The sequence below is a fragment of the Pipistrellus kuhlii genome, unplaced genomic scaffold (genome assembly GCF_014108245.1).
Source record: "Pipistrellus kuhlii isolate mPipKuh1 unplaced genomic scaffold, mPipKuh1.p scaffold_m20_p_24, whole genome shotgun sequence".
Classification (NCBI taxonomy): domain Eukaryota; kingdom Metazoa; phylum Chordata; class Mammalia; order Chiroptera; family Vespertilionidae; genus Pipistrellus; species Pipistrellus kuhlii.
Window position 1 is genome coordinate 6723743 of NW_023425523.1, and position 71768 is coordinate 6795510.

The 71768-nt window shown below is 41.8% G+C and overlaps 2 protein-coding genes across 5 annotated transcripts; both read right to left on the reverse strand.

Annotated features, from left to right (window-relative positions):
* Nucleotides 1-27089: 27089 nt before the first annotated feature.
* On the reverse strand, nucleotides 27090-36440 carry LOC118727173 (pancreatic alpha-amylase). Its single transcript, XM_036452665.2, has 11 exons — nucleotides 36421-36440; nucleotides 34667-34879; nucleotides 34179-34325; nucleotides 32829-33026; nucleotides 32186-32416; nucleotides 31328-31461; nucleotides 30447-30569; nucleotides 30252-30351; nucleotides 28947-29065; nucleotides 28717-28842; nucleotides 27090-27311 (listed from the first exon to the last, which is right to left on the reverse strand). Exons 2-11 carry the CDS (start codon nucleotides 34832-34834, stop codon nucleotides 27122-27124), a joined length of 1536 nt encoding a protein of 511 aa, XP_036308558.1. The 5' UTR covers nucleotides 34835-34879; nucleotides 36421-36440; the 3' UTR covers nucleotides 27090-27121.
* Nucleotides 36441-43254: 6814 nt separating this feature from the next.
* On the reverse strand, nucleotides 43255-57209 carry RNPC3 (RNA binding region (RNP1, RRM) containing 3). 4 transcript variants are annotated; one of them, XM_036452661.2, is made up of 15 exons: nucleotides 56910-57206; nucleotides 55464-55511; nucleotides 54759-54877; nucleotides 54024-54107; nucleotides 53496-53607; nucleotides 52203-52271; nucleotides 51611-51753; nucleotides 51102-51227; nucleotides 50442-50590; nucleotides 49082-49243; nucleotides 48892-48986; nucleotides 48721-48779; nucleotides 46991-47123; nucleotides 46256-46326; nucleotides 43255-43453 (listed from the first exon to the last, which is right to left on the reverse strand). In XM_036452661.2, the coding sequence occupies exons 1-14, from the start codon at nucleotides 57099-57101 to the stop codon at nucleotides 46270-46272; spliced, it is 1548 nt and encodes a 515-aa protein (XP_036308554.1). In that variant the 5' UTR covers nucleotides 57102-57206; the 3' UTR covers nucleotides 43255-43453; nucleotides 46256-46269. The 4 variants fall into 4 exon arrangements, with proteins under 4 accessions (XP_036308554.1, XP_036308555.1, XP_045442915.1 ...); XM_036452662.2 differs by lacking the exon at nucleotides 43255-43453 and adding an exon at nucleotides 44160-45296; XM_045586959.1 differs by lacking the exons at nucleotides 43255-43453; nucleotides 52203-52271 and adding an exon at nucleotides 44160-45296 and having other exon boundaries at nucleotides 56910-57207.
* Nucleotides 57210-71768: the final 14559 nt, after the last annotated feature.

The window sequence follows — 71768 nt, forward strand, 5'->3', positions numbered from 1 at the left end:
AACTGAGATAAACGCTGCAAAGAATAACATCCAGCTTCTTGCACATTTTTGTAATCATTACAATTAAATTTCCTCTTGTTAGCTTGATCCTGTGCTTCTACTCACTGGTGTGTCTGACTCTGTATTATTTTATCCAGCGTGTTAGCGAGCCCCCTTAGCTCTGTGTCATCTGAAATCGTAATAGGCATGAGCATTGCCCTGTGTTCTTTGGCAAATCACTTCTCCCTTTGAATCTCAGTTTCCACGTCTTGTTAAAGATAATCACACCGTCCCAGCTTTCAGCACAAGGCTGTGAGGGGGATCAAATGCGGTGTTTTACCTGAAAGCTCTTTTGCGAACTGCAAAATGCTATGCAATGTCAGGCATTATTATACATCTGAGTTAACAGACCCAAAACCCAAGGTTCGTTCATGTGATCAAAGCTATCCTTCATTCATTAACCAACAGTCATTAGGTGAATTTGCTCAACCACTTAAAATGCAACCAATTGTGTTAGCATTTGACCTGAGTTTCTCCATGCTGTTACTAAAGTTACTGAGTCAGAGTTCAAATGGCTTGCTGAAATCAAACTATAAAATGTATCTGCAGGATGTCCCCCAAAAATGTATATGCCAGTACACTTAACAGCTGATTATATTGCATTTAAAAATAAAATGCATTTTAATCAACACTGCCTTTATAATTATTCAAAGTGTGTATACATGTTGGGGCACCCTGCATTTCCCTGAATCTTTCATTCCTTTAACATGCATTCAATTAATTAATAAAACTAATGAATACCATTTGGGTCCTCTTTTTTCTCACCCTTCTTAGTACTGTAGTGACGAGTGGAAGAATCCATGGGAAAATGCCTGCCAACCTTCACCTGCTTTTTTAAACATTCTGTATTTTATAGGATGCTCTCTGCTTATTATGCAAATGGATCAGCACTAGTACATGTTTCGCCTTTTCCACTCTTTAAGTTTTGTGTCCAGTTTCAAAGATAACACTTCCTTTTTATTCCATTTCATACTGACTGCAGGTGGATTCTTCTTAACGAGCACGTGGTGGGGGAGCACACTGGAGAGATCAGAGATCTGGACGTGGCTTTTAAATAAACTTTCATCTGTCCAGAGGGTCCTGTTGGAAAGCCAAGTTATAAAGCAGATCTTAGCAATTACTTAGTTTTAATAAAAATACATGATTTCTTATATATCCTGTAATAATTAAATCTCAAAGGTTAACATTCTTTGATGACTATATTCCTTTGAACAGCAATAGATTTTTTTAAAAAAGAGCATGTATTTTGACAAATGTCAAAGTTCTACTTTTCACTGTTTCACTCAAAACTGCACCAAAACCATAGCATTTCTTAGAATGTATGTGCTCTTTCTGCTGGAGGGTATCAAAATGATCTGATGGGCAAACAAAGCAATCAAGACTGTAAACGAACAATTAATTTCAAAATCCATATTTTCTCTAAATTGACCAATATAGAGATTTTTGCTGAGGTGTGGCTTATCTATACACATTCTGATATTTAATGTTTTCACATGTTGAACCTCAGAGAGAAGGTGGGGGAGGTTGGATGGGTGGGAAGAGATCAAAGAACTTGTATGCAAATATACATAACCAAGAACACAGACAATAGTAGAGTGAAGGCCTGGATGAGGGGGGCAAAGACTGACTAGAAATGGGGGGTGGGTAGAAAGAAAGACATTTGCTTTCAACAGTAAAGTTTTGTGTGTTTTTTTAATAATAAAAGGATTCATTTGCCTGCAAAGACTTAAGTGGTCATTGGTGGATAACTGGTGGACGATATTACAGGCTATTGCAATAATTTAGGTGAGAGATGGTGTTAATTTGTATTAGGGTAAAAGCAGTAGAATGGGGCTGCTTACACGCTGTATTTTAAAATAACTTTAATTACAACAACTTTCAAACATAGTAAAAATTACAAGTAATATGACAATGACCATATATATCCATCACCCATAAAAAATCATTAAGATTTTGTCACATCTGCTTTATCCTCTTTATCATTTTCCTCTTTACAAAGTATCTAAAACAATTTCTAAATATCTTGAACTTTCCCTCTCTAATTGCTTTCCTATAAATTCCAAAGCAACAGAGTTATGACCAACAAAAAGCGATAATATTCCTTAGTATCCTCCAATTTCATAATCAAATTCCTTCCGTTGTCTAAACATGTATGTATATACAGTTGTTTTATTGGAATTGGGCTCTAAATAGATTTCTTCCATGGCTTTTTGTTTTATCCTGGCTCTTAGATCTCTTTGCTGTAGAACAGGTACAGCATCCTTTGTTTCATATAAGTCTGGTGGACAGCACAGAGTGGCACAGTCCGGGTGGCCCCCAGACAGCTGGGATGGAGACACACATTTCTTGGAGAACCAGGTCTGCTCTGCTCTCCGCAATTAGGGAACAGGGTCCCACCCAGAGCCGGGAGCTGCCCTCTCTAGGACCACGTGGAGCCAACACCGCCATCAAGCGACATGACAGTGCTGTTCCCATGCCCGGTGGCCTCCTTAGTATGACGGTCACATTCACATTGGGTGAAATATGTCAGGTACACTCAAGAGCTAGAAGAAGTGGTTACAAAACAGTGTGATGAATACTCCAAGACAGTCCTTAGAAACAGGAGAAAGCCACCGATTTTCTTGGGGCGGCTGGGGAGAGGGAGGGTCTTGATAGGTTTCAAGAGGTGAAGACTTTGACTCTGAACCTGCTCGTGTGAGTGCTGAGAGACATTGCAGCAAGCCGTGATGCCCAATGCAATCTTTATACCGAACAGTTGCCAGATGCAACCATAGGTTTTAGTGAAACAAGCAATATTTTTTTTTTCCAAAAACTGTTTTCTGCTTCCTTTGAGTGTGCCGTGTGAAAAGATAAGGACAGCAGGAGACAGGCCAAGTCGAGACGAGCAATTTGAGCGGAGCCCACTCAGTGTGAGAGCATTTAATTCGGAATCTTCACATAATTTCCTTTTATTTAAACCATTATTAAGAGATATCCTCCAGCTTATCCCGTGTGAATTTTAAGCCTCGGTGGTATTAGCTTTGAACCAGGCGGAGCACTTGTGGGATTATATTAATTTAGGCAGTAGTTCCTGTTCGTGGGCATTTGATTGCCCGCAATGCAGAAGGATTTACTTATGGTCTTGATTTGTTGGCAAATTTATAAGGTAAAAATCCCCTGAGATTGCTGGTCGTTGTGCATTCCAGATTTTTTTTGAATTTGTGAGCCACTTCTGTCTGTGTCTAAACTTGGGAGATATTTCTATAAATAGAAAAAGAGTTAACTGCAAAAGAGCATCCGGCAGCTGTGCAAGTATACCCTGAGCTCGTGTCTCAGATGCTCAGTTGCAACAAATGCTTCGATTCCTTTTCAATTCCCATTTTGCTTTGTCACCTCCCAGTCAGTTAGTAGAAGAGGAATCATAAAATAACTCCAGGTTTTTTAAGCAGAGGCAACCTCTTGATCCCCTGAAGACCAAAATGACTGGATGATACGCTTGATGTTTCTTAGGTAAATTATAAAATTTCCTTTGCAAATAAATTGCCCTACGTTTGTCATTGAGAACAAAGCAATTGGCATACAATGTACTGTAGCTTTAGTTTCAAACAAAACACACATACAGATACATACACAGGTATATTTTACATGCCAGAGTGTATTTAGGCCAATTATATTTCTAAAACCAGCCAAATCCTCATAAAACCTGTTTTGATAAATGCTGAACTAAAGACTGTCTAACCCACTGCTATCCCGCAGCATCTGATATTTTGAGGTGGTGGTAGAACTTTTATTCAAAATTCAGGGCCCCAAGTTGTCAAAGCCTAAAGCCCCTAGCATTTACAGTTTTGCGATCCTGGCATTAGGAATGGAATTTACTTAACCTTTGCAGCGTCCTAGGACACAGAGACCAGTCCACATAAATGCCAGTCTCTGGGTCTCAGGAGAGAACACTGTCTTTCAGGCCGACACAGTCGCTGGGAAAGAAAGAGAAAACCCGGAGACAAAGGGCTGCCTGGTCGCCTTCCTAAGAGGAAAATCGCACAGGTGTTTGTTCCTGAGGTTTTCCACAGCATCTCCTAATAGCTAAGGGCTGTGGAGGTCATTTGCTCTAGCCCAGATTTCCGTCTCTATTTCACTGCTTTTCCCTGAGACATTAGGAGACAGGCACCTCTACCCAGATCACTGGGAAAGTAGCAACTGGAATATGGGAGGCCACGGATTGAGAAAATCAAGCACACAGGAAGGAAAGGGAAGAAGTGAAATGTAACCGTCACTCTACACCTGTGGCTATTATTCAAGGACACTTCTGAACACACAGGGAAATTTTTTTGTTTTTTGTATTTCTAATGGTGTATTTGCAATCAATGTTTCCCAGACTGTGTTTGAGATCAAAGCACGGCGTTAGATTCTAGTCCCAGGTCTACCACCGGACAGCTGTGTAAATTTTGACAAGTGATTAAACCTCTCTGACTCTCAGGTGACTTAGGCTCAACCGAACTTGGTGACTGTGAGTAGCTCTCACCAGGTGTCGGTCCTTGTGTTTAATCTGGGAGCAAGAAAAGGAGAATCACTTCCACTTGAGTTACTGCAACTCCTGATTCCAGTCTCACCCGCTTGATAATTTCCAGGTTGTCCACACCCCTCCAAAGTGATCTATTTGTAATGGAAATATTCTCATTGGCTTTCAAATGCTTCAATAATGCCCTGTATCCCTAATAATAAAAAAAAAAAAATCCACGCATCTTTATCGAGATATGTAATGGGCACTTTATGGCCAGCTCCTCTTTGCCTCTCTTCATCTATTTTTTTAAAACATAGTTTTATTGATTTCAGAGAGGAAAGGAGAGGGAGAGAGAGGTAGAAACATCAATGATGAGAGAGAATCATGGATCGGTTGCCTTCTGCATGTCTCACACTGGGGGTTGAGCCTGCAACCTGGACATGTGCCCTGACCGAGAATTGAACCGTGACCAGGTCGACCTTCAACCACTGAGCAACACCAGCCGAGGTCTCTTCATCTATTTTTATCCCTCCTCACTAGACCTTATCCATTATAACCCCACACTGCCTCACCAAGGCTCTTTTCTCTTGTCCCTTTGTAGTGTGTGTCCTTCCCACCTAACGCAGCTTTGCTGATCACTCCTGTTGTCAACTCCTGTTAGTCCTCTGCACCTCAGTCCCTAAGCCTGTCTTCCCTGAGACAGAAGCCTTTTTGATCCTGCCCATGTATTACAGAGTCTACCAAGCTGTATCTTTTTATGGATCTGCTCACCAACTATACTAGCCATTTGGGAGCACTGATTTAGAGTCTGAGCTGTTGGGTCAGATGACCTGGGTTCACATCCAGCCTACCCCAAACTGTGTAACCCTAGGCAAGTCTTTTTAACCTCTTCTATCTTCAGCAGCTTTACATGTGAAATGGGAAGTAATCTTTGTTCCTAGCTCTTGGGTATGGTATGAGGGTTAGAAAAAGAACAAACAAACATAAAACCAAGCATGCAAAAAAAATAAAAAATCAATGAAAAAAAATGTCTGTAGGTGAGGATTTAAAAAATAGTAAAACAAAATGTCTACACCAAAATAAAGTTCATGTCGAGAAAAAAATACTCATATTGAGATTTTGAGGTGAAAGCTTCATAAATTTTTAGGCTGTGTTGGGAACATGAAGACTAGAAAGACGGGTTAGTGAATTATCTTAAAAATGATAAGCCTGTAACTTCAACATATGAAATGCCAGCCATGAGAAACAAATTCTCATTTTTACATACACATTCTCTTGTTCTTCAGTTTGGTTTACTTTGCCATGATGTCTGTGGGTGGGGAATGTCAGTATGACAGCACAGCTAAAACATATTTAACGTAAAGTGAAGTTGCCTGGTTTGTGTCCCTTGTCTTATTAAAGTTTTATATTAATGGCCTGTCACCTAAAGTGAATGCTTACAAATGACTCATTGTCACCTTGAACTCTGGATAAACTCATATTACAAGATGTTTTATTAACTCATTTATAGTGTCTCCTGGCCTTCCACAGTAGCAGCCTTCCTGCAGGTGTATTCGGGGTCTTGGGAAGAGATCTGTATCGGGTTAGATGGACCCGTGGCAATCACGGAACTCGGGGACACCATCGTGCAGATGAAGAAAGTACCAGCCTCTCCCTCCCCGCTTTCCTCAGAGCTCCCTTTCTCGATTTCTACTTCCACGTTCCTCGATGATGTCATTGTACCCCTGGTCAAAGTGCATTGTTCCAGAAGGTGATGTCTAGGAAGCTTTTCTTAAAAAAAAAAAAAGTCTTGATTTCAGAGAGAGGAAGGGAGAGGGGGAGAGAGAGATAGGAACATCAATGATGAGAGAAAATCCTTGATTGGCTGCCTCCCGCAGGGCTCACACTGGGGATCGAGCCCACAACCTGGGCCTGTGCTCCGGGTTCCTATGTCAATGCTCAACCGCTGAAGCTTTTCTAATAAAATGTTCCCTAACACGCAGGATCAACTGCGTACCCCTCCCCGATATTCCCATACCCACCTGTGCTCACCTCTATCACTGCAGTTACCACATTGTACTCATCTGTTTATTTTTTTTAAAAAATATATTTTATTGATTTTTTACAGAGAGAAAGGGAGAGGGAGAGAGAGCTAGAAACATTGATGGAGAGAAACATCAATCAGCTGCCTTCTGCACCTCCTCTATTGGGGATGGGCCTACAAGCAAGGTACGTGCCCTTGACTGGATTGGGACCTAGAGCAGGCCGATGCTCCACTGAGCCAAACCGGTCAGGGCACTCATATGTTTATCAGTGTGGCTCCTACATTTGTTTATCTTTGTTCCCCGAGCACATGACACAGCACTGGGCACACAACGGGTGTCTGAATCCATAAATGACGTGATGGCATAAGCCAACGCTCACCAAGCTCAACGTTGTTCTGGGAGCCATGTATCAGTGGCCTATAAAAAGCAGAATCCCCGAAGGACTTGTATATATGCATATAAGTACAACCAATGGACATAAAACTCTGGGGAGGGAGGGGATGTGTGGGAGGGAGGGAGGGGGGCAAAAAAAAAAAATCAATAAAAAAAAGAACAGAATCCCAGAGCCTTATCTTCAGACAGTAAGAAAGTCAGAGCATTATTTTTATTTTAAAAGAGGCACGGACAGATTACGAAGTAAACTATAAAATGTGTAAACATCTTTGAGTTACATCCTTGGAATTCAAGGCGAGCTATTTTGAGCTATCTCCCCAGCCTCTGTACATAGGGGTCTGTAGAGGCTCCCACTCTGCCTTGCTGTCCTCCCCCCAGGAGAGCGCTTTGGCCTTGGGGCTCAGCCAGCTGTCCCCAGGGGGTGAGTGCGCCCAGCGTGAGAAGTTAGAGTTGGCCACATTATTATTCTGAAAATAATAGCATCCCCAGTGAGAAGACCATATCGGAATATTGAATGTGTGTGTGTGTCTAAGGCTGAAGTCAGACCTAAATATTCTGATTTTATCCAGTGAATGCCCCTGGGGGAGTCTTTTTGGTGGCCACAGCTCAAATATTCTGATTCCTAAGACTTGGACGTAGTTTTCTATATTCCATAGTGTAGACTGGTTAGAGAAAAACCATATTGGCCATGCAAAAGTTTTAGTCAGTTAGGTAAAGCCAAATTTTAGGCATTCTCTAATAGTAGCTCCCCAAATTCATTTTCACTAAGTATCTGCTACTGGTTGCTTACTATGATGAAAATAAGTTGCATCTCTAGATCCATGATGTATGAAAATTCATTTCTTTATTGAACAAACTTGTATTGAGGCACCGATTATGGGAAGGATGGCTGAGACACTGAGGATGCCACAGTGAACAGGACAGAAAACCTGCCCAGCTGGTGTGGCTCAGTGGTTGAGTGTCAGCCTATGAACCAGGAGGACACGATTCAATTCCTGCTCAGGGCACATGCCTGTGCTGCAGACTCAATTCCTAGTGTGGGACATGAAGGAGGCAACCAATCGGTGATTCTCTCTCATTCATATTCTCTCTCTCTCTCTCTCTCTCTCTCTCTCTCTCTCTCTCTCTCTCTCTCTCTCTCTCTCTCTCTCTCTCTCTCCCCTTTTCTCCCCGCCCCTCTCTCCATTCCACTCTAAAATCAACAAACCAATGACTTCATACTCCCGTGAGGCAGACAGAGCACACACAAGACCACACCTGCCATGTCTGGCACCAGGTAGAGTGAGGAGTCACCAGGAAGGGCTCTCTGAGAAGATGACATTGGTGGAGGGTTTGTTTTTATTTAGACTAAACAGTCTCCTCTTCTTTCTCTCCCCCCTTCTTCCCTCAAAGAAGCTAATACAAAGAACATGCAGGGGACTGGCTCATCGCAGGTTAGTTGCCGAAGGTAGACCTACAAGACTGACAAGATGTCCACATGCCTGTGAGGCCAGATCATGTGTTACTCCAAAAACAAATGCATAGGCTACTCATACATGGTAGTTCAGGTCTGAGCTCCAGCACCATTCGTCCTGAACCACACGCAGTCGCCATGGTAAAGGCTGGTGCGCTGTTCTTCCTCACACTGCATCTTTAAGTGAAGGCTGTCTCCCCATGACCGCGGGCAGGAAGGTAGTGTGGGCATGGTGCCTTGCTCCTTATATTTGAGAAGGTGGCTGTTTGCCATTAGCAAACCTTTGTCCCTATTAGTCTTTCAAGGTCCTCAGCGAGCCTCACTCATCTTATGATGTTTGTGGCTCAGCTACTTTATTCTATGTTTTTATGTAAAAAAATGATTCTCTGCAATTACCATTATAGCTCTAAAACCCACAACTACATGAAAAATGAGCCTAATTGAGTATTTCTCAGAGAATATAAGAGCCTGTGATGTTATTTTACTTTTTTTTTAACTTTTTTTTAAATTCATTTATTGATTTTCAGAGCCAGAGAGAGGAAGCGGGGGTGGGGGGGGGAAGGGGAAAATATCCATTTGTTGTTTCCCTCAGTTATGCATTCATTAGTTGATTCTTGTATGTGCCCTGACCAGGAATTGAACCCGCAACCTTGGCATATCCAGGTTATGCTCTAACCAACCGAGCCACCCAGCCAGGGCTTTACCTTGGTCTTGATTTCAGCTTCAAGATGCCTGTACATTGCTAGGAGCTCTATGGCACTGCCACCTTTCCACCATGCCAATTCAGAGCCTGCACACTTCCCTCTTTCCTACAAATGAGAAATGCGGGTGACAAACCAGATAGTCAGAAGTTGATTGTCACCCCTAATCATGACATTCAGTAAGACGGAACCCGTTGTTTTCTTCACAAGTCAACAAAGAAATAAGAGTCAGAAATAGAGCTAGTACGGCCTGAAATACGTTTGTCTGCGTATTCTCCCCTCTCCCACGGCCATCAGATTTGATTTGCATATCTAAATTCAATCAAAGCTGGATGTTTGAGGTAGGAAATTCACAGTCCTTGATGGGAGGAAAAAATGTAGTCAAAGGCAACACTAATTGTGAAGTTTTCTATTTAAAAGTTTATCTGAGATCTAAAAATTCTTCAGATAGCATGAAGTATTTTCAAAACACTTTTATCATTAAAAGAGAAAAATCACCCCCAGAAGAGAAATGCTCTACTTAGCCTCATATCTGAAATAGCAGTGCCCCCTGGTGATCAGATATTTCTCTGTCATTCTCTCTCTGTTTCATTATTCTTAGCCAGCTGTGTTGACCTCTGCATATAAAAATATAATGAGAGAAGTAATGGGCTTTGATTTCTTTAGGACGTTTTAAATTAACATATTAAAGGGAACATGTTAATCTTCATTTAGTATTAATTAACCATTAGACTAACAGTCATCAAGCAGCCACCATATTTGACACATTTTCTTAGGCTACGCAAACATCTATGAAAGAAATGGCCATGGGTCCTGACTACTGCTCTCAACAAACCTACCAATGAATAGAAGGACCATCAAAAACCAGGCTCAGAAAACAAACAATTGAAAAATACACGAAATCGCAGGGAATGGCACTTTTCAACCAGGAAGGCATCCTGGCGAAGAGGGAGGACCTCTATTCTGGCACAGTTCCTTGCTCAGAACTGCACAAGTATTTTAACAAAGGTTAGTTGGGAAGGATAGTCTTTTTATATTATCTCATGCTTTTCTTTCCCTCTGTATTCCTGCTCCTTCTTTCCCGAGAGATGCCCTGGCCATGGAGGACAGTTGGTGAGTGCCTTGTCCTGATGCTCCAGGGTTGCAGGTTTGATCCCTGGTCAGGGCACATCCAGGAATCAACTAAGGAGCACATAGATCAGTGGAACAAAAATTGGTTTCTTTCCCCCCTCCCCCCCCCAAATCAATTTTTAAAAGATGCAAATTATTTTTGAAAAATTTTATTTCTGTAAAAAAATGTGAACAGGACCAATACAGCAGGATTCATTTCGTGCTGGAGGCCTACATTGATGGAGGCTCTCAATACTTTTAAATGTTTGTCAGTGTGTTTCTTTTCTCCTGACATGCAGGCAGGTGCTACATTTAGAAGGCTGTCATCTAATCTGAATAATTAAATTATTCTATGATATGATCTATATTGATCAGGAAACTCTGAACGTTAGTGCACTTGTTCAATTCAAATAACAATTAATATCGAATGCCCATTAGACAATAAGAGGAATAGGGCACCTATTTTTCTGCTGTGCACATTACTTTGACAAAACTCTAGCTGATAGCAAGAGAAATTGCCCATTCCCTGCCCTAAACCTCTATCGCTCTGTTATCTGTGGGGCTGGGCAATTAGCTGGACTGCAGGGCCCTGGTTTGGGAACACTAAGAGGAGAGGAAAAGGAAGCAGCACCAATGAAAGCTTTGCCCGTTTTGTCCCACCCCAGTTAGCAGTACTATGATTTCATCTTTTTCTACAATGACTGTTTTGACAACCAAATCACCATTATGAAGCAGTCAACAAGAGTAAAAGGCTAGAAAATAGGCAGAAAATTATTCCTTTCTTTACATTTTTATAATATGTTAATCCTTATTTGTTATATTGTATTATTTCATTGTCTGCTTTCCTTTCTTTACCCTTTTAGCTCCTTGAACACTGAGCTCCCATTTTTCTGTGACCCTGGCTAAGCTTAACAATAATTACCATTGGATTAAAATTTTTCATTCCTTCAGCCTCGCTCTTAGCCCCAGTATGTCTCAACATTCGTGGAGCCCTTTTGTTACACTAGTGAAAAAAATATAACTATAGTTAGTCCTAAAATAATTGGGTCTCATCCTCTAAGTTTTTGGGGTTTTTTTTTTTTTCCACAGCAACTAGATGTTTTTTCAGACACTGAGTTATTTTTCTCTGAATAAAAATATATGTTATTGTGCAATACGGAACAGAATTTATTGAAATTGGCAGCATTCAGTGATGAGATGGAGTCACGTGCTTCTTTTACGCCTGCTGCAATCTATCTGTTAACTCAGTGCTCTGTCTGCACCTGCTGGCCATCATACTGGTACCTAAGGAGATCCTGATGTGAAATGTCATGAAAAGGTGTCCCCTCTTCTGCTCCTTGTGCTTTCAAAAGAACTTTATCTGTTGATATCAACAGAACTTTAACCAGCTAACATAGCTGAGTATTTAAAGATTCACCTCCAGCCACTCTCTAGGTTATAGGGTTGGCATATATTTTCACTCATGGCAGCATATTGAAAACCTTTTATAATGAAAGGCCAGCCAGCATGGCTCAGTGACTGAGCACCCACCTATGAACCAGCAGGTCATAGTTTGATTCCCCATCAGGGCACATGCCCAGGTTGTGGGCTCGATCCCCAGTAGGGGGCGTGCAGGAGGCAACTGATCCATGATTCTCTCTCACCATTGATATTTCTTTCTCTCCTCCCTTGCTCTCTGAAATGAATTTTAAAAAATATTACAAAATTAAAGTAATCTTCATAAACTTTCTACATTTTTCTTCCAGAAAATGGCAGCACCTCCAGGGCATTCCATGTAAATGTATTCTAGTCTCCTTTAACTTTCTCACGTTATTGAAAAGCAGGGGTTTGGGACCAACAAAATGACAGCCAGCCTATCTTCCTGCTCTACTATGCCATGATTTCAGACTCTGCCCTTCTACTGCAATCATATTGTTACCAACATTACACATGAAATCATCTAGAATTCAATAGATAATATTGAGAGCTCTAATTAAACTTTCAGCCACTTAATAAAAATAGCACTCTGCAATAAAAAAGTCAACCCTGAAAACTCAACTTTTCTTTTTCATTAAGTTTTATCTATAATAGTTGCTGCAATTTTTTCTTTTTATGTGTGCAGTTTTTTTAATTAATTTTTAATTGATTTCAGAGAGGAAAGGATAGGGAGGGAGGAAAAGAGGGAGAGAGGGAGGGAGGGAGGGAGGGAGGGAGGGAGGGAGGGAGGGAGGGAGGGAGGGAGGGAGGAAGAAACATCAATGATGAGAGAGAATCATTGATCAGCTGCCTCCTGCACACCGCTTACTGTCCTTACTGGGGATCGAGTCTGCAACCCAGGCATAGGCCCTGACCAGGAATGGGATTGTGACCTCCTGGTTCCTGGTTCATGCCAACCCCTAAGCTACACCAGCAGAGCCAGAAATTTTTAATTTATTTTTTAAATATCAAATGTTCAAACCTATATTCACATCCTATATCTAGACAAACCACTTTCTTCTACACTAACTTGAAGGTATAGCAAAAAGTAATTTTAAAAGTCATATTTACTATAATTGAATATATTCCTAGCATAGCTGCAAAACTCTTAAAGTTGTTATAGACCATGCAAAACTACTTTCTGGTGATGGTTTGTTGAACATTTAAATGGAAATCAGAGAGCTTAAGCTATCTATTTCAATTCAGCTAGCAATTCTGCAAAGCTTCAACATCTAAATGCCACAGTACTGTGAAAACACAAACTATCAAAAATTCATACACTTGAATTAAAATCTCTAAAAAGCCCATTGTTTTGAAACCTCTATTAATCTCCTTGTAATCATACATTTCTTTTACAAAATCTTCTTAAGCTCTATAAGGCCCATATTATGTATATTGTCTTCAAACTACTCTGATATTCTAATGGAATTTAAGCTTTAGATTTCTAAACACAGTTATTTGAAGTTATTTACCCCTATAATTGTCAGATAGGAGGTCTCCATGTACACCACTTCATTGCTGCCAAGGCCACCAATGTCAAGGTAGCCAGTTGTCTATGCAGTATTTCTGCCCCTGTGTCTCACATGAGTCTTTTCCTTATTTTAGCTCCATTGTTTGTGTTACACTGCTTCCTAGGTCTGACCTCCATAGCCATTTTTACCCCTATTATTAGCTCCTTTTCCCATGCTTTCACTCCCATTATTTCATCTCATTTTCCTCTCTTCTTCCCTCCTCTCTTTTTATTCTACAAATATAAAGGAAACTCCACTATTGCTCAACTACCACTTATATATTGAAAACCCAAATAACTAATAGTATATGTATTGAAAACGAATACATGGATACGGCAAAGATTTTTCTTATTAAGCCCGAATCTTTATGTCTACCTGCCCACTGAATTTCATTACCTTCAGATTTCCTATTTCTTCATGATTCAGCCTTGGTTGGTTATGTTTCTATAATAGAAGTTTATTAATTATTCTAAGTTATCTGACTTGTGGTGATATAATTGTTCACGGTAATCTTTAATGTCTCTTTGTATTTTGTGGTATCAGTTGTATTGCCTTCTCTTTCATTTATGCTTTTATTTGTTTTAAGTTTTCTCTCTTCTTCTCTTAGTCTAGCTCAAAGTTTGTCAATTTTGTTTTGTTTCAGAAAACTAGCTCATAGTTTCAATGATTTATTTGTATTGTTTTTCTAGTCTTCATTTTAGGTATGTTTGCTCAGATCTTTATTATTTTCTTCCTCCTTACTTTGGGCTTAGTTTGATCTTTTTCTAGTTCCCCAGGTGTAATTATATTGTTTATTTGAGACTAGAGGCCCAGTGCACGAAATTCATGCATGGCCAGGGGGAAGTCCCCTCAGCCCAACCTGCATCCTCTCCAATCCAGGACCCCTCAGGGGATGTCCGACTGCCAGTTTAGGCCCGATCCTGAAACCGGCAATCGGATATCCCTGTCACAATCCTGGACTGCTGGCTCCTAATTGCTCACCTGCCTGATCATCCCCAACTGCCCCCTCCCTGCTGGCCTGGTCACTCCTAACTGCCCCCCCAACAGACCTGGTCACCCCTTACTGCACCCCTCTGCCAGTCTGGTTGCTCCTAACTTCACCCCCTGCTAGCCTGGTCACCCCCAACTTCCCCCTTCTGCCAGCCTAGTTGCCCTTAACTGCCCCCCCCCCCCCCCCCGCTGGCCTGGTCCCCCCCCCCCCCAGGACCCTCCACCAGCCTGGTCACCTCATATAGCCTGCTTTTCAGTCATTCGGTCATCCCTCATAACCCCCCTACTGGCCTGGTCATGGCAGCCATCTTCTGAGGGTGTGAGGGTCAATTTGCATATTACCTCTTTATTATATAGGATATTTCTTGTTTTAATGTACATGTTTATTGCTATACTTCTCCCTCCAAATTTTGCTGCACCATATAAGTTTTGGTATGTTTGTGTTTCCATTTTCACTTGTTTCAAGGTATCTTTTTTTTTTTATATCTTTTGATTTCTCCTCTGACGCATTGGTATGATATGGAACCACAAAGATCTCAAATATCCAAACCAATCTTGAGAAAGAAGAGCAAAGCTAGAGCCATCACATGTCCTGATTTCTCAGGACATTACAAAGCTATACTAATTACAGAAGAGTGGTACTCACATAAAAACAGGCACAGAGAGCACTGAGATAAAGGAGAAAAGCCGGAAGTAAGCACATACATGTACAGTCAGTTCATCTTGGACACGTTGCCAGGAACACAAGATGAGAAGAGAACAGTGTCGGCAATGACGCTGTCTGAAAACCTGATGTCCACACGCGAAAGAAGGAAACTGGGCCTCTGTGTTTCCAAATTCACAAGAATTAATTCGAATGGATCAAAGGCTTAAATGCAAGACCCGAAACCACAAAATGCCTAGAGCAAAACGGGCAGAGGCTGCTTGCCCTCAGCCTCGGCGATGGTTTCTTTGGGCTCTAACACCAGAAGCAGATACTGCAAATTCAAAAAGAGCTTCCGCTCAGCAACGGAAGCAGTCAATCAAAGGCAAACACAGCCTGCAGGATGGGAGACAGGATCTGCAGGCCTTCTATCTGATAAGGGGTAAATCTCACAAATATATAAGGGGCTCTTAAAACTCGGTGTCATAAGAAATAATAATAAACTCATTGGAAAATGGGCAAAAGACCTGAAGAAACATCCAGCGAAGAATCCGCAGGGCCAACAGGTTCGTGAAAAGGTGCTCAGCCTCCCTGAGCGTTAGGAAGAGGCACATCCAAACCACAGGAGAGCTCAGGCAGATTTAATGTCTCCTTAAATTTACATAGGTATTGGACTCATCATGGAGATTTGTCCTCCTAATAGCCTTTTTACTTTTATGAGATTTCTCAAATTACCTATTTCTTTCAGTAGATAACTTAAAATTCTGTTAATGCAATAATAACTTTTGAAAATATTTTTCTAAGCTGCCTGAGCTACTTTCCTCTTTAAAAACCTTTTCAGTTCCTCATGTAAGGTTTTTCTTCCAAAATTTCTGGAATGAAGAGAATACAGCCTTCCCTGACCCGTGCCTGGGCCCAATTATATTGAATGTATTTTCCTAGCCTCTTTGGCTGTACCTAACATATGGGCTCATCCGGCACAGTGCTCATCTTTGAACAATAAAAATTGAGGACAGGGGTGACAGGAAAACTCACCCTAATTGGCAGTCTGTCAGCATTTCTCTGCGTGACATGCAGTGATGAACTTGGCAGCAATACGAGCCTGGGCACACCTGACCTTGCAGTACGCAGAGCATCCATGGACCAGTGATGATTTAACTATGAACCCCAAAATAAATATCTTTTTCTTAAATATATATATTTTAAAATATATTGTTATTGATTTCAGAAAGGAAAGGAGGGGGAGAGAGATATATATCAATGATGAGAGAGAATCAAAGGTGGGCTGCCTCCTGCACGCCTCCTTCTGGGATTGAGCCGAAACTCAGGCATGTGCCCTGACCGGGAATTGAACCGTGACTTCCTGGTTCATAGGATGATGCTCAACCACTGAGCCATGCCAGCTGGGTTAAATGCTATTTTTAAAGTTCCTGTATTAAAATGCAGCTTGGACTTTAATCATCTACCAAGGATGAACTCAAGGATATCAACCTCTTCCAAAACCTAACATGACTTCAGCTAATTTGATGCAAGACACTAGGTCAGAGACAACAGTCACTTCCTAGCTCATGACCTCAGAAAACCTGCAATAGGGGAAACATTTGTATTTATATTTTTTAAAAGATCATTAAAATATCATAATGCAAAGCTCAGTACTTGAAAAAGTACTCAGCATCACTAAGCATTAGGAAGAGGCACTTTAAAACAACAAGGAGAGTTTAGAGTTTCTTGCATTTGTATGCAATTTAGGATTTTTTTTTTAAATCCTCACTCAAGGACATGTTTTTCTTTGATCTCAGAAAGAGAAGAAGAGAGAGAGAGAGAGAGAGAGAGAGAGAGAGAGAGAGAGAGAGAGAGAGAGAGAGAGAGAGAGAGAGGAACATTGATGGGTGTTGACCGGTAATCAAACCTGCAACCTTTCATTGTATGGGACAATGTTCTAACCCACTGAGCAATACCGACCAGGGTTAATATTTCTTAAAAATTATTTTATTATGGAATGTGGGTTCCAAATGGATTTTAGTAATTAATGACTCTAAAAGTTTGAATCTAGCACTGACTTTGGCATTCTCATTCAGGTGACCTTCGATATTTAAAAATAAACCTAATCTGGAAAATAAGGATTCTCCGGAGATTTTTTATAGGCGAAATCTATTCTGAAGCACCCACGCCCACTGTAGAGATTATGCATTGTCTTCCAAATATAGAAGGCAGCAATGAGCACCATAACTCATCCTTCACTCTGCGCATGTTTTATGCCCCCTGCTCCCAATAAGCTTTATTATTCAATCAAAATTTCAATATTATGTCTTCAAAAACATTTCTCATCCTGAGCCAAGTACCATAACATTGCATTGCCTTAGACGGTGGTCTTTCCTCTCCTGAAAGTTACTTTTCAATTATTTGTATTTCCTTGGCATTTAAAAACGATCTGCTCCCCAGACATGCAACTGTTTCCTAGAATCCCTTTTCATCAAATTCCCTCAGGGTCAAGCTGCTCAGACAGTACACAAGCTTTATTTTCCTAAAGTGACCTTTCCCACAAATCCCACCCATGTCTTCATCTAATGTTTCCTGGTTTCTCCCAGCTGATGGGGTCCTACTGTCCTTGGACATGGTCATTCTATTCCGAGGCCCGTTCCCATCTCTTCTGTGGGGGATTCTCTCTGTCTCAGAAACCTTCTCTTCCTCCACCTGGATTGGCTTACTCATTGGGGCTCAAAAAAAAAAAGGGGGGTCCCCGGGAGTCACATATTTTTAGATTTGTGCACAAGATACACATTGACTCTTCCCCACAAACTATGGCTGTGAGTGTGGCTGCCCGGAGGATTCTAACTTGGCAACTGTTGCCCTGGGGATGTTCCCGATCTTGCTAGACTGTGCTTGCTCTCCCCGTGATGCTGGTCGTAGGTTTTCTAATAACAGCGAACGTGAACTTAGCCCTTCCTGTGAGCCAAGGTCTGCACTGGCCTCCGGGTTCCTCCTGGCAAGCTTATCAATAGGTAACACTGTCCCTGCTGGCAGAAGAGGACACTGAGGTCCCAAGAACTCAAGTTGTTTGTCTCGGGTTCCTTAGCAGATCAGTCCAGTAATCAGAATCTAGATCAGCACCCCACCCCAGCCCCTCTGTCCACTGCCCGCCATTGGCTTTTTGGTGCTAAGCTTTTCATTTAGAAATGTTTCTCCCTCTTGGGCTGATAGTATTTTGATCCAGAAGCTGAGAACCAGTCGTTCTCTTCCTATGGAAGTGTTTATCCGCACCTCTTTTCCTTTCCATTTCTGGAACATTCATGATATTCATACATCCAGCATATCAATTTCAGGTCCCCATACTCACTTGAGCTCATGCCTGCCGCTTTTCTGTTTCCCCAGAGCCTCTTCAAAATCATCAAAATTAGATGTTGGAATTCCTGGAATAATATTCTTATGTACTTATTTTCTCTCTGGTCTTTTTTCTCTATTTTCTGGAAGATTTCCTCAATTTTACATTCAACCTTCTTACAGAATTCTTATTTCAGTTATCACAGTTTTCATTTCAAGGAATCCCATCCATGTGTATAAATATACTTCCATTTTCCTTCTTAAGTGTTCTAAAAAATTTAGGATTGTTTTTATAGTGTCAATTTATAATTCTGCTAGGTTTATTCTTAGGTATCTTATAGTTTCGTTGTTTATTGTAAATTATATTTCTTAAATTACTTTTTCCAATGATTTTGGGTGGTTATAAAGAACGCTATTGATTTTGTGTTGCTGGAATTTTATGTTCCTCTCTTGTTTACTTTCCTTCCCTTGTTGAATAATCACTTCACATGGGCCATCGGTACTCTCCTTTCTGGTTCTTACTTTAATTTTGAGTAGCTCTCCTAACACTGCGTGTGTGCTGAGTGTGAGGAGGCCCTGTGAGCTGCGGCAGCTGCGTTTGGTGTATGTTGCCTCAGTAGACTTTTTTCTTCTAAACTTTCATGTCTGCTCTCAGATCATCTACTTTCATTGCGGTACCTTTGCCTGTCTCTCACCTCTTTTCAGAATGAGCTGAAAATTGGATGACGCATTAATGAAGCTTGTTGGGTTATAAGTTCCCTCCATGGTGCCAGAGAGTACATTTTATTCCCAAGGGAGCACACAGCATGGGACAGCCAGCTCAGACTCAATAAGGGAGAGACCTTGTCACGCATCACCCTTCTGCTCACGGTTTCAAGGTGCTGTCAATCAGGAGGTTCAGAGCAAGTCAAGTCGGGAAAGGCCTGTGGTGTCAGCAGCAGCCTCAGAGGCAGACGTTCCTGAATGAACAGGAGCATCTGGCTCCCAACTCGGCTGGATCTCCAAATAAGGTCCATGGGTTGCCTCACACAGTAGGACCACGAGATATAACATGTCTCCATTTAAAAAAATCAGAGCTGAAGATGGCTGCCATGCCTCAGAGAGTCTAGGATCTACTGGTTATAGGTAACCCTTAGCCAGGAACATGCTACAAAGGGCATTTCAGCCTGGCTGGCATGGCTCAGTGATTGAGGTCACCTGTGAATCCAAGGTCACCCTTCAATTCCAGGTCAGGGCTCATGCCCAGGTTGCAGGCTTCATCCCCAGTGGGGGGAGTGCAGGAGGCTGCTGATCAGTGATTCTCTCTCATCATTGATGTTTTCATCTCTCTCCTTTCCCTCTGAAATAATATATATATATATTTTTTTTGTTTTGTTTTGTTTTGTTTGTTTTAAAGGGCATTTCAGACATAAGGTTGTTTCCTCCTCCCACACACCAGGATTCCCTTTCCCCAGAAGCCCAGCTGACAGGGAGGCTAGACCAAGCCCCCCGCCTTTGCCTGTGCAGCACAATGAAAGGAAGTGCAATAAGATGAGGTGTGAACAGTCTCTCCAGTGGAAGGGCAGAGCAAATCTCGAGCAGTATAACATTGGTCAGAAAAGAGCAGAGAGGAAAAGAAATATCCCAGGCAAATGGAATGACAGAGGGTTCTGGCACTGACAGGAGGCAGGAGCCCAAAATGGTACTTGCCTGGGATTCCCACAGTGACGCCCCAGCTTACCGAATGGCCCGCTAGGAAGCGGAGGCTCCATTTTACCTCTCTTTGTATCTTGAAAAAGATTCTTCTCTAGCGAAGTCCCAGTGTCCCTCTTTAATTTCCACCTGACATTTATTCCGAGGTTAACAGATATTAATAATACAGACAACCAAAGAATATCAGCTACAATAAGACACTAAACAGAAAGAAGGTAATTCCATAGCCTCTATTCCATGAGGACCCAAATCTGACAAGGGCCCAAAGTCAGACCAGGTGTAAGATTCGTGCCCTTAACCAGCTCAGTGCACTGTTGTACCACAGGGCATTTGAAGGAGTGACACTGTTTCGCAGCGACATCTTTCCTGATGTGGTTTCCTTTCCCCTGGGATCTCAGAAGAACAAATTTCAGAAACGATAGGCTTTGCCATAGAAAGCAGCATCATCGTGGAAGGCTTTGGGTTCAAGGAAGTTTTCCAGTGCCAAGAATGAACACAGTATTGAATTAAAGTATATTTCAAAATCTAAGCATCCATGCATTTAAATACGGTCATAATTGTATTGCTAACCTACCAGTACCTTGAGCTGACTAAGGAAGAAAAGTCCATTCCCGGTAGAATTACTATTTTATTTATTTATTTTTATTTTTTTTTAATTCCCGGTAGAATTATTGATATGCAGGTGGAGTAGGGGTCTGGGAGCAGGGCTAGGTGCTAACATGAGTCCATTGTAAACAATCCACGAAGCCAACAAGGAAGCCAAGACCCGGCCTGATGACTGAAACAGTTCTGCCGCTCTCACTGCTGATGGTGAATGAGGGGCCCATTAAGGTGGGAAGGAAAGATTGGGGACATGCAGCCCAGCTCCTCCTCTTCCTGCAGGCCGTGCCTTATTGTTGACAAAAATATCAAACTTTTTTTTTTTTCCCCCTACAGAGTCTCTGCCCCATCCAGGGAAGCCCTGCCCCAGTGCAGGCTGCTGAGTGGGAAAGTCAGATCCTTAGATTCACCATTAGGAATGCCACTTGCCCATCGGTACAGACTGTATTTTCCTAGATGAGCTTTTTAACAAAGGTGATATTTTGTTGTCTATCTTCATTATCCTTTTGTTTGCTTTTTCAATTAGTTTGACCCCAGGACTCAGAAAAAAAAAAAAAATATTATGTATTCTGGGAGGTCTCTAGCCTGCACACTAAAGATGTTTTCATATAGTACCTCCAAAATGAAACATCTCTAAAACTGTGTTTTTCCAAAAGCATTTTCTTTCTCAGAAAACATTTTACTGAGATATAATTTTTTTTTCTTTTATATTTTATTGATTTATAAACCCGCAACCACAGTACATGCCCTTGACCAGAATCAAACCCTTCAGTCTGCAAGCCCACGCTCTATCCACTGAGCCAAACCAATTAGGGCTCTTTTGGGCTCAGCTGTTTTGTGGCATGGATACAAATTTCTTCATTGGTTTGGTACCTTTTGGAATAAAAGGCAGAAAATGCTTTGTACCAAATGCTGCTTTTTCTCTCCAATGAAAAAAAGTTAAAAGTCTATGTTCATTGAAAGAGAATTTTGCAGGACATCATTCTATAGTTTAATTTTAAAGTGCACGAATACTCCTTGTGATATAGGAAAACATTTTATATCTGAACTTGCTCCGACGAAGCCAGCAGCATTACTAAAACCTTCAGCACCTGGCAGGTTGAGGCACTTTGTTTAATCGCATGCTGTGCTTGTGTTGTCACTTGACTGACAGTTAAATCAAGGGGTGGTTCCATTATTTCCATCCCCAATTATATAAAAATAGTGAGCTGGAAGCAAGTTGTCATTCCCAATCAGTTATTTCAGCATGACAATAGAAGCCTGGCGCGGGGACTGGCAGGACAGACCCATGCCCTCAAAACTGACGGGCAGATTGGCAGACCTGGGAGCTTAGTAGAATCAGTGCCATTGCAACTACACGGCGGGGGGCAGGGGCGGAGGAGAGAAAACCATAAAGGTCATGTGCACTAACACGTCGTTAACTAACTCTGTCTTAATAGCAACATAGGAACGATAGTCACTAGCACTGTCATTGGCAAACTGAGGCTCTCGAGCCACCTGCTGCTCTTTGGCCCCTTGAGTGTGGCTCTTCCACAAAATACCACGACCTGGGCAAGTCTGTCTTGAAGAAGTGGCATTAGAAGCAGTTTAAGTTTAAAAAAATTGGCTCTCCAAAGAAATTTCAATCGTTGTACTGTTGATATTTGGATCTATTGATTTAGGAGTTGGCCGACCACTGCCTAGCACTTCCCCGCGGTCACACCTGATTATCTCACACAGATAGTAACATCCTTTCTGTTCAGGAATGCCCTCACTGGTGTCCACACAGCCAACCGAACAGAAGAGTCTTGCTAGAAAATGCATTGTACTGGTTAGTTCCATTCTGCCTCTGCAGCCTCCTTTCCAATAGCATTCCGTACACCCTCTGCAGCCTCACTGATCCATCCATCGGTGCTCCACCCCAGTCTCCTTCATCCTCTGTGCCTTGGTCATCAGCGCTTGTATTCCTCTGGGCTCCTCTCCCCATCCCCTTCCTTACAAATCTGTGTGAGACCTTCCTTTCCCACACATTTTTCTCAGAGCCTCTCAGACCTGCCTTCTTTCCAATCAAACCACTTCCAGTCCATACTTACTTTGCATAACTTCACTTCCCTCTGTGTTCTATTTAATGTAGCCTATAGTTCTGTCTTGTACTTAAGCATGGGTAACATATTTCAAAGTATCTTAGGTTCATTAATCCCATTTTCATTGGAACACACCTAATCTTCCTTACTTGTGGCCACATACCACGGGTAAGATTGGAACAGACAAAGCTGAGGCTGAAATTTCTGATGTGGCATCCCTAGACCTAGAACAGAATTTGATCCTATGAGCTAGAACTGAATTGGAAACACTAACACCAAGAGGAATGTTCTTTCTTTTTTTAATCCTCACCCAAGGATATCTTTTTATTGATTTGAGAGAGAGAGAGAGAGAGAGAGAGAGAGAGAGAGAGAGAGAGAGAGAGAGAGAGAGAGAGACATCAAAGTGAGAGAGACTCAAGGAACCTGCCCAGCCTGGGGCTAGGGATCAAACCTGCAACCCAGGTACATGCCCTTGACCAGGAATTGAACCTTTGACCCTTCTGTGCCCAGGCCAGTCTCTAACCACTGAACACCACTGGCCATGGCCAAGCTGGGTTTTCTGTTAACTTTCAGCTAATGGCACACAGGTTGAACCTGACAAGATTTCAAATTAGAGTAGAATATTGCCTTCTGCTCCAGTCCCAAGACTTTGTGGTTCTGTTTTCTTCTTTTAGTTCGATTTTAGGAGAAATATCGAATTGCTAGCCATCTTGACTGAGGAAATGAATGTTTTTTACACAGTTCCTCACTTAATACACCAAACTGAAATCAGAGTTGTCATTTTCATTTTACACGTGAAGAAACCGAAGTGCAGAGAGGTGCTCCAAAGAAAGCCATGGGTTGAATTGATCATGAACATAGCATTGTTTGTTGACTGGAAAATGTCTTTAAAAGTATAGGAACATGGTGAGCTGGTCTTGGTGGATACGCCATTATAGGGAAATACTAAGCATCACCTTTTATTCTAGCGTAAGAGGCACTCTTTGTACCCAGATCCTTTCAACACGCTGAGTTCTACCTACAAACAGATTATGTAACTGGCCCTGCGGCACATTTCTCTCTTTTTTCTTTTCCCAGAATTTATGTTCAAGGACAAGAAGAGCAAATAGGCTGTATTTGCCCATCTGTTCAATTTCTTGTGAAAGACCTTTAAAGGTATTTTCCCTTTTGGTTCTCCCCCACCCCAGTATATATTTGTGTGTGTGTGTGTGTGTGTGTGTGTGTGTGTGTGTGTGTGTGTTTAATTGGAGTTCTTAAATGATTTCTTCTAAAACTTTATGCTTTTTTCTGTAACAAATTGTATGCTATATTTAATATATCTAGATTTCCCCCTTGATATCTAGTTTTCTGAAGACAGAGCTTTGTTATATAGTTTGAAACAAGGCAGTGTAGTGTGATGGCTCCAGTTTTGTCTGTCTTTCTCAAGTTTGATTTGACTATTCTGGATCTTTTTCGGTTCCATAGAATTCAGGATTTTTTTTCCTTCTATTTCTGTGAACAATGCCACTGGATTTTAATAGGGATTGCATTGAATCCTGGATCACTTCAGAGAGTGTGGATATTTTTAATAACATGAATTCTTCCAATGCAAGAACACATGATACCTTTCCATTTACTTGTGTCTTCTTCAGTTTCTGTGATGAGTGTCTTACAGTGTCAGTGTATAAATCTTTCACCTCTTTGGTTAAATGTATTCCTTAGCATTTTTATTTTATGCTAGAGAATTGGATTGCTTTCTTAATTTCTCATTCAGATAGCTCATCATTAGTGTGCAGAAACACAACTGACTTTTGCATGTTGATTTGGTATCTTGCTGCATAAACTGAATTTTATTATTAGCTCTAACACTTTTTTGGTGGAGGCTTTAGGAATTTCCATTATGAGATCATGTCATCTGGAACCAGAGACAATGTTACTTCTTCCGTTCTGATTTGGGTGCCTTTTGCTTTCGTTGTCTTGCCTGATGTATCTTGCTAGAATGTCCAGTGTTATGGTGACTAGAAGTGGTGAATGGACACTTGTCTTGCTCCTAATCTTAGAGGAGGAACTTTTAGCTTTTCACCGTTAAATATAATGTTAGCTGTGGGCTTGTCATAATGACCTTTACTATTCTGAGACACATCCCTTCTATATCAAATTTATTGAGAGTTTTTACCACGAAAGGTTGTTGAATTTTGTCAAATACCTTTTTCATTTCTATTGAGATCCCATGACATTTATGACCTGAGAAATCAGGGCTAACCAGGAATCAATAAAACTTGGGAAGAATGGGAGAGGGAATAAAAACATCTCTAACTCTAAGGTTATATCTCTACTAATAATTCTGTCCTAAAAAATGTTATCTTTTTCTTTTCTTTCTCTCATCATCCCAATTTATTTTACAAACAAGCATTGAGTGTTACATAATATGTGCCAGACACTGCCCTGAGACTAAAGTCTCCCCGAGACTGAGGGGGTAGAACAATACAAATATACATCTGTGTGAGCCTTAGGTCAAACAGAAGATGAGCCCGTAAAAAATGTGTGAAAAAAGAGCAGTCAGTGAGAGAAAAGGAAAAGTGGGAGACAGAAGAAGCACAGAAGCCAAAGGAGCCAAGGAAGCAATGTAGCTGAGCATTTTGAAAATTGGGGTAAAGTGACATAAGACAATGGTAGAGACGTACATTGGATTCGTCACATAAATGTTTTTGATGATGTTGATGAGAGAAGATGCAATGAAGTGATGATACTAGAAACTGAACAGTCAAGAGATGAAAAATGACTGGTTAAAATCACTGAAATATCACTTTGTGATGAAAACTTTAAGAGTTGGGGCTTCTATTTCCTCACATGTTTTTCTTAAGAAAAATAACTGAGAGCTATAAAAAGACCTAGATGAGAGCCTTAACAAGTCCCACATTTAAAGTCCAGGTGGAGGAGAATGAATCCTAGAGAGCCGGGAGGAAAACCTGGAGCATCTGGTGTCAAGAAGGCCCTGAGTAAAACCCTCCCACACGGGGCTAAGAGGCAGAACAGAAAGCCCGTCCGCATCAGGTTAAAGCCATTGGAAAGAGAACGAAAAGGGGGGAAGAACGTAGAGGCAGAGATTCCTGTGGGCTCTACATAATTAAGAATTGCAGATTGCACAGTTTGTTCATTTTTTAACTTAACTGCAAAGGGGCTTTTATATTGTTAAAACACCCAAATGTTATGAACTTTTATAGGATTCATCATTAAATCCGCTATCCCTAACTAACTGCTATTATAGAAACACTGTCAGGGAGAAATAAATACAAGCAAACACGAGGGAACCACTGCTGCGCAACGGGCATTACTATCCACAAAGATGCCTACCTGGGTTTCTAGAAATTACTTTTTTTTTATGTTTATTGAATTTATCGGGGTGACATCTACACTAATAAAAGAGGAAGATGCAAATTGACTGTACCTTAGCTATGCCCACCAGACAATCAAGAGTGAGTACCGTATTTTCCGGCGTATAAAACGACCCCCTAATTTTACAGTTAAAACATAGGTTTAGGCCTGTATTCGCTGTATAAGACTACCCCCCACTTCCGAGGCAACACCAGTTCTTTTTTTAATAGACCGCCTTTCTGACTCTGGCCAATCTGAGCAGGCTTTTTACTAGAACACAGTGTAGCTTCGGGTACAGAACATGTACATTGTACATGTACATCTGAGCAGGCTTTTTACTAGAACACAGTGTAGCTTCGGGTACAGAACATGTACATTGTACATGTACATCTGAGCAGGCTTTTTACTAGAACACAGTGTAGCTTCGGGTACAGAACATGTACATTGTGTTCTAGTAAAAAGCCTGCTCAGATTGGCCAGAGTCAGAGAGGCGGTCTATTAAAAAAAGAACTGGTGTTGCCTCGGAAGTGGGGGGTAGTCTTATACAGCGAATACAGGCCTAAACCTATGTTTTAACTGTAAAATTAGGGGGGTCATCTTATACGCCGGAAAATACATGCCAGTTAACCCAACAAAGATGGCAGCTTAATTTGCATATGCAGGCACCGAGCAGCCAGGGGTGGGGCCGGTGTTCCATACCGCCACAGCTGCTCTGGGCCTCTAGGCAGTATGGGAAGGCAGAAAGGGGATCTGGTCCGGAATGAAGGTGGTGCTGGCAGCCAGGGGAAGTAAGGCTCATTCTTGTACGAATCTTCGTGCATCAGGTCTCTAGTTGGTAAATAAAATTATATCGGTTTTAGGTGTACACTGTATAATACATCATCTGTGTATTGAATTGTGTGTTCACCACTGAAATTCAAATCTTCTTCCATCACCATTTATATCCCTTTACCCTCTACTATACGCCCCTTTCTCTCTGGTAATCACATACTCTTGTCTGAGTCTGAGTTTGGTGTGTTTTGTTTTGTTTTGTTTTGTTTTGTTTTGGTAATCCCTTTACCATTTTCACCTAACCCCTTAACCCTGATAAATAGGCTAATGTGAGTCTTCTGAAATAAAACTGTTGATTGTAATTATCTTATAATTGTATAACTATGTGCGTGTTTATGCTTTTCAAGTTGGTTACTTATAGCTTTTACAAAGAAATGAATGAGTGACAAGAATTTATATATGTAAAAAAAAAGAAATACACATGGTTAATTCTCTGCGGTCATATGTATTTAATTCAAATCTTATAATTTAGATTCCGCATGAATTGCAATAAATGGATCTTCGGCACTGTTACTGATAGAGAAGTGAGCGTTGCCATCAGCAGAGACGTAGATTTTGATTCCTGTACACTTGTCACCAACTTTATCTCCAGAAATAACATCACAGTAGGTGCCAGCAGGAAGACCCGTTTGCAGATAGGAAGATAATGGCCTGTAACAGAAACGTGAAGATTTAACTTGAGCTAAACACAATGAAAACCAAGCTCACAGGTGACCTCTGTAACGAGCAGCTGCCTTTCATGCCATGGACACCACACAGTCAGGTCTCAGGGAGAAGAGACTTCAGCACAGAGACCTCTCTCAGGAACAGAAGTAATCCTCTAGGAGACAGCAGCTGCCTGGTCCACGGGGAATACTGCCAAACACGACGGTGGAGAACTATTGGTGAGGATTTGAATTGTACGGGCTCCCTCGGGTAAAAGTACTTCCTGAGGTGCCTGCCAGGTGTGGCTCAGTGGTTGAGCATTGGCCTATGAACCGGGAGGTCAAGTTTCGATTTCTAGTCAGGGCACATGCCCCATTTCAGGCTCAATCTCCAATAATGGGTGTGTGAGGAAGCAGATCAATAATTCTCACCACTGATGTTTCTTTCTCTCTCCCTAACTCTCTGGAACTAACAAAAATATATATTTTGGAAAAGTACTTCCTGCGGTACACAAATATTTAAAATAGGTCCTCATCTGAACTTAAAGAAATGCAAATTACTTTCAAAATTTTTAATTTGATTATGTTTTCCAAAAATATTTCTTTTTTTACAAGAGGCCAAAATGAATTTGGGCTGGAGCTAAAAGTAATCTAACATTTCTTTGGAGAAGTGTATGGTTTTAAACAGAAAGCTGTTTGCATACATTTATTTTGCTTCTCCCATTCACAAAAGACAGAAACTAAAGGACGAACCACAAAGAGATATACTGGGTTTTTCTTTTTGTCCGTGGAATGTAATTTAGGCTAGAATGAGCTGAAGTTGCCCTTGGAAGAAGACATTTCAGCAGCTTGCTAAAAGGTCTAAGCCATGCTCTTGTCTGGAGTGTAAAATTCAGCTCTCCTCAGGTGAATCACGGACCCAGAGATACATATTCGGTACACATATGCTTTGCAAAATGATGAGCATGGTGAGCTGGAAGCAAAGGAAAGAACAGACAGGAGACTAGTTGAGAAAAAGAGCTAGAAGAAGGAATTTCAGTGCTGGGCAGTCATCTTTCATCATTTACATAAAAGGGTGTCAAGCAACTTGTTCATGTAGTGACTTCCCCACCTGTACACTAACATGGGTGGATGTGCGCGCACAGAATGTGCCTGGTCCCTGCACATGATACACAAGGTGCACAAACACCGGTCTTCTGAGAACAGAGAGCCCTCGTCACGAGGAGACCAAAAAGATCAAAATAATAGGAACCATCATTTTTTTATTTTTCTGGCTCATTTCCCATCTCTATGATTGTCATCCACTGACTAAAGAATCTGATATTAAAGAAAATGTAAATGAGCAGCAAGAGAAAAGAATAAACCCAGAACTCGTTAGTGTGAAATATAATTTCTGATGGGTATCGACTTACCAATCATCATTGTTAAAGATAATGAAGCCTTTGTTTCCTCTTCCAAAAGCTACTTGGTTGCTACCATTATCCCACCAGTTGGTAAAAGGTTCGCCGTCAACCACATTACGGAACATAACCATGTTCCTGAAAGCAAAACACGGTAGGATTGCTATGCATACTTCAGCAGTTTCACAGAAAATGTTAAGCAAGTTTATTATTGGAGGATCTCTCCCAATAAGGGGCCCCACCTGATCTGACGCCAGCGATGCTCACAGACCCAGTCATTGCCGCAGGTGGTGTCTGGGTTGATGGTGACTTCTTTAATTACTCCATTAGTATTTGGTGGCCCAACCCAATCGTTAATATCCTTCATTAGATAAAAGAATAAAAAAATGCTCAGATTTTAAATATTAGTGTTCTCCACTATGCCAAATCCAATCTCCTATTTGTCTCTAGAGTGTCTTCATGTGGAATCCAACTCCTTCAATAGCCATCAGCCCTTCCAAGTTCTCATCACCTTCCCTCCAAATTCTTATTCTCTAGTGCCATGTTTCAAAGGTTAAAAAATATATATATATTTTTGTATGGGGAAGTTCATTTATTTATTCAACAAATATTTATTAAGAATCTCGCATATGCCAGGCACTATGGACACAGGCCAACAAATTCCTCACTTCATGCAATTTACATTCTAGTAAGAGAAGATACAATAAATAAGAAAAATCTATTCAATTAAGGACCTTGGATGCTACTCTGAGTGATCAGGGAAGTCATGACTATAATGTAAGCTCTATGAAGGCAGGACTTGTTATATGTTTTGTTCACTTCTGTGTCTCCATGGTCAAGAATGATGCCTTGTTTATGTTTGTTGGATCAAAAAAGATAAACATTTTTAAAGCCTGGCTGGTGTGGCTCAGTGGTCGAGCATTCAACCTATGAACCAGGAGGTCTCGGTTCGATTCCAGTCAGGGCACACGCCAGGGTTGCAGGCTCAATCCCCAGTAGGGGCCATGCAGGAGGCAGCTGATCAAGGATTCTCTTTCCTCATTGATGTTTCTGTCTCTCCCTCTCCCTCCTCTCTGAAATAAATATATATTTTTTAAAAATTTATGCAGATGAGTGGATTTACCAAATTTTTTTTCTCATCTGGATCTTTCCCAGTATACTCTGCACATTTCTGTTCTTTAATACATATATGATCCTTCTTATAAAATACTTTGCCTATTTAACCTGAATTCAACTATATATGTATTTTTTTTTTGCCTTCAATACCATTTTTTAAAAGTATTTCGCCAGTATTCATATTGCTTAAACTATGAACAGGTGCTGTTTTAAGTTCTTTACAAGTGTTCATTTGTAATCCACATACCAGCCAAGTAGAAGCAGGTACTTATAAGAGGTACCAATTATTATTTTGCTAACAGAGGCCTGCATCAGCTTACACTTAAAGAGTCGATAAACAGATAATAAATGTAACAGCATCAGGTAAACTTAGAACAAAACTGCCTTCCTTGTCTTGAGAAAAAAGTATGTTGCATGACACCAACACTTACTCTTCCATTCTCAAAATACCTCGGCCACCGGAAGCTTGACATGACACGTGTGAACCCATAGGGATGGGCGAGCATAAATGCCACTCCCATTTTGTAGAGTCTGGAAGTTACAAAACGATGCCATGGTCAAAGGAAGCAGTGTTTTCAGTATTGTTAAAAGGCAGGAGGAGAGCAGATGGAGAACTCTGTTCCCACCTGGGGTCCCAGAAGGTAAGGATGGACGCGCCTCCAGCACCATGTCCCCGCTGGTTGTCATGGTTGTCCACGAAGACAAGGGCTCTGTCAGAAGGCATGAAGCCCCAGCCTTCTCCCCAGTTCCTGTGCGCACACACACACACACCATAGAGTAACTTACATGCACGTTTCTTTCAGTGCATAATGACATTCTCTAATTGAAATACAAATAAATAATACAACAACAAATATATACAAGTAGTAGAGGAATAAACTCACAACCATAAAAGTACTTCTGCCTGGCCCTGCATATATTCTATATAGATACAGCTCTGCTATCTATGAATACATTCCATATGTGTACATGCGCCCATGTCTCTTGTATTACATTCACGTTACGGGTATTTCTGTAATTGTAAGAGTCCCTTTGAAAGTCTTAGGGAATTATAATTGAGATGGGCTTCAGAAGGATCAACATCCATCTCATGCAGAACGGCAAAGCAGTTTAAAAGGAGGTTTCCATGTTTGCATCTATAATACAGACAGTTTAAAATGTGAAACCATTTGATAGGATGCTCGTAAATGCCACAGCATGACCACATTGTAGGGACTTTCTCAACGACTGACCATTTTAATAACAACCTGGACCTCTCAGGTCAGCTTAGGAGAGCCACGTAAGCCATAGCTGACAACCCCAGGTGATGGGTTTCTAGACATACTGGGACAGACATTCTCAATAATAAAGATGATCCATTCACGTCTGGGGAGCTAGCACCTGGGTTATTGATAACTGAATTCTCGCAAGAGTCCACGTAAGGTCTTCATAAGATAACACCTGTCAGGATAATGTGATATGTACTAAGTCTGTAAAGTGATTCCAAGAACCAGGCTGTGCCACTCACCTCAGATAGGCCATCCTCTCCCCATCCCACTTGCGCAGCACTGTGCCCAGTTTGGCACCGTACTTGAACTCTGTCACGCGGCCGATGTCAAAGTATTCACTGCTCTTAATGGACTCACCACCCAGATCGATTACCTGGAAGAATTATTCAAGTCAGAAGAAATGTAGGGGGAAATGCCGTTTTAGGTTAGACTTTAATCGACCAGTGAATGTCATATAGAAAACGGCTTTAGCCCACCTGGCTCAGTGGTTGAGTGTCGACCTATGAACCAGGAGGTTACAGTTGGATTCCTGGTCAGGGCACATGCCCAGGTTGTGGGCTCCATCCCCAGTGTGAGGCATGCAAGAGGCAGCCTATCAATGGTTCTCTCTCAACACTGATATTTCTATCTCCCCCTCTCCCTGCCTCTTTGAAATCAATAAAAAAATACTTTAAGTAGTCTTAAACAATTTATGTTACTTGACATGCCCCAGATAATTCTGCTTATACCAAGATTCTCATTTTTGTTGTTAAGGTATTTACTACAATAAGTGACTAGCTAAGGCGGCCTGATGTCCTGTGAAAACCCAGACCTAATGGAGTCTTCATCAGGGGATGTGCAGGAGGCAGCTGACTGATGATTCTCATTGTTGATGTTTCTTTCTCTCCCTTGTCCTTCCTCTTTGAAATCAATAAGAAATATATATTTAAAAAAAAAAAAACACTGTCCTCTACAACGGATTCCTGTTCTGTGTAGAAGAATCAGTTCCTCCCATACAGAAATGATATTTTAATGAGATATGTCCCTATTTTCTGGTGAATTAAGCTACATTGTGTATGCACACACATGTCTCCACACACACACATGTGTCCACGCACCTCCTGGTAAATGAAAGCTTTACTTCCCTCGGGGAACCAGGTGGTGTTCAGATGATGCAGTTTATCCATAATGGCCTTCATGTCCCCGGGCCACATGTGCTTGGAGGCATCGATCCGGAAGCCGGCCACCCCGATGTCAATGAGGTAGTTCAGATACTCGGCCACCTTGGAGCGCACGTAGTCTTTCTCCAGGGCAAGGTCGAGAAGACCGACCAGACGACAGTCTCTGACCTGTGGAGGCAGGAAGTTCATGATGGATGCATAAGACCCGGTGTCCACCTGAGAACCCACTTGGCCAGTCATTCATTTGTTCATTAACAGGCATCTCTATAGCGTCGCGTCCGCCTCGGGCACTGGGGGCATGGACAATCTAGTCTGGACACACCTTTGAGGTGCTTGCTCGTGTGAAAACAGAGCACAAAGGAAGTGAAGTGGCTGAGCTTTTCACTGGGAATCAGTCACGTGGAGAAAGGATGGTACCTATTGCTCTGCGTTGCTTTATTTTTATCCAATCAGACTTGGAGCCCTGTTTTCTTAACTACGGAAGCTAAGGTGCCACTGCAGTGGAGATCAGTGAGCTGCGCGCAGATAAAGGCAGATCACGGGAGCTCTCTATTCCGATCACGGTGGTGTTTCTAATTACCTGGTAAGGGTCATTGTAGTTCTCGATGTCCCCACTTGGAGTTCTGCATTTACCGTCATTGAAATCCCAGGCGGAGAACGGGACGGAGGGGAAGTCGCGGCTCCAGGGGTTGAAGAAGCTCCCGCAGGTGCTGCTCTGCCCCGGGGTCACGCCGTTGCCGCACATGTGGTTGATCACGGCGTCCACGTAAATGTGAACCTGCAAAGCAGCGCTTCCGGTTCAGTGTGACGGACGGGAGGGAGCCACCATGACATTGCCGCCTGGAGCTGACAGCATGTTCATGACATTCCCAACTAGTTCTTCTTTTACGTTATAACGGACCTGCCTAGGAGACCATAAGTAAGGTGTGCGAGGAAATGAACCGAAGACCTACATGCATGCCAGCCACAACCCAGATGTTTCCCTACATGTAAATGAACAGAACCAGACTCCAGTGCCTATGAACAAAGGCAAGGAGCCTTTGTCGGGGAGGAAGGAGGAAGAGAAGGAGAGATTGCTGATCTTTGGAAGGTCCCTGGGTCACCCTCTGCTACCAACTCAGCCGCTGAAGACTGGGGAGTAAACATAGTCTCTTACTGTGTTCCTCATCTGGAGGGATCCTCCTTTTACTATCAAACAGCCTGTGGGGAAGAAGACTTGGGAATTATGGATGGAGACACGAGCCATGCAGAAGGCACCCAGACATTGTCACTGGAATTTCCAATTTCTGACTAGAAAGTATTCCCTGGAAATCTGTACAGTTATAAGGGTTAAAGGTTGATTTTTGCTTTATAAACCCCAACTTATGTCTTTGGTAGATAAATGGCACACATACAAAGAATGATAAAGACTGAAATATGCCGAAACCGGTTTGGCTCAGTGGATAGAGCGTAGGTCTGCGGACTGAAGGGTCCCAGGTTCAATTCTGGTCAAGGGCATGTACCTTGGTTGTGGGCACATCCCCAGTAGGGAATGTGCAGGAAGCAGCTGGTCGATGCTTCTAGCTTTCTATCCCTTTCCCTTCCTCTCTGTGAAAAATCAATAAAATATATATATATATTTAAAGACGGAAATATAAGCTACAATTAAGTTTTAGTTACAGGTAAAGCATAAAGTAAAATAAAAGATATGGGAAATTTCTCAAAAGGAGCAAGAGACGGGGGGCAAGCAGCGAGAAATTATATTTTTATGTAATTTATTTATTTATTTTTTAAATGTATCTTTATTGAAAGTATTACAGATGTGCCCCTATATTCCCTCATTAACCTCCTCCAGCCTGCACCTGTGGCCCGCCCCCCCCCTCCCCCCCCCCCCCCGGCCTTCACCACACTATTGCCTGACAGATATTTTAAAGAAAACGAAATCACTTACGCCAACGTTGTTACACCTGGTCACCATGTCTCTGAATTCCTCCTCATTTCCTGATCTTGTACATAACTTGTAGCTAATCGGTTGGTATCTCTCCCACCAAGGTCTTGAAGGGTTATTGATGATCACATTTTCATTGGGTGGAGAGATCTACAAAGAAAACCATCTTAGGTATCACATGGTGGCTTTACTTGGTATCACTGAATGGTCTAGGAAATAACCAGTGACCTTAGATTCTTTCTCAATCTTTGTATAAACTGCTTCATTTTTTAATAAGCACGGGACACCATTAACAGTCTATTGGTGATGTCGTGCTGAGAGTATACCAGAAACAGAACCTAAAGCTGCTAACGATACTAAATTGTGTATGTTCCTCACAAAACTCCTCGGAGGGCATATGAAATACAATTTCTGAGCTTCGCAGACACAGAGGAGACCATTGGCTCTAAAGCCCCGCCAACCCCAAGGTGAACACCGTGAGTCATACCCACCTGCACCCCTCCGAATCCTTTGGGACCCAAGTACCGCTCACACTCAAGGGCAATGTCAGCCCAGCGCCACTCAAACAGGTGGACAATGGAGGTGCGCCCAGGCTTGGTGTTGGGGGCGTACTGAGCCCAGCAGAACCCCAGGGCTGAGAGCAACAGCAAGAACTTCATCTTGCTCGGCGATGTCAGGGTTATTTCCAGGAACTATTTATATTCCTGCAAGAAGAGTGCTTTACAAAGTTAATGTTCACACGAGCAAATACTCGGGCACAAATGTTTACTCATAATCTGAAAGGTGTTATCAATAAATCATGAGATTGTCCAGGGAAAGAATCCAGCTGACCTCTGAGAACCTTAATGTTTCCTTTATTGGGGAATATCAGCCTTTGTAACATATGGCACTTTATATACATAAAGAGGAGTCCCCAGTCATATATTATTTACTTAGCATTTGATTTTATTTCCAAAGTCCTTCAAAGATAGAAGGAAAAGAACAAGCAGAGCCAACTACATTCATAGTCAGAATGTTGCCTTAGGCCTGGCCGGCATGGCTCCGTGGTTGAGCGTCAAACTATGAACCAAGAGATAAAGGTTGGATTCCAGGTCAGGGCACAAGCCTGGGCTGCAGGCTTGATCCCCAGTGTGAGGCATGCAGCAGACAACCAATCAATGATTCTTTCTCATCATTGATGTTTCATCTCCATCTCCCTTCCTCTCTGAAATAAAAAATATATATATTTTTTAAATTGTTACCCCTAGTCCTAATTTCTCAATTACTTAAATTTCTGCACTAAGATTTAAGAAACTATTTGGCAGTTGAATGTCTATGAATTAAGCAAACAGAACCTTTCGCTTCTCCATCAAATCATGTGCTGAACGCAATGTCTAGAAAAGTAATGTGTGAGTGTGTGTGCTTTTTCTTTACCCCAGCCCCAGCAATCTCACTTCTCAGACAGATACAAATATATATTTTAACATGTACATGAATTAACATTAACCAAGATCAGAAAGTTACCTACTCTTGTCATTCATAGTCATTAGTCTCGATGCTTTATAAATATATAGCAAGTAACTTAATGAAAGCATTATTAAAAATTTTAACGGAGAATACCTCCAATGTCACATCTATGTCTGTTATTTCATCACTTGTATTTCTCTCTGGGTGTTTTTATATTTTTCTGTTTTCACAGTTTTCAAATATTCTAGAACATAGGTAGTAATAGGTCAAGGTAATGGCTTCTCTTCTAAAGATAGTCACAATCCCTCTACGTTTTCCATGGAATCTCATGTACAATTTTCTTAAAACATTGCCTTGTCGCCTATGAGCCCTCCCTCTACCAAAAGAAAGCAGAAATAAAAGAGAAATGCACCTGAGATCAGGATAGTAAGTCACGTGGGAAGGTTAGAGAAGAGAAGGCAGAGAGTCAAGTTTGCCTGCAGCTCCCTGCAGGGAGCCACATTTTGAAAGAAAGTTCCACACATTTCAAATCTAAATAGTACTTTTAGAATCAAGGTCATAGAATGGGAGGGGATTGATTATTCTCAGGGGGAAAAGGGCATCTGTGTGGGGGGTACGGGAAGAGACTGGACAAAAACCATATGCCTGTGCTGCTGGGCATTGAAACTCGAGTTGTCAACAAACCTAAAATAGATTGTGCCACTTTAACTCTATCGACTCCTATGCCAGAAGCCACTTATTTCAAGACAAAAAAGGAGGGACGGTATTATATGAAAGTAAAAAAAGTAACATAACTTACCACATCAACTTCTGTAAGCCAGCAATCTCGCAAATCCTCCGTTCAGTCTCTTTTTAAGCGTACAAATTAAGGAAACAAACAGTGATGAATTGCCCAAATTCCTCTTCCCTTTAAGTCATTGCTCTGAGGACCCTGCTGAGTTCTCTAAACCCACATGGTACCAGGTCTAGCCTTAGCCCCACTTGGCATCAGGTCAGGCCTGGGCTCCCCTCCCTGTCTCCACCCCCTGCAGCCCTCAGCCTCTCCTCTGCCAGTTTGCTTTCGTTTTGTCCTTTCTCTTCCTCAGGAGCCTCTCCGGATATCAACAACCCGTGCTTTTCTGAGTGGTTTATATTAATCCACTGGGGGGAAATTGCTAAAAAGAAAAAAAGAACACACCCTTAAAGACAGCTTAGAATAAATATCATGGTGTTAAATGAGTTGTGTAACATAAGTGTGACTAGAATGTAAACAAAGTCTCTAAACCAAAAATCTAATTTTGAATGCAAGCTTTGCCATCGGCTCTGTGAGCCTGGAGAAAAACCATGAAGCCTGTACAGTATATGCCCATCTTCATTTATCCAGTGGGAATCATGGTATATGTTAAATGCTCAAAAGTAACTATTATACAAACAGCTAGCAGCACGCATCCAATGCTACTGAGTGCCATTTCCATGTATTATTGTTTTGATTTCTCACGTGTGTAAATGCAAAAGCGAGCTATGCTTATACCCAGTTAGTTTGTTTTTTTTAATATACTTTATTTTATTTTTTTCAGAGAGGAAGGAAGAGGGATAGAGAGTTAGAAACATTGATGAGAGAGAAACATCGATCAGCTGCTTCCAGCACACATCCTACTGGGGATGTGCCCGCAACCGAAGTACATGCCCTTGACCAGAGTTGAACCTGGAACCCTTCAGTCCACAAGCCAACGCTCTATCCACTGAGCCAAACCAGATAGGGCTGTATCAGTTTTAATACTGAGACACTGAGTCATTTGGCCAAGGTTAAATTTTAGTAAGTGTTCAGATTGAGAACAAAAACCAAACAGAGTGACTGCATAGTGAGCTTGTCCCCCAGTCCTATCAGTCTGTCACTGGGTGTTACTGAAAACGAAGAGAGTATTGTATGTGAAGATATTCTGGCATCTGGACAGTTGTTTGGCTAGTAGTAACTGTTAGTCAGACATGAGCAGAGCAAGGACGATGGGCCAGGAGCAGAAACTCACCAGGGCAGAAAGCCCTGGATGCTCGGCAAGGGGCAAAACTGGGAACACAAGGACTGCCCCCTCCCAGGGTTACCTCCCCTCCCCTAGAGCGACAGTCGCCAACCTTTCGGGCCTCTCGAACCACCAGTGGTCCGCAGACCACCAGTTGGCGACCACTGCCTTAGAGTGTGGCTGCCCGTGTGGGTAGGAGAGCCACAATCCCTGAACAAAGGGTTCACATCCTTAAACTGGAACACTGGATTTGGAATCTATGCCAGCTTCACTTCAGCAACATACCAGAACTGCCATTACAGTTCTCTGCCCACTTCTTTTCATTGTTGAAGTCCCCAAACTACACCTTTCTACGTGATGTGCCCCCACACATATTTGAAATGCATTAGTCTCTTAAATTATGTGGAAAATGTGTGGAGTTACAAACCAGTTACAATACCAACTTATGGGCTAATTTAAAAAACAATGTATGCTTCTTAAATAATGTGGAAAACAACTGTAGTTATAAACCACTGTTACAGTAATCCTAGCTCTTGTAATTGTCCATTATTTCCTTTATTGTGATCTGAATTTCTCCTGATGGCTTTGAGCTCCCGTCTCGTTCCCATTCATTTCACATTGCCAGAGCCCCTTAAGCATTTCTTCCAGTGCAGGTTTATCTGGGACTGTCTTATTTCTCTCTGAGTTTTGAAGACAGTTTTGCTACGCATAGGGTTCCTTGCTGTTTTTTTTTTGTTTTTTGTTTTTTTTCTTTTAGCACTTTGAATATACTAGTCTACTGGCTTCTGAGAAATTTATTGAGAATCCCTAATATGTGACAGTTCACTTCTCTTGCTTGCTGCTTTCTAGATTCTTTTATAAAATTTAATTATGTGTGTCAGTGTGGGTTTCTGAACTCATCTACTTGGAACTTGTTGAGCTCCTTGATGTTTATATGCATGACTTTCATCAGATTTGAGCAGCTTTCAGCCTTTTATTTCCTCAAGTACTCTGTCCCTTTCTCTCTTCCTCAGGGACTCCTACAGAGCACAGCTTTAAAATGAGTCTTAAAATTAGGTCATCTAAGTCATCCAGTTTGTTTTTCTCAGAATTGTGCTAGTTATTCTGGTTCGTTCATTTTCCAAATAAACCTGTTTGGCAACATCAACAAAATAGAATTTTTGAATGGGAAAGAATTAAGTTTTTAGTCAACATTTTAACAATCATGAGTCTACATACATACTAGAGGCCCGGTGCACGGATTCATGTGCAGGGGTGGGGGGATCCCTCAGTCTGGCCTGCACCCTCTCACAATCTGGGACCCCTCAGGGCTCAAGGAGCAGGTGGCCAGGGAGAAGCCTGAGCCTGGGCCCAGCACTGTGCCATGTGGTCTGTCCCAGCCTGCGGTGCCTGCTGCCGCTGCTCATGGCACTGCTGTGGAGTCAGGAGAGGCTCCCACTGCAGCGGTACTCCCCAGCCATGAGCCCGGCTTCTGGCTGAGCAGTGCTTCCTTGTGGGAGCACGCTGACCACCGGGGGCAGCTCCTGTGTTGAGTGTCTGCCCCCTGATGGTCAGTGCACATATAGCAACCGGTCGAACAGTCTTCCTAGTCGCTCTGTTGTATGGTCACTTAGGTTTTTATTTGTGTGTGTGTGTGTGTGTGTGTGTGTGTATTTTTTTAATTGATTTCAGAGAGAAAGGGAAAGGGAGAGATAGAAACATCAGTGATGAGAATCATTGACTGACTGCTTTCTGTATGCCCCACAATGGGGATGGAGCCCACAATTGGGGCATGTGCCCTGATCTGGAATTGAACCAGGCTTATACATAGGTTAACACACTGGCTGGGCAATAATTATGAGTCTTTTGACACAGGTATACATTATCTCCACTTATTTTTCATTTTTTAAAAATTTTATTGAGTTTAGAGATAGATGGGACAGGGGAGGGAGAGAAAAGAAACATCAACTTATTTATATTCATTGTTTGACTCTTGTATGTGCCCTGACTGGGGTACAAACCCATAACCTTGGCAAATCAGGACAATGCTCCAGAGCTACCCAGCCAGGACTAAGTTTTCATTTTTCATTATCAACTAGAGGCCTCGTGCATGAAATTTGTGCAGGGGTAGGGTCCTAATGGCTGCTGGCCAGGGTTTCTCTTCATTCCATGTGCCCTCTGGTGGTCAGCACATGTCAAAGTGAGCAAGCGAACTCCAGAGGGGACGCTTCGCATATTTGGCTTTTATATATATATAATTGGTGGTGGTGTGGGGGGTTTCACCATACAGGTGTAGTACATATTTTGGTAGATTTATAGCTAATTACTTCCCCTTTGGTACTATTGCAAATGGTACTTTTAGAAAATTTTCAAAATGTAGTTGCTTATTACTAGTACATAGATGTACATTTGACTTCTACACCTTTTATTTTTGTAGCCTTTTGGTCGGAGGAACCTTTTTATTTATTTATTTATTTATTAATATATTTTATTTTATTTTTTTACAGAGAGGAAGAGAGAGGGATAGAGAGTTAGAAACAGAGAGAGAATCATCGATCAGCTGCCTCCTGCACACCCCCAACTGGGGATGTGCCTGCAACCAAGGTACATGCCCTTGACCAGAATCAAACCTGGGACCTTTCAATCCACAGGCTGATGCTCTATCCACTGTTTCGGCCAGAGGAACCTTTTAATTCCTTGGATTTTTCTATATGCCATTTCTGAACAAGGACAACTTACTTTTTTACATCCGATTTGTACAGCTCTCCGGGTTCCGCACTGGCTGTCAAGATGTTGAATGGGGCGGGAGTGTGCACTTCCTTGTCTTTCTCTCATCTTATGAGGAAAACATTCCACCTTTAACAGGAAGTATTAGCATAGCCATAGGTTTTGTAGACACTCTACCGAATTAAGGAAGCTCTCTCTAATTTCTGGTATACTGAGTTTTTATGGATGTTTAATTTTGTCAAATGCTTTCCCTTCCTTTATGCTTTTCCTCTACTCTGTTGCCATGATGAGTTACATCTGACTTTCAGAAATTGAACTAGTCTGAACTTCCCAGGATAAACTTCACTTGACCATGATGTATAATTCTATTTACATAGTTTGATGAACTTAATCACACTTTATTAAGGATTTATGCATCTATACTCATGAGAAATAGGGATATTGTAGTTTTCTCATACTTTGCCTGGTTTTAGTATCAAGATAATGCAGGACTAAGAAAATTAATTTGGAAGTGTTAGCTTCCATGGGTTTGTTGGCTTTCAATTTGCTGTTTAGCAGAATTTACTATTGAAAATACTTAGACCATGAGCTTTATTTGCAGGAAGAGTTTGAATTACGAAGTAAATTTATTAAATAGAAAAAAGATTGTTCAAGCTACTTCTTGAATAAGCTTTAGTAGCTTTTCACTTTCAAGAAATTGGTCCATATCATTGAATTAGTCAAATTTATAAAAACAAATTTGTCCAAATTCCAGTATTATATTATTACAATTTGGAGGGTGGCGGGAGGGGGGGGGGGATTTCTCTTACTTTTCTTTGGCTGGAACTAGTCTTGTTTACAATGATATTTTCTATTTACGAAGTATTGGTTTGTGCTTATTACTGTTATTTCCTTTTCCTGCTTGTTCTGGGTTTAATTTATTCACTTTCTAGTTCCTTCAAGTCGAATCATCAATCTGTTGCTTTTACCTTTTCTAACATAAGCAAATTCCCTTTAAACACTTCTTCAGCTGTACTTCACAAATTTTTGTTGTATTTTCATTCATTCAATTATTTTCTAATTTCCCTTAAGAATGCTGATTTGCTTTATTTGTTATTTAGCAATGTGTAATTTAATATCCAGGAAATTTGAAATCTTCCTGTTACTTGCTATCTGGTTTAATTTGAGGTCAAAGGACACACTTTTTATGATGTTACTGTTTAACGGCATAGAACCACGCATCTACCAAACTATTCACCATTGTTTCAATTTTCGGTGAGGGAGGAAGAAAAATCTTCCTTTTGTCACAGGACAGACACACACACAGTGAACAGGCAGACATACAGTGTGCTGATTTTAAAATTTCGAGTAGGTTGATTTCTTTGAGAGGGACAGTAATTTTAAAAAATAGCTGAGAAACTGATTTTGAGGTATGCCACTATTTTATTTTATTTTTGTTTTAGTTGTGATATATTTGTCATACAGAAAGAATTAAAAAAAAAAAAAAAAAAGACTCCATGTCTCAAGACCGAGGTTTAATAAATGTTAACATTTTGCCAAAATATTCTTCAAACATCCTTTTTAAAGAAAAATAGAATACATACAGCACTGCCCCCTCCGACTTCATTCTCCTTTCGTCGTTTTCTTCCACACTGAGGCATTCAGTGCCTCCATAAATACATAATGCTGTTCTCTGCATCTATTTTGATCTAAGGTCTGAAAAGTTTCAGGTAATAAAATAATCTGTGGCTCAGATTTTCTTCTGTATTCTGGGATTTTCAAGGACCCAGGTATATTAACGACTGGTAAGTGGTATACTGGTGCTGTCATAATTTTTCAAATAAAATACCTTACGTTCTCAATACCTTTCTATCATTTCTAACTGATGTCCATTTTAAATAGATGCGATCCCCATTTCGATGTTTATACATTATCCTAGATGTTCTGTCTTGTTTGACCTCCTACCTTCCCCCTGGCCTTAGAGCTGAGCTTGTTTGGTGCAGGCCTCTCCTCCTGGCACCTCTTGCATGCTGCTGAGTCTCAGTTTCGTATTTGAGATCCCACCCTCCACCCCCACCACACACACACACACACACACTTTGGGACTGCTGTGCCTCCATACAGCTCACTTCCACAAATGTCAGTAAGTTCTTGGGTGGGAACTCTACTCCTCCAAAGAGGGCATCAGCTCTCTCTCTTATGTACCTAACACACTGGCCTGCTCTCATGTCTACTGAGCAATCCTACTGAGGTCACTATTTTTGTTGTTTATGCATGAGTTAAGGAAATTAAATGGGACAAACAAAATGTCTTAACTTACAGTTAGAGTTTACTTAAAAACTCCATTACTCACAGAGGGACGTTTTTCTTATGGGGATGGTAAACATCAATAATTACTACATCTAAGCACTCAGCACTATGCCTGGTGAATGTTAGGTGCGCATCAGCTATTGATTCTGTTCCCTTACTTCCTCTGAAAGCCTTAATATCTCTTGATATTGATTTTGAAGGAGTCTTATTTGCACAGTAAATACTTTCTGATTCACCTAAAACAGCAACCTGAATGCTGTGCCTTCTGTCTGATGACAGACTTACCAGGATTACACTGACTGTTCATGTTACTAACAGGAGGCAGGCACCTTGAAGGGAACAAACACTTGAGGTGTTTTCCTACTTACCTACAGCTGAAACTAATTTCACCAAGGGAAAGGAATTTTATATCGGAAACATTTGTACCTTTTGAATGATATTCTAACAGATTATGGGGCACAAAAATCAGACTAGAAAAATTCCCTAAACTGGATAAACACACACACACACCTCATAGCCAGTGCACTGTTATGCAGGTAGATATTAAAAAGGGGCATTATTTGTAATATTAAAATAAAATTTAATATTGTAAAACCACCATCATACTTTCCTAGCTATGTAAAACATTAAAATTAAGAATATTTTAGTGAAAAAAATAATTTATTATATAGAAAGCCGATTAAAATGCACATAATGTATGTCCAATAAACTGATTTAAGTGCAAACACACTTAATTTTTAAATACACTTTAAAAGCTGTTACGCACAGTTCCATAGCCCAGATGGTCAATTTCTTCTCAAAGGTGCAAAACACAGGAAAGACATGGAATTCAAAAGGAACCTAAAATACCATAAAAATTCATTGAAAGCAGTAATGAGTATAAAACAGTTCATTGGTTTAAAAATAAATAAAAGCTAACATATTTATACTTAGAAAATTAGTGAATCATGTCAGTACAACATTTTGTCTAAAAAAAAAGCTTATAAAGAAACTAATTTATAACATTAGAAAATAAAACATTTAACTTCCTACTGGGGGAAAAAAGCAATTTCAATACCTATAATTTTTTTGCACTCTTAGGATGACAGTGATTATTAACAGATGTTTGCATTGTTTTCAGAGGACTAAGAATAGCAGGATTTGCAAGAAGGAAATGTAGAGGCACCAACCAACCTTTCTTCTCCTACCTAGAAAGGTAGATAGGGAGGTGACGTTAGGGAGCTGACCATTTTAATCTCACAAAGTCATATCCACACTGGTCAGTGCTTGTAACTATACTAAGGGAAGGATCCTTTTCAAATTCGATTCTTTGATTCCCAGAGATTTGATTTATTAGTTCTAAGACCCAGTTCAGGAATCTCAGTCTAAAAAGCCTTCCTAGGTGTTTCTCAACCTTGGTTACATATTAGAGTCAAAACTTAGGGAGGTCTAAAAAAAATCCCAGAATCTATGTTGCACACCCGATCGATAAGTCAAAACTCTGGGCGAGGAACCCAGGCATCAGATTTTTTTGGTGTTTTTGTTTGTTTTGTTTTGTTTGCTTTTTAATCAATACAATAAAAGTTTCCCATGTTATTTTAATGTGCAATCAAGTCTGAGACCCAGTTCTGGGTAATCCTGGTCATGAACTAGTCTGGAAACCACGGTTCTGACCTATCCACCGGGACTGTTTCTCTCCACCTAATGTGCTACCCTGAGTCAACATTCTGTCTTCCACCTCTGTTATACTTTTCTTCTTGCTTTTGTTTTGTTTGGTTTAGAAAAGAAAGGAATAAGATACTCCTATTTGCTGTCTGTCTCAAAGGAAATTTTAACAACACTTCAAACCTGAGGTTTGCTACTCTTATTTGGAATTTGCATAGGAATCTAGTTATGCTATTTTTTATATAGCTAATATATTTTTTAATATTTGAATTCTTAAAATAATAAAAGAAAAAACATTTTCCCAACCAAATTTTACAACACATTATACATAATACCTAAACTAAATCTATATATAAAGGCCGACTGGCCAATAGGCCAGTAGCTATGATGCACACTGTCCACCGGGGGCAGACACTCAATGCAGGAGCTGCTGAGCTGCACTCACATGGCAGCAGTTCTAGGGCAAGGCACCTGGAACCAGAAAGCAAGGAGCCCAGTTCAGGGGTGCATCACCCCAGAACCACCCTCTCAAATCCAGGACCCCTTGGGGGATGTTAAGAGAGCGGATTTTGGCTTGATCCCCGCAGGCTAGGCCCAGGGACCCCCACCAGTGCACGAGTCCATGCACCAGGCCTTTAGTATGTCAGAAAACAGAACACATTCCTGAATTTGATCTAGAAATTACATAAATGAAGAAAAAGGGCTGAATTCTGTATTAAAGTGAATGCATACATTCTACAAGTAAATAAATTGACCTGATTCACTAACTTTCCCTGAAAAAATTACATAACCTAAAGGAAAGTCTAGAAAATTTAGCAGCACATTTCAACAAACCCATAAAAGATTTGTTCAATCAACACTGATATTTAGGAATATTTCTTTTAAGTTGCAAAAAAGTATTGCTCATTCTGGACCAATGGGTGGGAGGGAAAAAACATTTCTAAGGAAAACAAAAAACAAAAGTACTGCCCCCAAAAGGATACGAGAAAGGATACACTTTGCATGACAGTGTTACAGCGGTATTTACGCAGGAATGCTTCTAAAGAAGAACAGCGGGTTGCAGTTTAATTTCTTCTCACTTTCCACATGTTTGCATATAAATGATTTTTTTAAAACACACACTAAATATTGTTTCTTGTTAACTGTTCCACTAGGGCATTTGTAGGACTTCTGACTATACCACTATAGATGTTTTAAAACAAAACTCAAATATGTAAGGTATCTCATAAAAGGAATAAACATAAAGCAAAATTTTGTCTAAGTTAAATAATTTTTTCAGCTTAACACCAGTAATTTTGACCCATTTACTTCATATTCTTCCAGTGTACAAAGGCAGAAATATTTTAAATAAAAGTAAAAAAGGATATATTTCCATTCATTTTCTTCATCAATGTAACACAACTTTAAAGTTGGAAATGTAATTCTACCATTTTTAATAAAATTACTTGAATGTACATTAGAATTACACATTTGAAAGACAAAAGATTCCATTCCCCAAAAGACAATGTAAGTATTTCTCTTAAGTGTTCAATTAGTAATTAGTAATGCAAGAGCTCAGGCCACCAAGGATGACTGCTTTGTCCTGGCTTGGCCCACACACCCCGTCACAGAAAAACTGGGGGGCTGGAGGGGCAGGAGAGCTGGGTTCTTGGTTTCCCAAGGTCTCTACCCCAGACCTCCTGAACAGAAACTCTGGCAATACGATACACTCTCCCCTTATAAAACCCATTTTCCAAATATAACTTTTATATCCAAATAGGCTTTATTCTGTAGTTATAATGCTGAAGTTGACTGAGAATTAACTGCACAGTTAGACAGAGACAGCGATGGAGAGATGGCTGCAGGGCCCTAACTAAGGGCTTTCACTTGAGTTACTGCTCTGCCAGCTCTGAGAGGTAGACAGGTGGTGGGCGGGATAACGACAGGGCCCGCCTCCATAAGAGTTTAGGGGGTGGAATCTCAAAAAGTCTTCTTTCATTCATTCCTACCCACACTTACCTTTACCGAGATTATCACTTCCTTCTTCCTTCTTTAGAATCTTGTTTTGGTCTAGCAGACCGAGCGAATTGCTAATATTTAAAAATTAAGGTTTGCTTAACAAACATAGAAGCAATCTTTTCTAATTATCAGGAACTTTCTAATTCAGGGCAGAATTGATCTTTTATATTTATACTCTCAGACATTTGTTAAATACGTTTTATCTACCTGCTGTCCACGATTTGGGGGAGAAGTAAAAAATATAGTACCTTTCTCTCCAGTCAGTATCTTCCCACCTATATCTTCATCTGTCCTGCTGATTAGCAACTTGTGAACTACATTCGCTAAAGGCAGGGTAATTAATCAATGGTATATTTTGTTTATTAAAATTCTAGAATGCAAATAAGAAATACAATATAAGGCATAACTACAACGAACTGTATCTCTGTAATGAGCCTAAGGGAACTTCGGGAGACTGCAGGCACAGGCGCAGTGTGCACATGCTCTGTTGGGCTGAGGAAGAGAAAGGTCGAGACCTGGCTACATCTAACACCCTCATGCTGCTGCTGAGGTTCCTTCACTTCCAGTGTTCACCTAAACAACACTCATCTCTCAGCCAGGATGACTGTGATTGAGGACCTCCAGGTAGAATGTCAGCCGGTAAGTCTTCTAAAGGCGGGTAAAAATTAGTTTCAGCGATACGCTTCTCCTGACAACTATCATAGAGTGCTTGGGACAGAAAGGTTAAAAGGATACGACCACCATGGGTTTCCCAAAAAGCACATAGCCATTGGCTTCCTTCAAGGCCTTTGCCGCTGCTTTTTCGTCCGGGAGCCCAATGAAGGCCTGTCCTTTCATGCGGCCCTCCTTCATCAGGCGGACGTCGAACCTGGAGGTCAGAACAGCAGGCTTGAGTCAAAGAACGTCAAACCATGGCGACCAAATGAATGGAAATGTTGCCAGTCCAGGGCGAAAACAACAACTATCCAACCTCGTTGGCACATCAATTCCTCACTTCCTAAAGCTGTATTCTGTGTTCAGCCCCAAAATTGATTCCATGAGTAGACAATCGAACTTTGAGGATGCGCTTACACATATTTTTCAGCTATCTTAAATGTATTTATGTGATTTAAAAAAATATCTTCCTCGCAACTATGAAGCACATTTCTTAAGTTATGTCATATCTCTATTTTTAAAAAATTCCACGCAAACAATTCAATACTATTGCTCAAGAGACAAAAAGCAACTATACAACCAAAAACAGGATTTCGGGGCAGGAAGAGACATTACTAAGCACCACTTCACAGGGACGCCCCCGGAGACAGTGGTTTCTTCACTGTCGCTTTACTGAGCTCAGGTCAGAGATCTAAATACAAGCACATGTGTAATTCCACGTGTAGAATTCCACTCTTTCATAGTGCTTTTTTTTTTTAACATTTTGTACACAAAGCTATATTGGAGACTCCTTAGAAAAAGCAGATTATAACTTGTAACTGAAGTACTGCTTTAGAGAGTCTATTGGACTAGGAAAATCATATAAGTATGAAAAAATGCAGTGAAATTTTAAAATTCACATGACTAAGTCCCATGGGGAACAATTATTAGTCATCTTGTCGTGCACAACCTTCTCCATATAGAATTATTTTCCCCATGAAACTCTAAATGCAAGCAATCCTGGAAATAGAAAAAAAAAGAATGTATACACACATTTGTACATACATATCAATACATATAAAGTATTTATTGCCGAGACCGGTTTGGCTCAATGGATAGAGCGTCAGCTTGGGGACTGAAGGGTCCCGGGTTCGAGTCCAGTCAAGGGCATGTACCTTGGTTGCAGGGTATATCCCCAGTAGGGGGTGTGCAAGAGGCAGCTGATCGATGACTCTCTCTCATTGATGTTTCTAACTCTCTATCTCTCTCCCTTCCTCTCTGTACAAAATCAATAAAATATATTAAAAAAAAAAAAAGTATTTATTTATGTTTCTTACCATCATGATTTAAAGGCAGCAACAAGAAAAAGGACCAGCAAGAAAACCTTTTGATATTCTATAAGAAGAGGCATTGGGGACTACTGCATATAATGGAAAGTTTTAAGACCGTGCATACCTATCTAAAAAGGAACACAAGGCCAGACTAGACTTGAAAAGTGCTGGTTGCTCAGGAAGTTTAAAACAAATTAACTAGTTGAGAGGTCTCTCTCCTCACCTCTTCTACTTCTACTTTACATGGCCAGCAGTCTTATGGATTTAGGAGCCAACTATTATGGAAATTTCAAAGAATGAAACTCTAACTGCAAACATCAGCTTTTATATCATTTGCAACGGGACCACGTGGCCTTCACTGGGATGAAACCACTGAATGGTTACAACCTGCCTTTGCAAAGAAACCTGCTGACTCCGGCTTCTCACTAAGGGACAGGCGTGGGGATGAACCAGGGTTACTTCCTAACCGGCGAAAACTCTGAGAATATGACAGCCACTTACATGATCCGTTGTGTTTCTGATGAAAAGTCAACATATCTTCCAAAAATAAATTTAAGGTCCTAGAATTTCAATAAGAAAAAAAAAAAAAAAAAAAAAAAAAACAAGTAAGGAAGTCCAGCAAAAAAAAATTAATAGTAAAATAATAAGCTTTATTTATAAATTTTGACCTACCTTTTCTTGAACATGTTTAGCTAAATTCTTTACATAAATCCTACAGTTTGGTTCACCAGGTTCATAACTTCTGAAAACCGAAAGCGTTTCCATTTCTTATTAAAAACAAAACAAGGAAGTAAAGTTAAGATATTTTAGATCAATTTGAAAGTTTCAAAGGGAGCAAGGCAGGTTCCTGTCATGCAATTACCTTCTCGAGAGACCCGGCCCTTCTCCAGCTCCCGCCTTGAGATACACTCGGACGGCGTCTCGTCCGAGTCTTCTTTACTTTCCTCTTCGACGCTCGGGTTGGGTTTGGGGAAGATCTTTCCAAATCCTACAGTGGACGCATCGCCTTGAGCAGCAGGTAAATCTAAGGGTTAAGGTCAACGGGAGCCGTTAAAAATCCCTCCTTTCAAGACAGTCCGTTTTCCACTTTTAATTTTCAAGACGTCTTTGTGGAACAGGTAGGCAAAGTGTACTTGTCAAGGTTCAGAGAGTAAATATTTCAGGGTTTACAGGAGTATGAAAGTGTCTTCATAATGTACAAAACTTATCCTAACAGAACTGGCGCCTGCAGGCATCTAGTCACATTGCTGGTTCCTAATCAATACGACGAACATACTAACAAGACCTCTGAGCATCACACTTAACGAGAAATGGAAAAATAAGTCAGCATAAGGATCCTTCTAGTACATTTCCAGCGTGAACATCAGTACAAACCAAACTCCAGAGCTCCTTGGAGTCCATTATTCGCAACCGGCAATGAGACATTTCCATCGGAAGCACCAATTCTAAGTATATAAGAGAGGTGACAATGGACTGAGGAAGCCCTGACATGACTGCATATTTTACACATAGTTCACAAATACTGAGACAGAAACAATTATATAGAATATAATTGTAACACAAACGCTGACTGAGAAACGTGTTTACATCGCATTTAAAGAACTATGCTAAGCGAAATAAGCCTGTCAGAGAAAGATAAATATCACATGGTCTCACTCATTTGTGGAATATAATGAACAACATAACTGATGAACAAAAACAGATCCAAAGACAGAGAAGCATCGATTAGGCCATCATATCTCAGAGGGAAGGTAGGGGAGGGGGAGGGTAAAGAGAAGGGAAGAGATCAACAGAAGGACTTGTATGCATACATATAGGCCTAACCAATGGACACAGACACCAAGGGGGTGAGGGCATAAATGGGGGGAAGGGAGAGCGTGGGATAAGGACACATATGTAATACCCTAATAAAGAAAAAAAATAAAGGACGTTTACTTTAAATTCCTTAAAAAAGGTGAAAGAATTTTAAAAAATACAAAAAGAAATTAACTCATAGACAACAGTATGGTGATTATCAGAGGGAAACAGTGAGGGGGAAGGTAGGAGAGTAAAGGAGGGACAAATGTATGGAAAGAGACCTAACGTGGCACGGTGAACCATACGCAGATGATATATTATAGAACTGTGCCCCTGAAACCTATACAACTGTATTAACCAATAAGCTCAATAAAAAAATAAAGAGCATTCCTTTATACAGAAAAAAAGAACTAGAATGTGCTTACCAGGATTTTGTTCTTCAAAACCATCTTCCTTTTCCAAGTCTTTCTTAACTGCAGCTGGCATGTCGGTAGATATATGGAACTCAATCTTTTTATTCCCGACCGGCTGTGGCTGATCAAACACATCGGACGGGGACAGCACCGGGTGTAAGCTGCGGCGCACCAACAAGCACAGCGTTACTTCGCAACCGCAAGGAATGTCCCCAGGAAAACACTATTCATGTTTACTGTACTTTAAAAAGCTAACGCTGACCAAGTACTCAACACTACAGGCATTTTACCAAGTAAAACCTGCATTAACTACTTCCATAGACCCTGACCAGTTCTACTGTGAGTCCTATTAAGTTCCTAGTTTAGAGTCATTACATCATCACTCAGAAGTGAGAGACACAGTACGTGAGGACTATTAGAAATGGAGAAAAAGATCATTTAAACAAACGCCTTTCTCAATTTATGAAGTTATGAGTTCAAGGAAAATTGACATGGAAAAGTTCCATGAAATTAAAATCACAAGTAAGAGTAATTTAATCTGATTAAGATATTGAGAAACATAGAACTCACTGGCAAACAGACATCTCTGCCACAAATGGACTGAAGAAATGCGAGTTCACAAGCAGACTAGCGCCTATGGAACCCTTATTCCATAATCCAAAACAAGACTACCTGTGAGTCACGGGCGCAGGTGCGGTCAGCATGTCCTTTATCTTCCGCCTTTTTCTCACATGGCGTTGTCTTGTTGCTTTTGGTCTTTTGGGCTGAAGATTTGCTAATTCCATTAGTTTGGCCATTCTGCCTTGGGGGAAGGGAAAGGAAAAAATAATTTCTGTACACCAAAAGGTTGCCAGTTTGATTCCTGGCTGGGGCGAGTACAGGAGGCAACTAACTCATCGATGTTTCTCTCTCTCTCTCTTTTTCTTTCCCTCTCCCCTCCTCCTCTTCCTCTCTCCAAAAAAAAAATAAAAAATAAAAAAATCAATAAACATATCCTTGGGTGAGACTTAAAAAAACTGTATAACTACTATCTATATGCTAGAGGGGTGGTGCTGGGGATGAACAAATTCTGATGTCTCCAAATTACTGAGAATTACAGTAAAATTCAGAAGAGCGAGAGACTCTCTTCTCAGAGAATGCGTCTCTTCAAATCTAAACAGGTATGATACGAAGTCACCAACCTCTGTCGGTCTTCCTCATCGCTGCTTTCGTACTCGGATTCTTTACTTGATAAGTCCTCATCCTCATCGGGCAAAGGCGGGTCCTCCGGGGGCCGAGGAGACCCCGGGGGCAGAGGGGCGTGTAACGGCACATAGTCTTCATACTAAACAACAACAACACCATGATGTTTCCCGAACAGATAAACCCCTCCATTCGATGCACGATTCTCATCTCTCTGTAGCTCATGATATTAGGACACACTCCACACACGGAGGGACACCTGCCTGGCAGATGCCTAGCTGAGCAAATACGTGCTGCTTCTTCCTGGGCACCTGGCGTACACCTTTTAAGAGTCTCTACTTAAAGGTGTATGCAAAAGCAACCATTTCCAACTTCCCTGGCAGTTCAGAGTTCACCAGGGAACTGTTTTAGCCAACGAAGAGTTGGCATGAAAACCTTCACCCATGAACGTCTCTTGCTTTGTGCTCGGCAGGCTCCTTAGTTTCAGGGCACAGGAGAGGTCAAGGGCCCAGCATCGGGAGCATTTAGTCTCAATGATCCCACCCCTGAAGGAGCAGTTTTGAATCTTGAAAATTGTAAGAGCTTTCTTACCATGGGAGGCCGTGCAGTGATCGGTCCGAAAGGTGTGGGCAGATTCATTTTATTCATCAGATGAAGCACCTTAAAATTATAAAGCATTTAGAACTGCTTAGTAAAATGGTGTCAGCTCACGTTTTATGTATTTAAAAACTCTGCATTGATTCAACTGATTAATGGGGTGCAGAGGCCGGCAGACCTCTCACTGTCATGACCCCAGGACAGGCCTGGAACAAGGCCCTGGTGGATCTCAGGGTAGCCTTCCTAAATTTTTGTCAGCCCTGCAAACGTTATTCTCATTATTACGATACAACATCTTCTCACATGCTGTTTCTCCCTTGATCATTGTAAAATTAGGAAACAGAAAATAACCAAATCAACATTATCTACATTCTGTACTAAAAAAAAGGATCCTGTTACTATCAATACTTTCAAACCTTTGCCCTGGGGGTCAACTATGTCCTTTCCTTTAAAAATCTCTACTTAAAGGTGTATGCTACAGTAACCAAGAATTACCAGAAATTGCATTTCCCAAATTATCTTGTGTTTATTATTAATACTAAACATAATAGGTTGCTTATGCCATTCCTATATAATAAAAGGCTAATATGCAAATTGACCGAGTGCCAGAACCACTGGTTGCTATGACACTAACTGACCACAGGAGCCAGGAGCTCAACTCAGGAGCTGCCACTGGGGGAGCACTGCTCAGCCAGAAGCCGGGCTCATGGCTGGCAAGCACAGCCTCCACAGCAGCGGGACATCCCCTGAGGGGTCCCAAGCTGAGGGAACCCCAGTGCACAAATGTCATGCACCAGGCCTCTAGTAGTTTATAAAAGCCTGTACTTGAATGCGGTAATATTTCATTACCATTTGAAATTGACTGAATGTCTGTGATGCAACCCCCCACCCCCAATTCATATGCTGAACCCTGACCCCCAATGTGTAGGTATTAGAAGGTGGGGGAAGGATGGGGGGAAGGAATGGGGCTTTGGGAAGTAAATAGGTCATATGCCAGGTCATCTGCCACCTGAAGAGAGCCCTCACCAGAACCCCACCTCACTGGCACCCTGATCTCGAACTTCCAGACGTGAGAAATCATTTCCTGTTGTTTATAAGTCATCTACTCTGTGGCATAGTTACAGCAGGCTGCACTGATTATGACATCTTTCAGCAAATGCAATATCCATGCCTGTCGGAATTAGTCTAACTAGTACTCTACGGAAAACTCTGAGAATTGGCCTGGAAAATAAAACGTCAGGTTCCTCCTGCCTTTCCCGTGGGGAACGCTGGTTTCACTCTACGCACCTGGACGTAGAACTTGGGCACACTCGCCAGGGCGTTGACTATGTTTGCGAGGATTGTGCTGGACGGCGGCGGGTACATGTACTTGAGGCAGGAATCCAGAGGAAACGTCAGCCTGGAGAAAACATTTACAATGCTTATTGTGTTCCCCTGAGTTTCATGTCAAGAACTCGTTGTAGATAACGTAACATACAGAACCGATCCAATAATTCAGTACTCTAGGGTTGCTTGGTGCCTGAGAGACCCAAACAAGCACATTTAGGCAGAAAGCTGTCTTCTGGCCGCATTACAGGAAAATAAGAATTTTCTTATCAGACCTTATCTCGTAGCTCTGAACATTTTAATGGAAGCAAATTCAGTGACCAACTCTTATAGCTCAAAATGTTTAATCGACAGATTAAAAATAGACATGCCAAAATATCCCTTTTGAATAAATTATCTGATTTACAATACACACACACACACACACACACACAGAGAGAGAACAAAAAAATTAAAAAGAACAACAAAGTACAAAGAAAAAGCACTCACCCATGGTTTGGTGCAATTCCATTTTCTATAGTCAAACAACCAAGTTCTTTCTTTTCTTTATCATCTTCCACAGGCTCCTCAGACCTAGGACACACAGAATCAAAGCTGGTCTGAGCTTTAGAAATAGAGTGAAAAAATACATACAGGAAAAAAGTTATCTTTCCACACATGGCATTACGAAAACAGTTCCATAATAAATAGAATGTTCAGATACTGTCCATGACATGCCACATTTCATTTAGTCTTCACTGAAACCCTAGGAAGATGGTGTGATAAATCTCACTGAAGATGGAAAACCCCTGAAATTTACCTGGTGTACAACAGTGATGCCCCAATTTCTATAATTGCATTGCTCCTCTCCCCCAGTTTCTAACTTAGAAAACTGGGTTAAGACCCAAAAATCTATATGCCAGTCAAGATCCTAGAGGACGCAGCTGGTCCAGGGACCACTAGTCTTCAAGACCCACTGGTGTAAAGCTTATTTGTAAAGGTTATATAACTTAACTTACAAAGAGTTATAACTGAAACCAAATACCAGTCTTTGCAAAAGCCCTACCTATGCATGATACCCACTGTCTGTAATACAATGTTGTTAACAGAACTCTCTTCCCACATTAATTCCTAACATTAAATCAACTCCTAATGCACGACTAGGAACAAAAATACATTGTTTTAATGTACTAGATCCAACGAGAGAGATGTATCCATGTTAGGAAAAGCCAACTATCTACGCACCTCTTCTTTTTGTCTGTGCCTGCAAAGGGACATGGGGAATGGACTTCATCTTGCTCTTTTGCAAATTCAACAACTAACGTGTGACCTAGAAGTTTCAGCTGGTGGAGTCTTGTCAGTGCCTGCAGTTAGAAGAAGAGAAAATTCGATTTGTTAGAGACCACCTACCTTTACACATGCCCTTTGTTAATGCTGTTATCACTTCTCTGGCTCTTTCTCACTCGTTTCTAATTTCACACTGCCCAACCTTTCTTACTGGCTTCCTATCACTTAGCAAAATTAAAATCTGGCCGGGACCGGTTTGGCTCAATGGATAGAGCGTCGGCTTGGTGATTGAAGGGCCCCGGGTTCGATTCCGGTCAAGGGCATGTACCTTGGTTGCGGGCATATCCCCAGTAGGGGGTGTGCAAGAGGCAGCTGATCGATGACTCTCTCTCATTGATCTCTCTCCCTTCCTCTCTGTATAAAAATCAATAAAATATATTTTAAAAAAATTAAAATCTGGTTAAATCCAGCACATGTTTACTGTTCTTAGATACCAATACCTAGACTTCGGGTAAGATCTGCCAACTGACAGAGTCCAAGGTAGCCTGTGGAGCCAAATGTTGAAATACAAACCCTTTTGCTTTTTAAAACTATAGTTTATGTGTTATTTTTTGAACCAAGCCTGGATAATGGTTAACTGTGATAGTAAAGAAAAAGTCCCACCTTTACCGCTGCTTTTTCATTAGGGAAAGTAGCAAAAGCTGTATGTTTCTGAAAAAGAATGAAGGTACAAAATTATTTCAAATATAATTTCAGCTTTTCATAAGGAAGTCTAGTGATTTGACACATTAATAAAATCTTGGCAAAGAATGAAAATTCACGATCACTTTAACGGATTACTGCTAACTCCATCACAGTGGTTTTGAATCTTTTCTGGATCAGACTGGAGATGGAAATTATGTAGCCTTTTTTGTTACAGCTATGGGAGCGCTCGCTTGACATCCGTCAAATAGTTCAACACATCAAAAGTTTAAAAACTACTATACCTAGTAAAAGCACTATTCTTAAACTATAAGAAAATATAAAATACCTGCCATTTTATAATACATATAAAGAGCTTAAACTTTGTACACCCAAATGCAGAGTTTAAAAATGTTCGTAGGGAAAAAAAATCCTTTGAGTGCATGTTTCCTTTGGGCTTTATCTTTGTAATAAGGGTTCAAAGGAAGAACTCTATTTTTAAATATAAATTGTGAATATTTTCATAACAGAAAGGGAGCACTAAGTCAAAAGAAAACAAATGATCATGCTAAGAGTTCCTGCCTAAAGCATTTAAAGGTGCTTGAATACATTGTTACTTTTGTCTCCTCTGATCTAAGATGACTTGAGTGCACTTAAACTGAATCGCATAGGATCTTTGTACCTGCTGGCACACAGCAGGTCCTTGAATACTGAATGTCGTTTTGTTCAAAGTCCTCTCCTTACAAGTTGATGAGCTGCCTCAGGAGCTTGACTAACTCTTGTTTCTATCAATCAGCCTACGGTAAAACCAGACCCCGTGTATGTCCTTTTGCTTAAAGTTGCAGAACCTAGCAATGACATTGAGGAGTTACTGCACCTGACACTTGCATCAAAACTGGTCTTTTTTTTTTTTTTTCACTGATCCTCAACCCTTTTTTTTTTCACTGATCCTCAACCCTGGCTGCATGTCAGAACCAATCACCTGGGCCTAGACTCCGGATTCCAATAATTACAGGCTGTGTTGTGATTAAGCCGGGGACTTTAGCACCATGGGTGACTTGCCCCATCTGAGCCCGCCTTGCAGAAACTTAACAGCGCCGTTCCTCTTCTAATGCACACAAATCCAGCTAAAACATCGTCGGGTTTAAAAGAAATGAAGTGGAAATTCTGTAACTAGTTCACTCCAATATAGTATTGCAGTTTCTCCTCTTATTCCTGGCTTACAAATGAACCAATATTTTTTTTTAAGTCCTTCTTCCCTATTTCCCAGAGTACGGAGACTGGGAGAAGCACCCCCGTCCTCCGAGGTGTTCTGGGATCTACACATCTAGGCAGTTCCGCGGCGCTGTCACCGGTCCAGGCTTCCGCCCATCAGAACGTCGCTGGGCGCGCGGGAGATCGGGATGGAAAAGAGGGGAGCGCCCTTACCAGCCGCCCCTTATCGGACAGGACGCGCACGGACTGCGCCCCGAAATACTTGAGCAGGTCCTCCTTCTCCTCCGCGCTCAGCTCGGCCGGCAGGTGCCTCACGAGGAGGGTTCGGTCGCCCCGCGGCGGGGACAGCGAAGCGGAGCCCGGGCACCCTCTGGCTCCGGGCAGCGGCGGCTCGGGGGCCGCCATCGGCCCCGGAGAAGGAGGGACCGGGATGCGGAGCGCAGGACCCCGGCAGAACACAAGCGGGGATCAATGTGTAAGTTTTCCGCCTCGCGCGAAGGATTCTGGTAGCACGGAAATGCCGCGAGAGGTGGGTGCTTTCTCGCGAGACTCTCGCGAGAGTGACACTTTGGAGGGCGGTTCCTGGGGCCGGAGGGCGTGGCTGTGCAGTGATTGGAAAGGAACGTGGTTAGAATTCCAGGCAGCTGCGGAAGGTATTAAAAACTAAAACGTGCCCGAGGGAGTGTGAGGATTTAAAAAGCAGTCAAAGAAGGAACAGAGAGGCGATACCTCAATCGAGCTGAAGGAGGGAAGCCTGACAGGAATCTATTGCGCATGTTCGGGCGGGGGGGGAGGGGGGGTGGCGCCTGCGCAGTCGGCCGCCCTGGTCCCGCCCCTGCCCGGTGGCGAGGAGGGTGCGGTGTGAGCTTGTGGGTGTGATTTACACTGGGGATAGGTCACCTCGGAGACTGCAAGTTCTTTTTGCAGCTCAGCGAGGTCCACGCAGGCAGGAGAACTCAGTATACGGAACACAGTGTTGGAACACATGTGTTTTGTCTTCTGGGTCGCTGTGCACACAGCAGCCCGGTGGGCGCTCAGGCCAGGGCTCATTTCTTGACTCATTCATGCTTCCCTCCTACATTCACCTTGTGCAGCAGTGAAGCACGCCCCTACCTGGAATCCAAGTCCCTGGCATGTGCCCTGACTGGGAATCTAACTGTGACCTCCTGGTCCACTGGTGGATGCTCAGCCACTGAGCCACACAGGCGGAACATCCAATCTTATATTTATCTTGCCTGCTTGTATCAGTGTTTCTGTTTTGCACTCAGAGACCATTAAAAGCACAACTTTGGGAGTGAAACTGCCTCGGTTTATATTCCTGTTCTGCTCTGTGACTTAGGGGGAGTGCCTTAACTGCTCTGCCAAGCTCTCTGATCTGTAAAACGAAGACACCGCCTTCGTCATAGGCTTGTTATTAAGTTTTAAATGAATGAATCTGCCATACAGTTGTTCTCTCTGTTATTTTTACTTTGACTTGCTGATTGTATGGGTAACGTTTGTCTTCCCCACTAGATTTTTAGGAACCATGTTATTTTCTCCCACTATTGTAGCTCCAGACCCGGCTCATAGTAGGTACTATAAATTGTTGAAAATAATAATAACAATAAAAAGAATGGTTTAAGTCCAGGTAATGAATGCCTGTCTTGTGTGTGCTGAAGTCAGCGGCATATTCTGCATTTATCAGTCATAGCCACTAGGTGGCAAGCTTGTCCCAGGCAAGGCAAATGCTTTAAGCCCCCCCCATTAGCTGATGATGGGGGAGTATCATACAATACAGTGTATGGTTTTTAGGCTGGTAGAAGGATAGGAAGATGAAAGTTTAATTATAAATAAAAATTGCCGATTTTTATTCTTCATTCCATCATGTGCTCTGCCCTTCTGACTAGCTCATCTTTCAATCAACTTATTTATTTTTAAAGTTTTTAACTGGCCACACACAGACACTGGCTGAACGTGGGTGGCCCGGCTGCTGTGGCAGCAGGATGAGACCCGCTATGATTCTGAGTTTTGAGTGGCTTCGTTGCCTGCATGTGTGTGTGGGGGGAAAAGAGCAATGTGCCCCTCACCCTAGGCTGCTCCCCAGGTGTCCCGCTCACCCCCAAGAGGGCAGGCCCGAGACCTGCTACGGTCACCTAGGGGCACTTCTGTCCTTGACGATTTGTTCAATAGAGATCAAATCCTGAACACATTAACCCCAAAGCTGGCAAGAGGCGTACATAACAGGACATGCTGACGTTTCAACTCCTCCATTTCTAGAAAGCTCTCCTTTACTTCTGTTTACTTAAGGACCCACTGATGCCATTTTCCCTTTCTCCCCTCAGAACATTTTTTCCAAACAGGAAAAACTAAAGAAAGCCACACACATCCATATTTGCTGAGCTCTTAAGATCCCTTCAGTATCCAAACTTCAACCAAACTCAAACCAGCTGCGCTTGTCAATGTTTGATTTCAAAATTCTGGGGCCTGAGGCTCCATGTGGTCCTTGTGGGCATGAAGCACCAGTCAGGGCTTCCAGAGAAAATGTTCGCTGGCTCCTAGTCTGGGTCAGAGGCCCCAGGACCTGGTGCAGGGCCCAGTCAGAGGCTGCAGTTGCCCCATGGGCACAGCCTCAGGAAGAGCCCAGAACACACAGGAGACTGGATGGAGGTCATAGGCATTTCCTGCAGATAACACATCCAGCATTTCTCATTCCACTGACACCTCGTTAGAATATTCACAATTCTCCACTGAAAAACGATGCTCAGAAAGGTCTCTTATAGGATTATTATTAACCAGTTTTCTTAATTCTTTCAATCACAGACCTTGGCCTACTGGTTCCCAAATCTACTGTGATTGTGGCTGGAACCTGAGTTACGTTCTATCTTATTCTTGAACAAGAACTTGGTCTCCCTTCTGATTATTGCTCATTATAAGGGTGTGAGGCACATGCCATTTTCATTTTCTTCCAGCTCACAATGTGTGTCATTTTTGGAAAATAAACTGCTATTGTGCCTGGTATAAAAGAAAGAAATGAAAGTGTCGAAGAGTCTACAAATGAGATAACCTCTAAATAATCAAAGTTTGGGGCTTTTGAAAACTTTATAAATACCAATCAATTGAAATTGATTAAATGTGTGTATATGCTTCTTATAATCAAAAACCAGATGGAAGTATTTTTTTCTCTACTTTTAGCAAACAGGAGGGAGTAGCATAAGGCTTCTATCAGTGAAGTTTTTAAACGCTTCTACCTATTTTTAGATTGTTTTAGCCAGGTGGTAAATCACAGTGTAACCTGTTTCATAAGATCAAAAACAAATTATTGTTGTCTTCTGGGTAATCTCATGGTCCATCTAAACAACAGAAGTCCGACATTTAGTCAATATTTGTTTTCCAAATTAATGACCTTGGTCAGTAGAATTATTCAGTGATACTTCAATTACCTAAAATTAAGCAAACTGGCAACCTGTCTCATGTAAAATAAAGCTTACTCCCCATTCCCTGCTCCCCTCCCCCCCAAAAAAATATGCAGAAATCTCTGACCATTCAGAAGGGTAGCTTGCTCCAGACTTCCCATTTCTCAGCGGTAGGGCTTGCAGCGAGCTACCTGTGTTCACTTCAGGGCTAGACTTACGGGCTGGGAGCCATTACCATCCAGCTGCTGACCCTGTGTCAGGGGGAGCAGCAGACCTTCCAGTGAAATCTGCTGTGATCTGCTGGGCTCTTCAAGGTTGGGCTTGGTGACCAGAAGCTGCGTGGCTTGGAAACAGCGAGGCCTGTTGTTAAGGATGGAATGAGGACCCAGAACAGCGCCTCCCAGAGGAGCGGAGCCTGGATGTTGATCCTGGGCAGGCTGGTTTCTCCCTGAGACACAGCTCCCCAACCTGCTCCCTCCCTTCCCTGACAACCACCTTTGTTGCATTTCCCACCAGCAGCTACCAAAGAATTCCAACTCCTGGATCTAGTTTACTCTTAGATGATCTCTTTCATTCTTTATTCGGCACCTCTTTTTGATTTATGAACAATTCTAAGACCCTTCATTGTGTAGTTTTGAAGTGAAATGAAAAGTTGAAGGGTAAAGACTGGCAGCCCACCGCCATTTCCTCGGTGGGTGCATGTTTCCTAACCTGCCAGAATAAAGACCCGCGATGATAATGGGCCACAGCTTCCTTTTCGTGTCTTTGTCCCGGTTTTTAGGGCGATTTCTTGTGCCCTGTTAGTAAGTAAGGGCATTATAACTTACAGGATAACAATCTGGGTTATTGTTTCTTAGAAAAAAAATGGACACATGCAGAAAGGCATATTTATGTTTAAGATATTCAGTTACAGCCCAGACAGTGTGAGTGTCATCAGCTGGTTGAGTGTCGTCCCGTGCCCCTAAAGGTTGCCAGTTCCATTCTGGGCAGATGCCCGGGTGGCAGGTGAAGTCCCTAGGCTGGGTGCATGTGGAAGACAACCAATGGATGTCTCTCTTTCCCTCCCTCCATCTCTCCCTACTTCTCTCCCTCCCATTTATGCCTATCTGTATATATACATTCAGATACATAACTTAGTGGCCAGATTATTATGACCACCCTGTCTGTCCTCTGTTGGGCCACCTTTTGCCGTCAATACTGTGGCGATTCTTCTTGGCATTGACTCCACGAGATGTTGAAAGGTGATGCGAGGAATCTGACGCCATGCCTGATGAGTAGCACTGTCCAGTCCTGTGAGATCTGATGGTTGTGGAACCAGCTGCCTGATGGCTCTTTTAACTTCGTCCCACAAATGCTCAATTGGATTGAGATCTGGTGATTGTGGGGGCCACCTAAGCAAGGTAAAGTCTCCCTCATGTTCTTGAAGCCACTCCTGCACAATACAAGCACCGTGGCATGGCACATTGTCTTGTTGGAAGAAGCCATCTCCATTGGGATAAGTTATCAACGTGATAGGATGAAGTTGATCAGCAATGATACTTAGGTATGTTGTGCTATTCAGACAATACACATGAATTAAAGGGCCCAAATCATGCCAGGAAAACATGACCCAAACCATAGCACTGTCCCCACCAGCTTAAAAGGTTGTACTCATGCATGTGGGGTGCATGCTTTCATGCTCTTTTCACCAAATTCTCACTCTGCCAACTGGAAACGTGATTCATTGGACGACATGACTTTTTTCCAATGCTCGACTGTCCAATCCTTGTGTTCGTGTGCGAATTGGAGAACTGGAGATGTTTTATCTTGGTGGTTCAAACAGGCCTTTCACTTTCATATCCCATAGGGCTAATTTGCCTACAAATGTCAGGTGGTCATAATAATCTGGACACTCAGTTTACATACAAATAGGCATAAATGGGTGAAGAAAAACTCATTATTAGTTCTGTGATCTTGAGAAATTGCTTCACTACTCTGAAACTCACCTGTAAAATAATTATAATATCAAGCTCAAAAATTTCTGAGGATTTAATGGCATAATATATGTAAAGTGCCTGTAAGAGCTCAATGAATGCTAGCTGCTATTATTGTAATGAGTATCAACTTTGTCATAATTTAATAATGTTTGATTATTATCGTGTTGTTGTAACTTTTAAATGTTGAAAGCTCAGTCTTGCAGTTAAATTTGACAATAATCCAGTCAAGTTCAGATTTAAATATTTCATTAAGTAATCACTTATCAGATTTTCACATCATGTTTTAATTTAAGAATATCACTGGCAGACACTTCAATAGGATGCTGAGAGTGTGGAAGCTGAAAATCCTCCCTAGCTTTTCCAACTATTCTTTACAGCAGATGAGGTACATTGAAGAAGAATTAGAATTAGCATCATGCCGAAACCGGTTTGGCTCAGTAGGTAGAGCGTCGGCCTGCAGACTGAAATGTCCTAGTTTCAATTCCGGTCAAGGGCATGTACCTTGGTTGTGAGCACATCTCTCTCATCGATGTTTCTAACTCTCTATCCCTCTCTCTTCCTCTCTGTAAAAAAATCAATAAAATATATTTAAAAAAAAAAAGAATTAACAGCATCAGTCATGAGGCTCAAGAACATTGTAATAATGGAAGAGTGAGAAAGCAAATTATTGAGTCTTCACTTCTGCTAAGTTAAAGTCAAGGAGAGTTTGAACAGCGTCTCCTTTTTCAAAGTTAATCCAAATGAATCTATTTGCCTTGTGATGTAAAGCAAATCCTTACTGGCAGAGCTGTAATGTGTGACCACAAGAGCCGGTGGATGGCTGCAATACTAGTGGGTTTTAAGTTATGAAGTACACTACCTACAATTTCCTCTAAATGTGTTCTTCATGCACACAAGCGCACACAATCACACGCTTTCACATCTGTCTAATTGTTAACTCAGATTTAGATATGTGGTCAACTCTGCTGGTCACTTATGCCTATCATCATTCCTCTCTTCCTTCTATGGTTCCAGACACCAGGTCGTAGACTAAAGAGCATGGGTAGAGATTAGGGGTGGAGGGGGTGAAGGGGATGGAAGTCAATGCCTTGCACACACTCTATCCAGCAGAGCAGAAGTGATGGAGGCGGGGGTGGGCATCCGACAGGCTTCTCCTTGGTTGTGACTTGTTGCGCCCAGTTCTGTTCCTCACGAGTGTATCCTTCCAGCCCAGTGTTAAAAGTTGCATTACAGTTAATTACAATTAAGAAAGGGTCTGATGATTGATTTTATGTGTCGATCTGGCTGGGCTGTGGTGCCAAGCTCTATGACCAAATATTACTCTAGATGTGTCTGTGAGGGTGTTTTGGGGTGAAATTAACATTCAAATTGGTGAAGTCTGATCTGAGTCAAGCTGATTGCCTTTCCTATTGTAGGTGACTAGTCGAAGGCCTGAGGAGCAGAAAAGCTAGGTAGTTCTGAAGGCCTTCACGGCTGCCCCTGGTCTCCAGCCGGCCAGCCTCGCCTGCAGATGTTGGACTTGCCAGTCTCCCCAATCAGGTAAGCAGATTTCTGGAAATAAATCTCTGCATATGCATAGCCCATTGGCGCTGGTTCTCTGGAGAACCCTGACAATCACAAGGGGATCGCTACCATAGCTATTGTATTTCATGAGGTGTATGTTCAAGATCATTTTCTAGGAGAAACTTCTGTTCCACATGAAGGTAAAATGATGATGATGATGATGATGATGATGAAGAAGAAGAAGAAGAAGATGCTAATTGCAATGTATAGCAGCACAAATTTTAGTTCACATTATGTAGAGCCTCACAGTGTTCCATTGTCCTGAAGCGACCGTCTGTCTTGGCCCCTCTATGTCACTTATTAATTTATTTATCACACAAAATGATTGTGTACAGTGAACTCGTTCGACCGTAAATCAAATGATTTACCATGACAAGTAAACAGGAATGTTTACCCAGTAGGTTCCATCTTAGGTTTGGTCTGCAACCGGTGCAGAAAGCTCCCTTGTACTCATGAATGGGTTCAGTGAAGCTAGCCAGTGCACCTGCCAAAAATGCCTTCAAAAAGTTCCTTTCACAGAACCCAAAAAGTTAAAAGTGTTCAAAAATGTTAATTCCAAGTGCGGAGGGAACAAGCACAGACCTTGTGCTAACCTGTGTTTATATGAAATGGAATGCACATACTGAGGCCGGATTGTGTGAGAGGCCGGGGACCCAGCCATGATCTGGGGGCAAGGTGTTTAGATAAGGCCCTGCTCACGTAAGCAAATGTCTTTCATGGGCTTGTGTGTGTGTCTTTAATTCAATAAAATACCTCTCTTAAGTTTACCCTTTTTTGTGTGGGGGAGGGAATGCTTTTATAATACACTAGGGAAAACAAGAAATGATGATGATGAGAGCTGCTATCAAACTTGTGGCTCAAAATGAACATTCTTGCCCTGGCCAGTTTGGCTCAGTGGATAGAGCATCAGCCTGCAGACTGAAGGGTCTCGGGTTCGATTCAGGTCAAGAACATGTACCTCCTCTCTGGCCTAGGGCCTGGTGAAGGTGCGTGTAGGAGGCAATCAATTGATGTGTTTCTCTGTCTTTGCCTCTCTCTCCCACTCTCTCTAAATATCAATGGAGAAAATATACTGAGGCAAGGATTAAAAAAAAAAATTATTCAAGCTGCAGAAGGAAGTCCGCTGCCGGTGGGACAGACCAAGGCGGTCTTTTCCCAAAGGCTTGGGCCCTCCATGTTGATGCCCTCTTACCTCTGTCTCTGGGAAATGCCTCTCCTGTGTGTGAGAGCCAACCACTCCCACATCTTCAAGGACATTGTTTCACAAAGGAGCCATCATTTCTGTCCTCAGAGGCTCACTCTAACCCTCTTCACCATCTCCTTATCTTCAGAACTTAAATGTGCAGACGTGACTTCTGCCTTGATAACGCCCTCTTTTCGTTCTGTGTGCCTCCATCAGCCTTCACTAACCCTGTTCTCTCTTTGCAAGGCCCCATCTTTCACCAATGCCATTTGCTCGAGATCTTTAACACAGCGCACTCCAGTTTTCAACCCTCATTTTTACCAACAAACCATATCTTACTTTTTTTTTCAGAGATGCTAAGTAGTTTATTGGGGACTAATGATAGGTCTTAAACATATTCTTAAGTTGCCAACTTCTCCTTAAGCATAGAGGGCAGACAGAGGGGGCATTCAGGATTAAGGTTATGTTAGCCTCGTGGCATGAACTGGGGTAGAGCCAAGGAATAGAGGGCAGTGACAAGAGAGCGGTGGAGTATTGGGCCTTGGACAGGGAACATAAAGAGGTGGCCATGAACTTCAGGCCCAGTGAGGTAAAGGTAATGGAATGGATGGAAGGATGAGAGATTGGCGTCGGGAAGTTGCAGTATGTTTACGTCTAGCTTTCAGGTGCTCATTAGGACATCTAGTGTAACTAGAAGAAAATAACTAAAACAAGGAAGTCTAGTTATTGGATTGATTATTTTTTACTGACTTGAGTCAGAGTTTTACATTGAAAATCCAAAATGATAAATGTAGCTTAAGCAACACGGAAACATTTCCCAGTTTATTTGTATAGAATTATCCACTTTAATACTGCAAAGAGAGGAGATTCTCTCTGATGGACTTACCAGAGTATATCGTCTTTTAAAAACCAGTGAATTAACAACATGTTGCCAGGACCGGTTTGGCTCAATGGATAGAGCATTGGCTTGGGGACTGAAGGGCCCCGGGTTCGATTCCGGTCAAGGGCATGTACCTTGGTTGTGGGCATATCCCCAGTAGAGGGTGTGCAGGAGGCAGCTGATCGATGACTCTCTCTCATTGATATTTCTGGCTCTCTATCTCTCTCCCTTCCTCTATGTACAAAAATCAATAAAATATATTAAAAAACAAAACAAAAAAACAACAACATGTTAATAAAAATACATAACCTATTCCTGAAAAAACAAAGACTTTTCCTCTTGGCATCGTTGGCTTACAAGGAAGTCCTTGGTGAATGAGGGAAGATGCTGTCAGTGCTCTGAGGTTAGATAGAGTCATTCTTTTATATCAGCGTCAGGTGTACACACTTTCCAGGAAAAGAAGCCTTTACAATGCTTTCTTCCTCATTTTCCTGCACACAAAGATTGACATTAACATGCATTTTAGTTTATTAATGCTTCTAAGCCATTGAAGTTCCTTAATTCTTAAAAAAACAATAGAGCAAAAAAACAGGTAAGAACTTGCCAGCTATCACTTAGTTTTAAATAAGAGTACACAGATATTTATGATACCAGTGGATAATCGTAGAATTTTAAAGGTTTATGCTATAAATTGGCATCGAGGGTCTAATATATTTTAAACTTAATGTTCTGATTATACATACCCCTTTCCTCAGGGAACAAACCTTTGCCTACTGAGCTATCTGTGCTATTGCTCTATCTGGCCACTAGAGGTCAGTATTGATAGATAAAGAAAAAGCCTTTTGGAATTACAGGTTAATACAGTTCAATTTTAAATTCTGTCTGCCCCAAATCACTAGAAAGACCATAGCACTACCTCCTAGAACAACATTATAACACTGTAACACAAACTTTAAGTCAAAATAGTTTCAGATAATTAGGTGATCAAAGTAAAGGTATTACCACTTGGATGAGTCAGCCAAATCATGTGATTTAAGATTTCCCCCTATCTGCTGGATGCTATATGGCTTGTTCAGGCATCAGCTGTAAATCCTCACACAGCAGCCTCGAGACTAGGAAGGAGAGGCCATATGTCGTTCTCAGCACCTCGCTCTGTCCCACAGGGATCTGACTTTTGGGTCGGCCTTGCTCATTTGCTCTCCAGGCACAAATGGGCCACATTTCTACGTAAAGAGGAGCCTGACATAGGCCTGCAGAAAGTCACGTTCCGCCATAGTGAACTGGCTGTCCCAGCAGGAGAGGAAGGATTTGGGGACAGAAGTCAAAGACTCAAATGGCCCACTGACCATAGGTTTTCTTTCCTAAAAGTCTTTTGCTTTTCTGTATCAATTTATGGGGGGGGGAAACCCACAAAAACACCCAAAACAAAACAAAAACAAACAAACAAACAAACAAAAAACACCTTTCTCTGGGACTACAGTTTAACAGAACTTGGAGTCTGTCATCATGGTGGGAGCGCATGGGCCTGGCGTTTCCGTGGTGACATGTCTGGGGTTCTAAGGAACAGCCCCAGCGCCAGACCAGCCGCCCGCAGATGAGGGAGGAGGCCTTCACTAAGCCCATTCATCGCCCGGCCTAGTGGGAGTGCCCGCGCAGCCTGCCAATGAGCGGTTGGTAATGTGGGCTCTGCTTTGGGGAATTGGGCAAGACTGCCAGGATTCATTCCTGAACTTTAGCGGCCACAAAAGAGTGTTTTTCTGTCGTCTGTAACCGATTCAAAACCAAAGGACAAGCTGGCTTTTGTGCCCATCTTCCCTGACGTCCAACGACTAGTCATGTTACGACTTCGGGTTCTCAGCAAGATCGCAGGAAGCATCGGGCGAAAGGGGAGGAAAGAAAACAAATGTCATCTTTTGACTGGTGTAGCCTGTTCTCACCGTCTGCTCACTTTAGAAGATTCTCTTTGGAAAATTATTACGTGCTAATTCGCCACAAGTTAATGGTGTGTTACTGTCAAAGGAGGGATTAAATCGGTGATGTATCAAGAATCATAAAAACGATTGCCTGAATCTTTAGATGTTGAGTACAAAAGCAGTTCATGCCAGTTCATATTCAAAACTGCTTGCCTTGCCTTGAAAAAATATTTCCGCACTCTTCTCCCCAGTGGATGGGCTAATAAACGTGTGATATTATTATTAATATATTGTTTAGTTTCTACATTTTAGTCCATCTGAACGTTGGCTGGTGTTTTGAAACGTTTGAGGGGCAGAGGTAGCTTTCCTTGCTAAGGATCTGGTGCCCTTAAATATCTCACTAGTGGGGTGACCACATCTTGGACAGTGTCCCTCACCGTTTGTAGAAAATGTCAGGAGTTCCGAACAGTAGGCCAGGAGGGACTGTCGGGAGTGAACTCAGCCAGTCCTGCAGCCTCTGAAAAGAAAGGGCGGTCTCCACACCTCTGTGTCCAGTTTTTGTTTTATTATTATTATTTTTTTCTTTTTAGGGCAATGTATTCTTTTGGCTCCTAGCTCTCATTTTATTTTAGGAATGGTTTCTCATGCGCTTCAGACAGGGGCCTCCTGTCCAGATCTTGAATGCGAGCACTATGTCTTTGTTTCGTCTTCTTGGACAAATATGTTTCATTGGGAACCCATTTCAAAAACGCTTGTTAAACAGGGTTCCACACGGGAGCTCGTGCACGTGAATGCCGTGGGGACAGAGAGCCTGTGTCCCCCGCTCGGGACCGCAGCCCCCTGTTCCAGGAGAGAGATCCCCTTCCCCGGGCAGCACGGCGCACACCGCCTCCTGCCGTGACGCACACACAGACACATAGGCAGGCACATCCCGGGGACGGAGGGGAAAAAAACACATTAGTCATAAAGCCCAGGAGTTGAACGTTAAAGAGAGCGAGGCCGGGAGAGGTACCGCTCAGAACTTGAATGAATTGCCAGTTTTCACCAAGTAACTGGCGGGCCTTCTCGGGCAGGCTCCAAATTCCTGCTGAAACCAAGACTTTCTTTCCTGGACTGGGCCTGGCATTCCTGGGAAACAATGGCCCTTTTCAAATAGGCTCTGAAATTTCACAGGTGAAGGGAGAGGGGCAGTCATCCGATCCCACCCACGAGAAGCCTGTTCGTATTTTAAAAAGTGAAGACAGGGCCTATCGTGGAGAGGCAGGCCGGGCTGGCCCGTGGCTGCAGCTGCAATGTAGACCCCAGCCCCGCAGGGCTGTGAACCGCCAGTCAGTGTCGGAGTTCCTCTCCCACTCCCTGCAGCTCTCTCCCTCGTCTCCCTGAGAGCAGACGACACAGCCCCCGGAGCAGGGCTGTATTTTGCATCGTGTTTTATTTAGTGTCATGGTTTGTCAGCATTCAGGTTTCCCTTGAATGAGGAATGGACACGAGAACCTATAAAAGGAAGGATTCCAGCCCAGCCGGAGGAGCTCAATGGTTGAGCGTTGACCTATGAACCAGGAGGTCAGAGTTCGAGTCCTGGTCCGGGCACATGCCCTGTTGCGGGCTCGATCCCCCAGTGTAGAGTGGGCAGGAGGCAGCTGATCCATGATTCACTCTCATCACTGATGTTTCTATGTCTCTCTCCCTCTCCGTTCCTCTCTAAAGTATATATATATTTAAATTATATTAGCCCTAGCCAGATTGGCTCGGTGGATGGAACGTCAGCCTGCAGACTGAAGGGTCCTGGGTTTGATTCTGGTCAAGGGCACATGCCTAGGGGGTGGGCTCAGTCCCCAGTGGGGGGCATGCAGGAAGCAGCTAATCAATGATTCTCTCTCATCATTGATGTTTCTATATCTCTCTTCCTCACAGAAATACATAAAAATATATTTAGAAAAAAATACAAATCTTTAAAAAAAGAGTGAAATCAATAAAAACCTATTTTTAAAGAATAAAATGAAGGATTCCATTGCTGATGTGTGTGAGTGTGTCATTTTGGAAGAGAAAAATATTCCGTAGATAGGTAAACACGTACATATCCAATCCCGTGTATGTGTCATAATTTCACCTCGCATCCTTTCCAAAATAGATGGAAAGAGATCTCATTATATTATAGTTAAGTGATTTAAAAATTCCTTTAAATACGTTTTTATTGATTTCAAAGAAGAAGGGAGAGGGAAAGAAAGAAATATAGAAGCAGCAATGATGAATGAGTCATGGCCTCCTGCATGCCCCCTTTTGGGGATTGAGCCCACAACCTGATGGAATTGAACCATGACTTTCTGGTTCATAGATTGAAGCTCAACCACGGACCCATACCTGCCAGGCTCAATATGTTTAAGTGTTCGGATAGGCTTAGGAGCCTTTCATGAAAGTATAAAACTTATTCCAGCCCTAACCTCTTTGGCTCAGTGGACAGAGCGTCAGCCTGCAGACTGAGGGGTCCCAGGTTCGATTCCAGCCAAGGGCATGTACCTTGGTTGTAGGCACATCCCCAATAGGGGGCGTGCAGGAGGCAGCTGATAGATGTTTCTCTCTCATTGGTGTTTCTAGCTCTCTATCCCTTTCCCTTCCTCTCTGTAAAAAATCAATAAAATATATTTAAATAACCATTTAAAAATAATAGAAAATAAAAATAAGCTTAATCCAGTTTTAAAAGACTTTGGGTGTGTTGTTAGCTGTACATATGTATGTGTACAGTTAAAATCAGGTGCCTTTCATAGACTTTATGCGAACTTTTATTGGATCAGATCTTTCAGTGATTCAGTTTGTGTGTGTGTGTGTGTGTGTGTGTGTGTGTGTGTGTGTTTGATATATCTATTGATTTCAAAGGGGAAGGGAGAGGGAAAGAGAGAGAAAAACATCAATAATGGGAGAGAATCATTGATTGGCTGCCTCCTACATTCCCACTGGAGAATCAAGTCTACAGCCCAGGCACGTGCCCTTAACCAGAATTGAACTTGGGATCCTTCAGTCCACAGGCTGACACTCTATCCACTGAGCTAAACTGGCTAGAGCTCAATGATTCAGTTTTATGGCTGAGGAGACTAATAAAAGCTCAGATTATGATATTTATCATTCAGAGACAAATCTTATTGGGCTTGTCTCTCTGCAAGAGACAGAGAGTTCTTTATTCCTTTTAACAATGCTGATGACTGGCCCAAGATACCTGATGCACCCAATGCTTAATGCAGGCCTATCACGGAGACTTATTTTATTATTTATTATCTTTTTATATTTTTATTGATTTCAGAGGGGAAAAGAGAAGGAGAAAGAGATAGAAACATCAATGATGAGAGAGAGTCATTGATCAGCTGCCTCCCACACGCCCCCTGCTGGGGATGGAGCCCACAACCCAGGCACGTGTCAGTGTGGTCAGTGTGGAGATCAGAATTGTCATCCTTGTTAAAAACCAAATAAGGCTTGTGGAGCATATCTATCCCTAGAGGGATAGAGTGGAAATCTGAATTAAGCTTCTCCTTTTCATAGTTCTAGGTTTTGTTTTACAGTCGCTGCTCATAATGAGTAGTTATGTAAAGGGAAAAATACGGCTTCCAGTTCCCGGCCCCTGTCATTTGTATGTGTTCTTTTGCTGGAACTCAGCATTACCAAACTAGTGTTTTACTTGGCTTGGTAGCATTTTTATTTAAATAAATGCAGAAATTTAGGAAACGTAAAATACAAGGTTCACTGTATTCCATATAGCTCAGGGAAGCGGGGAGTGGGGGGGACCCTAACTATCTAGCCATATGCATTCCAAATATTAGCTAAAAGCTAAATAGCCCTTTATATATTCACAAGTCAGCAAAATAATACTGACAAATTATTCTCTTGTGCTTTTACAAAATACCTGCTATTTTAAAGTACAAAAATAAATTACAAGACTTTAAAGAAATGCTTCATGTCTCGTATCCACTAATGCATACACTACAAAATATACACAAAATCAGTGAGAAGTTTTATAGATTAGTAAAGCAATTCAAATGTGATAAACAGAGTTGTTTTTTTAAAAAGAGAGAGAGAGAGAGAAAGAGAGAGAGAGAGAGAGAGAGAGAGAGAGAGAGAGAGAGAGAGAGAGAGAACTACATACTTAATTTATTCCTTAATTTTGAAAAAGGTTAAG

What these genes read in the sequence shown, in the direction of transcription:
- RNPC3 (XM_036452661.2), bottom strand. Translation starts at nt 57,101, where the DNA reads ATGGCGGCCCCCGAGCCGCCGCTGCCCGGAGCCAGAGGGTGCCCGGGC. An exon ending in ATGAAAAAGCAGCGGTAAAG is followed by an intron (nt 54,878 to 55,463) that starts GTGGGACTTTTT and finishes TTCTAACTGCAG; the next exon opens with GCACTGACAAGACTCCACCA. An exon ending in TTGGGAAACCCATGGTGGTC is followed by an intron (nt 46,327 to 46,990) that starts GTATCCTTTTAA and finishes TTTAAATATTAG; the next exon opens with CAATTCGCTCGGTCTGCTAG.
- LOC118727173 (XM_036452665.2), bottom strand. Translation starts at nt 34,834, where the DNA reads ATGAAGTTCTTGCTGTTGCTCTCAGCCCTGGGGTTCTGCTGGGCTCAG. An exon ending in AAGGATTCGGAGGGGTGCAG is followed by an intron (nt 34,326 to 34,666) that starts GTGGGTATGACT and finishes TTTTCTTTGTAG; the next exon opens with ATCTCTCCACCCAATGAAAA. An exon ending in CTTACCTTCTGGGACCCCAG is followed by an intron (nt 30,352 to 30,446) that starts GTGGGAACAGAG and finishes TGTAACTTCCAG; the next exon opens with ACTCTACAAAATGGGAGTGG.